Source organism: Spermophilus citellus (genome assembly GCF_964194105.1).
Source record: "Spermophilus citellus genome assembly, contig: SCAFFOLD_36, whole genome shotgun sequence".
Lineage (NCBI taxonomy): Eukaryota > Metazoa > Chordata > Mammalia > Rodentia > Sciuridae > Spermophilus > Spermophilus citellus.
The window spans coordinates 746,646-818,734 of record NW_027673039.1 but is presented as its reverse complement, the minus strand read 5'-3'; positions in this window follow the sequence as shown (position 1 = coordinate 818,734).

Below are 72,089 nucleotides of genomic sequence, written 5' to 3'. Positions count from 1 at the left end.
TTTCACTCTGTATTTTCCTATATGGACACAAGTAGATGGAACACTAAATCAAACACGGTTAGTGCTAGCTCTTTGAAACTTGACACAAAACAGAAGTTCCATGTTCTATCTCTATGGTTTGTTTCCTATTGATGTAGCCCTAAGCAGAGACTGGCGAAAATCACTTTCATTGAAAGGGGTTGCCAAGCTTCCAAAAAGCTAGGAGGTTCCCTGAAATCTCAGCAAAAATTTTTTCACCCAATCTTGATGACACTTTCAGGAAATGATCAGTACACAAATTCCACTTTGCTCACCAAATTGCGTTTCTCTAGGTTAAACCGTTTGTTTGCATTAACAGTTTAAATTTTTAGGTTTTACTCTGTATTTTTCCATATGGACACATGTAGTTGGAACTCTAAATCAAACACGGTTACTGCTAGCTCTCTGAAACATCACAGAATAAAGTAGTTCCAAGTCCTATCTCTATGGTTTGTTTCCTATTTTTTGTAGCCCTAAGCAGAGACTGGCGAAAATCACTTTCATGGAAAGGGGTTGCCAAGCTTCCAAAAAACTATGAGTTTCTTGAAATCTCAGCACACACTTTTTCACCCAATCTTGATGACACGTTCAGGTAATGATCAGTACACCAATCCCACTTGGCTCACCAAATTTCTTCCTTCTTTATTAAACCGTTCGTTTGCAGTAACAATTTTAATTTTTAGGTTTCACTCTGTATTTTCCAATATGGACACATGTAGTTGGAACTCTAAATCAAACACGGTTAGTGCTAGCTCTTTGAAACTGGACACAATAAAGTAGTTCCAAGTTCTATCTATAGGGTTTGTTTCTTATTGATGTAGCCCTAAGCAGAGACGGGCGAAAATCGCTTTCATTGAAAGGGGTTGCCAAGCTTCCAAAAAACTAGTAGTTTCCTATAATCTCAGTAAACATTTTTTCACCCAAACTTCATGGCACTTTCAGGTAGTGATCAGTACACCAATCCCACTTGGCTCACCAAATTTCGTTCTTCTAGGTTAAACCGTTCATTTGCATTAACAGTTTAAATTTTCAGGTTTCACTCTGTACTTTCCCATATGGACACATGTAGTTGGAACTCTAAATCAAACACGGTTAATGCTAGTTCTTTGAAACTTGAAACAATAAAGTAGTTCCAAGTTCCATCTCTATGGTTTGTTTGCTATTGATGTAGCCCTAAGCAGAGACTGGCGAAAATCGCTGTCATTGAAAGGGGTTTCCAAGCTTCCAAAAAATACAAGTTTCCTGAAATCTCAGCAAACACATTTTCACCCAATGTTGTTGACACTTTCAGGTAATGATCAGTACACCAATCCCACTTGGCTCACCAAATTTCGTCCTTCCACATTAAACTGTTAGTTTGCAGTAATAGTTTTTATTTTTAGTTTTCACTCTGCATTTTCCTATATGGACACATGTAGTTGGAACACTAAATCAAACACGGTTAGTGCTAGCTCTTTGAAACTTGACACAATAAAGTAGTTCAAAGTTCTATCTCTATTTTTTGTGTCCTATTAATGTAGCCCTAAGCAGAGACTGGCAAAAATCGCTTTCATTGAAAAAGGTTGCCAAGCTTCCAAAAAACTAGGAATTTCCTGAAATCTAAGCAAACATTTTTTCACCCAATCTTCATGACACTTTCAGGTAATTTTCAGTACACCAATCCCACTTGGCTCACCAATTTCGTTCTTCTAGGTTAACCCGTTTGTTTGCAGTAACAGTTTTAATTTTTAGAGTTCATTTCTCTGTTTTCCTATATGGATACATGTATTTGGAACTGTAAATCAAACACGGTTAGTGCTAGCTCTTTGAAATTTGACACAATAAAGTGGTTCCAAGTTTTATCTGTATGGTTTGTTTCCTATTGATGTATCCCTAAGCAGAGACTGGCGAAAATCGCTTTCATTGAAAGGGGTTGCCAAGCTTCCAAAAAATATGATTTTCCTGAAATCTCAGCACACATTTTTTCACCCAATCTTGATGACACTTTCAGGAAATGATCAGTACACCAATACCACTTGGATCACCAAAATTCGTTCTTACTCTTTAAACCATTCGTTTGCAGTAACAGTTTAAATTTTTAGGTTTCACTCTGTATATTCCTATATGGATACATGTATTTCTAACTCTAAATCAAACATGGTTAGTGCTAGCTCTTTGAAACTTGTTACGGTAAAGTAGGTCCAAGTTCTATCTCTATGTTTTTCTTTCTATTGATGTAGACCTAAGCAGAGACTGGCGAAAATCGCTTTCATTGAAAGGGGTTGCCAGGCTTCCGAAAAATATGAGTTTCCAGAAACCTTAGCAAGCATTTTTTCACCCAATCTTGATGACACTTTCAGGTAATCATCAGTAAACCAATACAACTTGACTCACCAAATTTCGTTCTTATAGGTTAAACCGTTCGTTTGCAATAACAGTTTTAAATTTTAGGTTTCACTCTGTAATTTCCTATATGGAAACATGTACTTGGAACTCTAAATCCAAAAAAAGGGTTAGTGGTATCTCTTTGAAACGTGACGCAATAAAGTAATTCCAAGCTGTATCTCTATGGTTTGTTTCCTATTGATGTAGCCCTAAGCAGAGAGTTTCGAAAATCACTTTCATTGAAAGGGGTTGCCAAACTTCCAAAAAATACGACTTTCACGAAATCTCAGCAAACATTTTTTCACCCAATCTTGATGACACTTTCAGGTAATGAACAGTACACCAATCCCACTTGGCTCACCCAATTTCGACCTTCTAGGTTAAACCGTTCGTTTGCAGTAACAGTTTTAGTTTTTAGGTTTCACTCTGTATTTTCCTATATGGACACATGTAGTAGGAACTCTAAATCAAAAACGGTTAGTGCTAGCTCTTTGAACTTGACACAACAAAGTAGTTCCAAGTTCTATCCCTATGGTATTTTTTTCCTATTGATGTAGCCCTAAGCAGAGAGTGGCGAAAATCGATTTCATTGAAAGGGGTTGCCAAGCTTCCAAAAACTAGGAGTTTCCTGAAATCTCAGAAAACATTTTTTCACCCAATCTTGATGACACTTTCAGGTAATGATCAGTACACCAATCTCACTTGGCTCACCAAATTTCGTTCTTCTAGGTTAAACCGTTCGTTTGCAGTAACAGTTTTAATTTTTAGGTTTCACTCTGTATTTTCCTATATGGACATGTGGAGTTGGAACTCTAAATCAAACACGGTTAGTGCAAGCTGGTTGAAACTTGACATTATAAAGTAGTTCCAAGTTCTATCATTATGGTTTTTTTCCTATTGATGTAGCCCTAAGCAGAGACTGGCGAAAATCGCTTTCATTGAAAGGTTGCCAAGCTTCCAAGAAATAGGTGTTTCCTGAAATCTCAGCAAACATTTTTTCAGCCAATCTTGATGACACCTTCAGGTAATGATCAGTACACAAATCCCACTTGGCTCACCAAATTTCGTTCTTCTAGGTTAAACCGTTCATTTACAGTAACAGTTTTAATTTTTAGGTTTCACTCTGTATAATCCTATATGGACACATGTAGTTGGAACTCTAAATCAAACACGGTTAATACTACCTCTTTGAAACTTGACACAATAAAGTAGTTCAAAGTTCTATCTCTATGGTTTCGGTCCTTGATGTAGCCCTAAGCGGAGAGTGGCGAAAATCGCTTCCAAAGGAAGGGGTTGCCAAGCTTCCAAAACATACGAGTTTCATGAAATCTCAGCAAACATTTTTTCACCCAATCTTGTTGACACATTCAGGTAATGATCAGTACACCAATCCCACTTGGCTCACCAAATTTCTTCCTTCTCCGTTAAACCGTTGGTTTGCAGTAACAGTTTTAATTTTTTAGGTTACACTCTGTATTTTCCTATGTGGAGACATGTATTTGGAACTCTAAATCAAACACAGTTTGTGCTACCTCTTTGAAACTTGACACAATAAAGTAGTTCCAAGTTCTATCTCTTTGGTTTGTTTCCTATTGATGTAGCCCTAAACAGAGACTGGCGAAAATCGCTTTCATTGAAAGGGGTTGCCAAGCTTCCAAAGAACTAGGAGTTTTTTGAAATCTCAAAAAACATTTTTCACCCAATCTTGATGACACTTTCAGGTAATGATCAGTACACCAATCCCACTTGGCTCACAAAATTTCGTTCTTCTAGCTTAAACCATTCGTTTGCAGTAACAGTTTTAATTATTAGGTTTCACTCTGTATTTTCCTGTATGCACACATGTAGTTGGAACTCTAAATCAAACACGTTTATGCTACCTCTTTGAAACTTGACACAATAAAGTAGTTCCAAGTTCTATCTCTATGTTTGTGTCTTATTGAGGTAGCCCTAGGCAGACAATGACGAAAATCGCTTCCATTGAAAGGGGTAGCCAAGCTTCCATAAAATACGTGTTTCCTGAAATCTCAGCAAACATTGTTTCACCCAATCTTTATAACACTTTCAGGTAATGATCAGTACACGAGTCCCACTTGGCTCACCAAATTTCTTCCTTCTCCATTAAAACGTTCTTTTGCAGTAACAGTTTTAATTTTTAGGTTTCTCTCTGTATTTTCCTATAAGGACACGTGTAGTTGGAACTCTAAATCAAAAACGGTTAGTGCTAGCTCTTTGAAACTTGACACAATTAAGTAGTTCCAAGTTCTATCCCTATGGTATTTTTTTCCTATTGATGTAGCCCTAAGCAGAGAGTGGCGAAAATCGCTTTCATTGAAAGTGGTTGCCAAGCTTCCAACAAAATAGGAGTTTCCTGAAATCTCAGGAAACATGTTTTCACCCAATCTTGATGATACTTTCAGGTAATGATCAGTACACGAATCCCACTTTGCTCACCAAGTTTCATTCTTCTAGGTTCAACCGTTAATTTGCAGTAACAGTTTTAATTATTAGGTTTCACTCTGTATTTTCCTATATGGACACATGTAGTTGGAACTCTAAATCAAACACCGTTAATGGTAGCTCTTTAAATCTTGACACAATAAAGTAGCTCCATGTTCTATCTCTATGGATTGATTCCTATTGATGTAGCCCTAGGCAGAGACTGGCGAAAATCGCTTTCATTGAAAGGGGTTGCCAAGCTTCCAAAAAACTAGGTGTTTCCTGAAATCTCAGCAAAGATTTTTTCACCCAATCTTGATGACACTTTCAGGTAATGATCAGTACACCAATCCCACTTGGTTCACCAAATTTCTTCCTTCGCCATTAAACCGTTCATTTGCAGTAACAGTTTTAATTTTTATGTTTCAGTCTGTATATTCCTATATGGACACATGTTGTTGGAACTCTAAATCAAACAGTGTTAGTACTACCTCTTTGAAACTTGACACAATAAAGTAGTTCCAAGTTCTATCTCTATGGTTTCTGTCCCATTGATGTAGCCCTAAGCAGAGACTGGTGAAAATCGCTTTCATTGAAAGGGGTTGCCAAGCTTCCATAAAATATGAGTTTCCTGAAATCACAGCAAACATTTTTTCACCCAATCTTGATGACACCTTCAGGTAATGATCAGTACACCAATCCCATTGGCTCACCAAATATCATTCTTGTAGGTTAAACCGTTCATTTGCAGTAACAGTTTTAATATTTAGGTTTCACTCTGTATTTTCCTCTATGCGTACATGTAGTTGCAACTCTAAATCAAACATGGTTAGTCCTACCTCTTTGAAACTTGACACAATAAAGTAGTTCCAAGTTCTATCTCTATGGTTTGTGTCCTATGATGTAGCATTAAGCAGAGAATGGTGAAAATCAATTACATTGAAAGGGGTTGCCAAGGTTCCAAAAAATACGAGTTTCCTGAAATCTCAGCAAACATTTTTTCACCCAATCTTGATGACACTTTCAGGTAAAGATCAGTACACCAATCCCACTTGGATCAACAAATTTCTTCCTTCTCCAAAAACCGTTCGTTTGCAGTAACACTTTTAAATTTTAGGATTCACTCTGTATTTTCCTCTATGGAAACATGTAGTTGGAACTCTATATCAAACACGGTTAGTGCTACCTCTTTGAAACTTGACACAATAAAGTAGTTCCAAGTTCTATCTCTATGGTTTCTGTCCTATTGATGTAGCCCTAAGCGGAGACTGAAGAAAATCGCTTCCATTGAAAGGGGTTGACAAGCTTCCAAAAAATACGTGTTTCATGAAATCTCAGCAAACATTTTTTCACCCAATCTTGTTGACACATTCAGGTAATGATCAGTACACGAATCCCACTTGGTTCACCTAATTTCTTACTTCTCCATTAAACAGTTCGTTTGCAGTAAGAGTTTTAATTTTTAGGTTTCACTCTGTATTTTCCTATATGGACATGTGGAGTTGGAACTCTAAATCAAACACGGTTAGTGCAAGCTGTTTGAAAGTTGACATTATAAGTAGTTCCAAGTTGTATCATTATGGTTTTTTTCCTATTGATGTAGCACTAAGCAGAAAATGGCAAAAATTGCTTTCATTGAAAGGTTGCCAAGATTCCATAAAATAGGGGTTTCCTGAAATCTCAGGAAATATTTTTTCACCCAATCTTGACGAAACCTTCAGGTAATGATCAGTACACCAATCCCACTTGGCTCACCAAATTTCGTTCTTCTAGGCTAAACCGTTCGTTTGCAGTAACAGTTTTAATTTTTAGGTTTCTCATGTATTTTAATATATGGACAAATGTAGGTGGAACTCTAAATCAAACACGGTTAGTGCTACCTCTTTGAAACTTGACACAATATAGTAGTTCCAAGTTCTATCTCTATGGTTTGTTTCCTATTGATGTAGCCCTAAGTAGAGACTGGCGATAATCGCTTTGATTGAAAGGGGTTGCCAAGCTTCCAAAAAACTAGGATTTTCCTGAAATCTCAGCAAATATTTTTTTTCCCAATCTTGATGACACTTTCAGGTAATGATCAGTACACCAATCTCACTTGGCTCACCAAATTTTGTTCTTCTAGGTTAAACCGTTCGTTTGCCATAACAGTTTTAATTTTTAGGTTTCACTCTGTATTTTCTTATATGGACACATGTAGTTGGAACTCTAAATCAAACACGGTTAGTGCTACCTCTTTGAAACTTGACACAATAAAGTAGTTGCATGTTCTATCACTATGGGTTGTGTCCTATTGATGTAACCCTAAGCAGAGACTGGTGAAAATCTCTTCCATTGAAAGGGGTTGCCAAGCTTCCAAAAAATACGAGTTTCCTGAAATCTCAGCAAACATTTTTTCACCCAATCTTGATGACACCTTCAGGTAATGATCAGTACACCAATCCTACTTGGCTCACCAAATTTCTTACTTCTCCATTAAACCGTTCGTTTTCAGTAACAGTTTTAATTTTTGGGTTTCACTCTGTATTTTCCTGTATGGACACATGTATTTGGAATTCTACATCTAACACGGTTAGTGCTACCTCTTTGAAACTTGACACAATAAAGTAGTTCCAAGTTCTATCTCTATGGTTTGTTTCCTATTGATGTAGCCCTAAGCAGAGACTGGCGAAAATCGCTTTGATTGAAAGGGGTTGCCAAGCTTCCAAAAAACTAATATTTTCTTGAAATCTCAGCAAACAATTTTTCTCCCAATCTTGATGACACTTTCAGGTAATGATCAGTACACCAATCTCACTTGGCTCACCAAATTTCGTTCTTCTAGGTTAAACCGTTCGTTTGCAGTAACAGTTTTAATTTTTAGGTTTCACTCTGTATTTTCCTATATGGACATGTGGAGTTGGAACTCTAAATCAAACACGGTTAGTGCAAGCTGTTTGAAACTTGACATTATAAAGTAGTTCCAAGTTCTATCATTATGGTTTTTTTCCTATTGATGTAGCCCTAAGCAGAGACTGGCGAAAATCGCTTTCATTGAAAGGGGTTGCCAAGCTTCCAAAGAACTAGGAGTTTCTTGAAATCTCAGAAAACATTTTTTCACCCAATCTTGATAACACCTTCAGGTAATGATCAGTACACAAATCCCACTTGGCTCACCAAATTTCGTTCTTCTAGGTTAAACCATTCATTTACAGTAACAGTTTTAATTTTTAGGTTTCACTCTGTATAATCCTATATGGACACATGTAGTTGGAACTCTAAATCAATCACGGTTAGTGCTACGTCTTTGAAACTTGACACAATAAAGTAGTTCCAAGTTCTATCTCTATGGTTTCTGTCCTATTGATGTAGAACTAAGCGGAGACTGGCGAAAATCGCTTTGATTGAAAGGGGTTGCCAAGCTTCCAAAAAATACGAGTTTCATGAAATCTCAGCAAACATTTTTTCACCCAATCTTGTTGACACATTCAGGTAATGATCAATACACCAATCCCACTTGGTTCACAAAATTTCTTCCTTCTCCGTTAAACCGTTGGTTTGCAGTAAGAGTTTTAATTTTTTAGGTTTCACTCTGTATTTTCCTATATGGAGACATGTATTTGAAACTCTAAATCAAACACAGTGAGTGCTACCTCTTTGAAAGTTAACACAATAAAGTAGTTCCAAGTTCTATCTCTTTGGTTTGTTGCCTATTGATGTAGCCCTAAACAGAGACTGGCAAAAATCGCTTTAATTGAAAGGGGTTGCCAAGCTTCCAAAGAACTAGGAGTTTCTTGAAATCTCAGAAAACATTTTTCACCCAATCTTGATGACACTTTCAGGTGATGATCAGTACACCATTACCACTTGGCTCACAAAATTTCGTTCTTCTAGCTTAAACCGTTCGTTTGCAGTAACAGTTTTAATTTTCAGGTTTCACTCTGTATTTTCCTATATGGCCACATGTATTTGGAACTCTACATCAAACACTTTTAGTGCTAGCTCTTTGAAACTTGACACAATAACGTAGTTCCAAGTTGAATCTCTATGGGATGTGTCCTACTGATGTAGCCCTCAGCAGAGACCTGCGAAAATCGCTTCCATTGAAAGGGGTTTCCAAGCTTCCAAAAAATACCAGTTTCCTGAAATCTAAGCAAACATTTTTTCACAAAATCTTGATGACACATTCAGGTAATGATCAGTTCACCAATCACACTTGGCTTATGAAATTTCATTCTTCTAGGTTAAACCGTTCGTTTGCAGTAACAGTTTTAATTTTTAGGTTTCACTCCGTATTTTAATATATGGACAAATTTAGTTGGAACTCTAAATCAAACACGGTTAGTACTACCTCTTTGAAACTTGACACAATAAAGTAGTTCCAAGTTCTATCTCTATGGGTTGTGTCCTATTGATGTAGCCCTCAGCAGAGACTGGCGAAAATCGCTTCCATTGAAAGGGGTTGCCAAGCTTCCAAAATATACCAGTTTCCTGAAATCTCAGCAAACATTTTTTCACCCAATCTTGATGACATTTTCAGGTAATGATCTGTACACCAATCCCACTTGGCTCACCAAAATTTTTCATTCTCCATTAAACCGTTCATTTGCAGTAACAGTTTTAATTTTTAGGTTTCACTCTGCATTTCCCTATATGGACACATGGAGTTGGAACTCTAAATCAAACAGAGTTAGTGATAGCTCTTTGAAACTTGACACAATAAAGTAGTTCCAAGTTCTATAGCTATGGTTTGTTTCACATTTATGTAGCCCAAAGTAGAGACTGGCGAAAATCACTTTCATTGAAAGGCGTTGCCAAGCTTCCAAAGAACTAGGAGTTTCCTGAAATCTCAGAAAACATTTTTTTAACCCAATCTTGATGACACTTTCAGGTAATGATCAGTATACCAATCCCACTTGACTCACCATTTTCGTTCTTCTAGGTTAAACCGTCCTTTTGCAGTAACAGTTTTAATTTTTAGGTTTCACTCTGTATTTTCCTATATGGACACATGGAGTTGGAACTCTAAATCAAACACGGTTAGTGCAAGCTCTTTGAAATTTGACATTATAAAGTCGTTCCAAGTTCTCATTATGGTTTTTTTCCTATTGATGTAGCCCTAAGCAGAGACTAGCGAAAATCGCTTCCATTGAAAGAGGTTGCCAAGCTTCCGTAAAATAGGTGTTTCCTGAAATCTCAGCAAACATTTTTTCACCCAATCTTGATGACACCTTCAGGTAAAGATCAGTACACCAATCCCACTTGGCTCAACAAATTTCGTTCTTCTAGGTTAAACCGTTCGTTTGCAGTAACAATTTCAATTTTTAGGTTTCACTCTGTATGTTCCTATATGGACACATGTAGTTGGAACTCTAAATCAAACACGGTTAGGGCTACCTCTTTGAACGTGACACAATAAAGTAGTTCCAAGATTTATCTCTATGGTTTCTTTCCTATTGATGTATCCCTAAGCGGAGACTGGTAAAAATCGCTTCCATTGAAAGGGGTTGCCAAGCTTCCAAAAAATACGAATTTCATGAAATCTCAGCAAACATTTTTTCACCCAATCTTGATGACACTTTCAGGTAATGATCAGTTCACCAATCCCACTTGGCTCACCAAATTTTTTTTCTCCATTAATCCGTTCGTTTGCAGTAACAGTTTTAATTTTTATGTTTCAGTCTGTATATTCCTATATGGACACATGTAGTTGGAACTCTAAATCAAACACGGTTAGTACTACCTCTTTGAAACTTGACACAATAAAGTACTTCAAAGTTCTATCTCTATGGTTTCAGTCCTTGATGTAGCCCTAAGCGGAGAGTGGCGAATATCGCTTCCAATGAAAGGGGTTGCCAAGCTTCCAAAACATACGAGTTTCATGAAATCTCAGCAAACATTTTTTCACCCAATCTTGTTGACACATTCAGGTAATGATCAGTACACCAATCCCACTTGGTTCACCAAATGTCTTCCTTCTCTGTTAAACGGTTGGTTTGCAGTAACAATTTTAATTTTTTCGGTTTCACTCTGCATTTTCCTATATGGAGACATGTATTTGGAACACTAAATCAAAGACAGTTAGTGCTACCTCTTTGAAACTTGACATAATAAAGTAGTTCCAAGTTCTATCTCTATGGTTTGTTTCCTATTAATGTAGCCCTAAACAGAGACTGGCGAAAATCGCTTTCATTGAAAGGGGTTGCCAAGTTTCCAAAAAACTAGGAATTTCTCTAAATCTCAGAAAACATTTTTTCATCCAATATGATGACACTTTCAGGTAATGATCAGTACACCAATCCCACTTAGCTCACCAAATTTTGTTCTTCTAGCTTAAACCGTTCGTTTGCAGTAACAGTTTTAATTTTTATGTTTCACTCTGTATTTTCCTATAGGGCCACATGTATTTGGAACTCTAAATCAAACACAGTTAGTGCTAGCTCTTTGAAACTTGACACAATAAAGTAGTTCCAAGTTCTATCCCTATGGGTTGTGTACTATTGATGTAGCCCTAAGCAGAGACTGGCGAAAAATGCTTTGATTGAAAGGGGTTGCCAAGCTTCCATAAAATACGTGTTTCCTGAAATCTCAGCAAACATTTTTTCACCCAATCCTATAACACCTTCAGATAATGATCAGTACACTAATCCCACTTCACTCACCAAATTTCGTTCTAGTAGGTTAAACAGTTCGTTTGCAGTAAGTTTTAATTTTTAGGTTTCACTCTGTATTTTTCTATATGGACACATGGAGTTGGAACTCTAAATCAAACACGGTTAGTGCTAGCTCTTTGAAACTTGACACAATAAAGTAGTTCCAAGTTCTATCCCTATGGTTTTTTTCCTATTGATGTAGCCCTAAGCAGAGACTGGCGAAAAACGCTTTAATTGAAAGGGGTTGCCAAGCTTCCATAAAATACGTGTTTCCTGAAATCTCAGCAAACATTTTTTCACCCAATCCTATAACACCTTCAGATAATGATCAGTACACTAATCCCACTTCACTCACCAAATTTCGTTCTAGTAGGTTAAACAGTTCGTTTACAGTAAGTTTTAATTTTTAGGTTTCACTCTGTATTTTCCTATATGGATGCATGTAGTTGGAGCTCTAAATCAAACACGGTTAGTGCTAGCTCTTTGAAACTTGACACAATAAAGTAGGTCCAAGTTCTATCCCTATGGTTTTTTTCCTATTGATGTAGCCCTAAGCAGAGACTGGCGAAAATCGCTTTCATTGAAAGGGGTTGCCAAGCTTCCAAAAAATACGTGTTTCCTGAAATCTCAGCAAACATTTTTTCACCCAATCCTATGACACCTTCAGATAATGATCAGTACACTAATCCCACTTGGCTCACCAAATTTCGTTCTTGTAGGTTAAACAGTTCGTTTGCAGTAACAGTTTTAATTTTTAGGTTTCACTCTGTATTTTCCTATACGGACACATGTAGTTGGAACTCTAAATCAAACAAGGTTAGTGCTACCTCTTTGAAACTAGACACAATAAAGTAATTCCAAGTTCTATCTCTATGGTTTGTGTCCTATTGATGTAGCATTAAGCAGAGAATGGTGAAAATCGCTTACATTGAAATGGGTTGCCAAGCTTCCAAAAAATACGAGTTTCCTGAAATCTCAGAAAACATTTTTTCACCCAATCTTGATGACACTTTCAGGTAATGATCAGTACACCAATCCCACTAGGATCACCAAATTTCTTCCTTCTCCATTAAACCGTTCATTTGCTGTAACACTTTTAATTTTAAGTTTCACTCTATATTTTCCTCTACGGAGACATGTAGTTGAAACTCTAAATCAAAAATGGTTAGTCCTACCTCTTTGAAACTTGACACAATACAGTACTTCCAAGTTCTATCTCTATGGTTTTTTCCTATTGATGTAGCCCTAAGGAGAGACTGGCAAAAATCGCTTTCATTGAAAGGGGTTGCCAAGCTTCCAAAAAACTAGTAGTTTCCTGAAATCTCAGCAAACATTTTTTCACCCAATCTTGATGACACTTTCAGGTAATGATCAGTACACCAATCTCACTTGGCTCACCAAATTTCTTCCTTCTCCATTAAACCATTCGTTTGCAGTAACAGTTTTAATTTTTAGGGTTCACTCTGTATTTTCCTATATGGAGACATGTAGTTGGAACACTAAGTCAAACACGGTTAGTGCTACATCTTTGAAACTTGACACAATAAAGTAGTTCCAAGTTCTATCTTTATGGTTTGTTTCCTATTGATGTAGCCCTAAGCAGAGACTGGCGAAAATCGCTTTCATTGAAAGGGGTTGCCAAGCTTCCAAAAAACTAGGAGTTTCCTGAAATCTCAGAAAAAATTTTTTCACGCAATATTGATGACACTTGCAGTTAATGATCAGTACACCAGTCCCACTTGGCTCACCAAATTTCGTTCTTGTAGGTTAAACCGTTCGTTTGCAGTAACAGTTTTAATTTTTAGGTTTCACTCTGAATTTTCCTGCAGGGACACATGTAGTTGGAACTCTGAATCAAACATGGTTAGTGCTAGCTCTTTGAAACTTGACACAATATAGTAGTTCCAAGTTCTATCCCTATGTTTTTTTTTTTCTTATTGATGTATCCCTAAGCAGAGACTGGCGAAAATCGCTTTGATTGAAAGGGGTTGCCAAGCTTCCATAAAATACGTGTTTCCTGAAATCTCAGCAAACATTTTTTCACCCAATCTTGATGACACCTTCAGGTAATGATCAGTACACCAATCCCACTTGGCTCACCAAATTTCATTCTTCTAGGTTAAACCGTTCGTTTGCAGTAACAGTTTTAATTTTTAGGTTTCACTCTGTATTTTTCTATATGGACACATGGAGTTGGAACTCTAAATCAAACAAGGTTAGTGCTACCTCTTTGAAACTTGACACAATAAAGTAGTTCCAAGTTCTATCCGTATGGTTTTTTTCCTATTGATGTAGCCCTAAGCAGAGACTGGCGAAAAATGCTTTGATTGAAAGGGGTTGCCAAGCTTCCATAAAATACGTGTTTCCTGAAATCTCAGCAAACATTTTTTCACCCAATCCTATAACACCTTCAGATAATGATCAGTACACTAATCCCACTTCACTCACCAAATTTCGTTCTAGTAGGTTAAACAGTTCGTTTGCAGTAAGTTTTAATTTTTAGGTTTCACTCTGTATTTTCCTATATGGATGCATGTAGTTGGAGCTCTAAATCAAACACGGTTAGTGCTAGCTCTTTGAAACTTGACACAATAAAGTAGGTCCAAGTTCTATCCCTATGTTTTTTTTCCTATTGATGTAGCCCTAAGCAGAGACTGGCGAAAATCGCTTTCATTGAAAGGGGTTGCCAAGCTTCCATAAAATACGTGTTTCCTGAAATCTCAGCAAACATTTTTTCACCCAATCCTATGACACCTTCAGATAATGATCAGTACACTAATCCCACTTGGCTCACCAAATTTCGTTCTTGTAGGTTAAACAGTTCATTTGCAGTAACAATTTTAATTTTTAGGTTTCACTCTGTATTTTCCTATACGGACACATGTAGTTGGAACTCTAAATCAAACAAGGTTAGTGCTACCTCTTTGAAACTTGACACAATAAAGTAATTCCAAGTTCTATCTCTATGGTTTGTGTCCTATTGATGTAGCATTAAGCAGACAATGGCGAAAATCGCTTACATTCAAATGGGTTGCCAAGCTTCCAAAAAATACGAGTTTCCTGAAATCTCAGAAAACATTTTTTCTCCCAATCTTGATGACACTTTCAGGTAATGATCAGTACACCAATCCCACTAGGATCACCAAATTTCTTCCTTCTCCATTAAACCGTTCGTTTGCTGTAACACTTTTAATTTTAAGTTTCACTCTATATTTTCCTCTACGGAGACATGTAGTTGGAACTCTAAATCAAAAATGGTTATTCCTACCTCTTTGAAACTTGACACAATACAGTACTTCCAAGTTCTATCCCTATGGTTTTTTTTCCTATTGATGTAGCCCTAAGCAGAGACTGGCGAAAATCGCTTTCATTGAAAGGGGTTGCCAAGCTTCCAAAAAATACGAGTTTCCTGAAATCTCAGCAAACATTTTTTCACCCAATCTTGATGACACTTTCAGGTAATGATCAGTACACCAATCTCACTTGGCTCACCAAATTTCTTCCTTCTCCATTAAACCATTCGTTTGCAGTAACAGTTTTAATTTTTAGGGTTCACTCTGTATTTTCCTATATGGAGACATGTAGTTGGAACACTAAGTCAAACACGGTTAGTGCTACATCTTTGAAACTTGACACAATAAAGTAGTTCCAAGTTCTATCTTTATGGTTTGTTTCCTATTGATGTAGCCCTAAGCAGAGACTGGCGAAAATCGCTTTCATTGAAAGGGGTTGCCAAGCTTCCAAAAAACTGGGAGTTTCCTGAAATCTCAGAAAACATTTTTTCACCCAATATTGATGACACTTGCAGGTAATGATCAGTACACCAATCCCACTTGGCTCACCAAATTTTGTTCTTGTAGGTTAAACCGTTCGTTTGCAGTAACAGTTTTAATTTTTAGGTTTCACTCTGAATTTTCCTGTAGGGACACATGTAGTTGGAACTCTGAATCAAACACGGTTAGTGCTAGCTCTTTGAAACTTGACACAATATAGTAGTTCCAAGTTCTATCCCTATGTTTTTTTTTTTTTTCTTATTGATGTAGCCCTAAGCAGAGACTGGCGAAAATCGCTTTGATTGAAAGGGGTGCCAAGCTTCCATAAAATACGTGTTTCCTGAAATCTCAGCAAACATTTTTTCACCCAATCTTGATGACACCTTCAGGTATTGATCAGTACACCAATCCCACTTGGCTCACCAAATTTGGTTCTTCTAGGTTAAACCGTTCATTTACAGTAACTGTTTTAATTTTTAGGTTTCACTCTGTATTTTCCTATATGGACACATGTAGTTTGAACTGTATATCAAACACGGTTATGCTACTTCTTTGAAACTTGACACAATAAAGTAGTTCCACGTTCTCTCTCTATGGTTTGTGTCCTATTGATGTAGCCCTAAGCAGAGACTTTCGAAATTTTCTTCCATTGAAAGGGGTTGCCAAGGCTTTGTCTGTGACCTTCCTAGATGTCAGTCAATCTCTGACCACAGACATCATGAAGCTAGACTCAACCTCCTGAAACCTGACCTCTTGCCTCATTTGAATGGCTTCTCCTTAATAAAAGGGTTCAGATCCTGCTCGCTCTCTCTCTCTCTCTCTCTCTCTCTCTCTCTCTCTCTCTCTCTCTCGACACTTAAAGTCAGAAGAGCCATCACAGGACCCCATAGAAAAAGGTATCTCTGTCTCTTGTGTGGTTATTTCGTGCAGCCCAGTTCCCCTGGAGTGACCCTGAGTGTTTTAATTGTGAGGAACAAGACATTGAATGGATAAACAAATTGTGATGCACTCATACAATGACTAGTAGGCAGCAATAAAAAAGAACAAATTACTGATAAATGTAACATCTTGGATGAATCGAAAGGCATTATTCTGAGTGAAAGAACCCGGGCTCAAAAGTTTACATGCTGTTTTCCTTTATAAGATTTCTGTTCAAAACTATCATAATGAAGAATAAATCAGATTTGCCAGGGATTAGGCAGGGGACAGGAGTGTGGCTTCCATGGCATAGGGTGGAGGAGTTTAGGCAATAACAACTTTCTCAATGTACGTTGAAATTCAAAGAACTGTAAGCCAAAAGGAAAGTTCATCTCATGGTAGGTCAACTGAAAAACAAAGGTGAGGAGGACTATAGCTTTCAAAAATGGTAATTTTATAAAAGACCTAGGAAGGCTGTGGAGATGTCCAAATAAAGGAGCCTGAAAAGACATGACTAATGCAATACAGAAAACCCACAGTGAAGGGGAAGAAATGACAGAATATCCTATGTATTAATACATAGAAAAATATCCCTGAAGTTTCAGTTCTAACCTTTCTCAAAACCTGGAAAATGTTGATTAGTGCTCTTGAGTTCTATTCCTATTATCTTTTTTATATACATATACATATTTAGTTGTATATGGACACAATATCTTTATTTAATTTTTATGTGGTGCTGAGGATCAAACTCAGGGCCTTGAACGTGCTGAGTGAGCACTCTACCGCTGAGCCACAAGCCCAGCCCCCTATTATCTTTTTCCACAGTAACTTCTTGATTCAATTAAGTGTCCATGTATACATATAATATGTCCTGTTACATAAAAGGCAATGTATTTGTGGACATAAGACAGGAGAAATTCCTCTTTTCCTTTAAGACATTGAATATTGATGCCAAACCATTTATCCACTCTTCTTTAATACTATTTACTGTCATAAACATATGATAAAATTTTGATATCTCTTAGGAGTTAGTTTTCTAAATAATTGTTTGAGATTATTTTTCTAGTCCCATAGATAAGTGACTTATTGGATGCACCACATAATAGCAAGCCTTATGAACAGTTTTTCAAACTGTCTCACTATTGAGAGATCATTGTTTTCCAACTTGGAAAACTCTTCTTCCCAAAACATTTTGTACATGGAAACAAATAACAGCAAATCCCAATGCTAACTGGCTTACTTACCAAAAGGAATTTATTGACTCACTGATCATAGATGGACCAGGACTGAACATTCATGCCTCTGTGGTGGCTTGGGCCTACCTTATTTCTCTTAGCAATTTTGTCTTCAGACTGCATTCTACCATAGGGGTAAATGTCTGCCACTGCAATCAGAGCTGCTGTGTTTCTTCAATCATATCCCAAGGGTGGGGGCATTATATCTAAATCAAAACATTAACCAAAGTCTTGAATCTCAGTGACTGTACACCTTAGAGCATGTATTATCCCCGAACCAACCACAGCCAAACACTAGGGGTGCTACACACTGAAGAAGAGAAATAACACACAATATTAAGGAGGGCACCATCATATCTGCAGTGACAATTCTTTCACTTACTTGACACTTCCTTTACTTAATACAATCAGCTACCATCTATTTGATCCATACCTGTGCTGCCTCTTTGCATCCTTTTGGCCATTCCAAACAACAGGGAACTGAGTTCTCCTTCCAGGTTACCTTAGTTAATGGGAGTGCATGGAAACAGTAATGGAGGTCAGGGTGACAGCAAACGCTTCAGCAGTTAAGCAGGAAAGCTTCTAGGAGAAAGCACATCAGGGCACAGCCGCCCTGGGGACTCCAAGGCCCATCTCCTGGGCAGCCTGGGAAGCGAGGTTCCTGGGCTTTCTTTTGGTGTGGTTTCCCTTAGGTGCTTAGTCCCAACACCCTGGGAGACTGTTTTCTACCACATCGCTGACTGCACAGCGCCACCACAGGGCAGTGCTACCCTGAGTGTCGTGCCTGCTTGAAGGAAGGTCCCACTTCCAGACCTGAGGCTGGGGCAGACTCACAACATATGCCCAGGAAAGCCCTGGCCAGCAGCTGTCAGTCCAGGAGGCCCTTGGAGGCGGTCCCCCAAAGCAAGGGGAGTGGCAGGCTCTTTTTCAGGAGCCCTGTCCTCCTGGGCAGCAGTCCCATCCCCCTGGCTGAGGCCCATTTCGCACGGGAAAGCCCAGCATCCAGGGCCGCGTCCACTCGGTCCCACTGCCACGAGGGGCAGCCGCAGACCTCACTCCTAGGAAGTTGGGGACAGGTGAGGACGCTAGTCAGTTGCTGTCCCACCCTAGCTCACCAGCTGAGGTGAGAGCGCGGCTGGCGGGGCTCCAAGGACCCCGCCCTCAGCACGCAGAGGTTGATGCAGAAGCCAAGTAGTGCCGTCGCCAGGGAGACGGGGGCGGGGCCTATGCCAGGGCGGGAACTTGGAGCCACCATATCGCACAGCTCCGTGTGGGAGGAGCCCGGAAGTAGCGCCCTGGAGGCGGGGCTGCAGGTCCGGGTGTGATGGGTCTGGCTCCGGGATCCAGGAGCGGAGGAGGTGAGCTGGCCGGGAGCCGCCCGGGTCTAGGCGCCCACGCGAGGGTGGGACCCGGGAGGACTCTGCCGCCGCCCTGGAGCCTCGGTCCCGGGCTGCCTGTCCCCTGGAGCCGCCAAGGCGGTCCCCACAGCGCCCACCGCGGACCCCGCTGTCCCGGTTCTCACCTGAGGGCTCTCCTCAGCGGAGCTGCTGGTCACAGTGGGTGGATTTTGATTTGCAGGGTCCTGTTCAGGATGCGGTGGCCTCAGCCCATGTGGCCTGCGCCCCGGACCTCAGAGGAGAAGAGGTGGCCTGACCCGCAGGTCCCCTGGAGAGTGGGAAGGTGATGGAGGAACCCAGTGTGACCTGGGGAGCAGGAGGCGGTTTAAAAGACAGACCCGCCCAGGTATTTCAGGTCTCACTGACTCTGTGTCCTTTTGTTTTCCTGTGGCACCTGTGGATTCTGTTTTAAGTCCTCGCTTTAAAAACCCTCTCCTGTTTCCTTATGTGTACCTGACCCATCATTTTAAACCATGTTCCAAGGTCACTTTTTGGTGTATGTGTGGTTCTGGAGATTGAACCCAGGGCCTGAGCCTGTTAGGCAAGTGACCTACCTGAGCCCCACCCTCAGAGACCCTTGTAATTTTTCCCCCTTGGCCACAAGGTCTAATTGCCAAGGCTGACCTCGAAGGTTCCTCTTGCCTCAGCCTCCCTGGTGGCTGGCATGACAGGCATGCACCTGGGACTGTCACACTCTAGCCTGTGATGGGAACTCTCGTGCATCTGTCCAGGGCTTAGCATGGTTCTGCAGAGCTGTGCTCCAGGCTCCCTGCAGGGCTGTGGAGGCCTCTGCTGCCCAGCAGCCCTGGTGCCATCGCCAGTGTCCCTCCCAGCCTAGGGCAGGCAGCTGCCCATTGTTGTAGGGTGACCTTATTTTCTTCTTATGGCACTCGTACATTCTCTGGAGTATATTGGATGGTTTGTCCATTAGGAGTCTAACAGGTCCTCTAGAACCTTCAAACAATTAGTAAAATTCCTTAAACAGTAAGTGAGCATGCACAGAATTTGGGCTAATGGGAAGAATGATGTTGGATGATATTTTCATGGCTTGAATATATTATCCAACATGAAGTTACATTTTATTACTTACAAAATAATAAAATAATGAAGCAATACCATGGGCTGAGCCAAAATATATCCTCAGAATCTTAGGCATTCTGTAATAAATTTGCATCATTTGAAGTATAGAGTTGATCATCTCTGGCTAATGAAATGGATGTAAAGGTATCAAAGCCAATGATCATCTGTTTCCAATTTTCTGTGATTTGGTTCAAGTGGTAAAGTGGTGATATTTATTTATAATGGATCAAATAGGTTTATAATTGTTTTAGAGTACAATTAGATGCCTTTACACTTTAGGCTATATGGGCACATTTGAGAACAGTTCCAGCCATTCTCTCATCCTTTGGGTCATTCCCCTCAGATGTCCTGTGAGACATTTTCTATGTGAGGCTTTAGGAAGAAGAAGAGAATATTCTGTAAAGAAAATCTTGTGATCTGTGCATTATAAAATTGAATGGGTTCATTTAGAAATCAGACTTTCTATTGAAAGATATTTGCATGAGCCAAATAAAACCTATTTCTAGGCGTCCTGGTGAAGACAAGGTTTTATCTTTATATGTCTCATTGTTTCTGCCTTGCGACCAGATCGAGCTTCATGAAAGAAGGTTCAGTTCAAAAGAAATTGCTAGTGAGTTTTAAATTAAAGAAACAAGACTCTCATTACCTTTCACACAGCTCTGAGACGGCTTCTCCTAGCTCCCACTTCTAGCCACCTAATGTGGTGGCGAGGTTTACACAAGAGACTAGGGAGAGAGGGAGAGCACGCAGGGAGTGAGCTTTTATTGGGGAATAAAAAAATTCAAGGGAAAAATCCCATCCAGTGAAGGTTAAGGGGGGCAGCATCCCAAGGTCAAGGACAACGATTGGGTCTTCAGGTCAGTGGCCAGGCACGCCTCTGCATGGACAAGCCCTCGGACCTGGGAAAGGGTGGGGATTGGCTCTGACACAACTGTGTTTGAGCGCCTCTCACCCAGCCAGGGAGGTAAGTCAAATCACGTGCGAGGATGGCCTCCCACAATTGTCTGGTTCTTGTTTTCTTGTTGTTATTGTTAAAATGAAATTCATAAGTTGGCAGACCATTTTTTCAGATGTGTAACTACATGCCATTTAAATTACCCACCTTTAAATAGTAGACATTTTGTACATGAACACTGCCTGTCTGCACCTTTTTTAGCAACCAGTCTGGGCTCAGGAGCCCAAATATCAATGTTAGCTGGAACATGTTCTTCAGTTTGGCCTATTTGCCAGTATCCCCTGAGGTCATCTGTTCAATGAGCTTCATTACTCCTGCTCCCTCACTGGCTTTCATAGAAACCACATACTGTCTATGAATCAGGGACACCAATCCCACAACATTGTGTTCTTTGAGTATCCAAAGTCCCACTTTTCACTTCACCATGCCTGACATAGGCACTAATATTTATCAGCAAATGTGAGGTTTTCAAAATCCAATTCTATGTGCTCCTTTCTCAAAGAGCATTAGGCAGGGCTATAGCATACATAAATATTAAGTAAAGGCCATAGTTTTAAAATGTCATCCATTGAATAGTTGACACATGTCTGAGATACTTTTTATTTTGGAGGAGGTATTTTTTAATAGGGAATTCCAACAGCTATGTAATAGTGAAATGAGAAATCTTGCATCCATTTTATTCTTTGTTTCTTATGATTTTTATCAGTAAGGATAAGATACTTCCTTGTTCCAATGCAGATGTTGCCCACTTCTGTAAATGGATGTGGGGTGTCACCTGCTACTTGCATGTCTGCATGTTGTGCTTGACACTGATATCCTACTTGGTAGGTGGCAGAAAGTCACTACTGAAGTTAAGGTCTTGTATTGTTGCAGCAGAGCCGAAGATCCTTGGTGTGCCACCTTCTGCAATCCATGATGCTCTGTTTGAGTCCTTTAATGACTCCCTGGTGATGAGCATCATGGTCTCCTGGTCTTTGAGAATGGCCAAGCATTGCTCTGTGAATGTGGAAGATGGGCGTGTGGAAGGCTCCAGGCAGGATGGATCATTGAACATGTACTCTAATCAATGTGCCTCTTTAATGACCTGTTTTTCTTCTTGGGTTTTAAGGGAGACAGTGCTCTCAGACACTCTGTGCAGCTGGGAATGCAGGCTTCTGCTTCACCTTGAAGGAAGCATTAATGAATCCTTTCCAGAAGACATGAGAAGAGAGAGTGAGCCTCTGGTATCATGCAGGTTCCTTGCATTTCCCATGGGCTAGAAGAGAGAAGAGTTGCTTCATGAGATTTGATCCCCTTTTTCCTGAAGAGTTCCACACAGAGGTGAGTCCCTAGCATGTTTAGACACCATTTCAGACCCCTTTGTTGATGGAATTGAATCAGAGCCCCTGTTGATGTGGAAGAGCTAAAGATGGGTTTGGTATGAATTTTCTATTTCATTTCTCAGGGCCTGAGTCAAGCCAGCCATTGTGCTGTCAGCGCATGAGCTGCTGGTCAAATGTGAGGAAGTGGTCTTGCTTTATGAAAACACCACCCTGATTCAGTGAGCCAGAGGCAGCTTGCATTCCCTCAGTTTTCCTGTAAAGGCAGATTGCTGTGGATGGCCTCTGGCCTCATCATGCAGCCTGCTCAGAGTAGGGGATTGAGGGTCCAGGCAGATCCCTAGTTCCTTTTGACCTTTATTGCCATTGGGCCACCCCAGAATCCTTGGACTCTACCTGGTCTTCTGGCCTGGGTCAGTGGATGTGAGGTTTAGAATCCCTCTCTGTGGCAGGATCCCAGCCACCCCCACCCCCCAGCCACTTGAGGGCAGGCACAGCCTTCCCTAATTGTGTTAGAGTTGGAGACTTTTCCCACCCTTCCTCATCCATGCTCATCCCACATTTTGTAGCTTGACACCTGAGGACCTTTATTCATTGACTTAGTGGTTAGTCATGATGGTTGCTAAGACTAAGTGACTCTTTCAAGTCACATCACTTGCATGGTAGGGCTAGAGCATGGATCTTCCTAATTGATTTCATGGGACTCTCTCATGGAGACTGTGACTGCCTGCTAAACACACACTCTACATTTGGAGTGTCAAAATTCTTGGCACTGCCTCCTTGGCAAGTGTATCTTGTCTTCTACGTGGGAATTTCACAAATATTTTCCTTTGGTTTGTGGAGGTCATGCAGAAGGGATTTCATTTGAAATGGCCCAAACAAGAAATACCAGTTGTGTTTTTCACACATGGATATGTGTAGTGAACACCCCTTTCTGTGTGCTTGCATGAGTTGCTCCTTTGAATTTGTTGAAGAATGGTTGGCTGGGGAGCAAGGTGACGAGAGATGGATATCAATGGTTGTCAAGTATTCTGAAGTGAAGAATGTATTGAGGATGTGAAGGCTTTTCTAGCCAGTTCCTATGGCTCAGTCAGGTATCAGTCAGAGGATTCTGTCTGGTAGACTCTTTGGAACAGATGTCAAAGTGGCCTTGTCTTACGCTGTCCAGGACTGAATGCTGAGCTTGAGTGGGAGCTTCTTGTCATTTCAAGCATTTCCATGAGTCTGTCCTCTGTTCTCTTGTATCCAAGTGGTTTCTAACAGGAAAGCAGAACAAAAATTGAAAGTATGGTGATTGATTATTTATACCAATGTTATTTCAATCAACTTTGTATAATACGAAATTAACCTTCTGCTAGTAAGATTTTATATGTGAGGAAATAATGAAAATATTGGGGTTAGGGGATGAGAATATGCAAATCAAACATTTTTGAGCACCAAGATCCGTTTTTTGTTTTTGTTTTTTGTTTTTTTTAACTTAAATAATAAAGTGCCAGAGGATCACACCTGCCATTCAGCCTCAACAACCTCCAGGTCCAGCCTCCAGGTGGCCCATTTCACCAGGGTGTGTGGGACCACACTGTCCTGGGATGAGAGAGCAGTACTCACGGATGTTGTCATCTCACAGAGTAGATATTGCCAGAGACAGTGGGAAGGTAGTGGCACATGAGGAAGGGAAGAGCTCTCAGGATGGGAAGAGGGGGCCGCTTCGAGACTCATTGGGCATGGCACGAGGCTGCTGGGTGTGGTGTTGGCCTGGGCCCACTGAGTGGGGCAGATCCGTGTTTTGTGTCCCTGTACCCTCCTCTGTAGCCTGTGTTGGCAGCAGATCAGGGAATTGGGATCAGAAGTGCTCCCAGTAACACAGGTACCAGCCCCCAGAGTGTGTGCCTAACCGTTTCCCCACCTGGCCTGACTTAGTGCTTATCTTGCCTCAGGGATGAGACCCTACAGTCTCTGATGAGGGTGTCTGCAGTCCAGATCCAACCTGCATGGCCAACATGCTCAGACCTTCAGCTGGGTCCTAGGCTGCTGCAACCAAACCCTGTTAACTGGGTGGCCGACAACAGAGGAAGTGTCTTCCGTTGAGCTCCAGAAGCTCAACACAGTAGGTGTTGGGCTGTCCCAGTGCCATAACCCCTCCCAGGTTTCAAGGGGACTGTCCCCCCAACTCTCCCAGCCCTTCCCACTCTCCTACTGCTGCCCACGATCTGTGGTTCCCATATGGGCATCCCCTCCTGACTCCATCCTCACTTAGCCTGTATCCCAAGTCTCCCTGGTCTCTGGGTGCAGACTCCCCTCTTCCTACAAGAATATCAGATATTGGATTTGGTCCCAGTTGATGCTGTATTCCATCATGTGAGCTCTTAGCTTCATCCCTGTGCAAAGACTCTTTTTCCACCCAAGTTCGCACGACTTTTGGCTGGCTAAGAATTTTCAGGGGACACTTTTCTAATGAGTACATTTTCCTTTCTTCAGATCTCTCCCCACTGAGCCTTCTTCTCATCCTTGTCCTAGTTCCTTTATGGGAGGTTCCCTCCTTATGGTTGAGAGGACCTAGTGACCCCTGGATTCACACATTGTCCTTAATCACCAACACGCTGCAGAATTCTCCATGGGACTGCGGTGTTTTGCTTTGGAACCCACCCCCTGACCTCTAAAAGTGGTCTAGACAATTGGGTTGGCTCCCTCCCTCCTGAACCTCTTTGATGCCCTTTGAAGTAAGTTATGCTTTTGGATTCCTTCCACAGTAGGCAAGTCCTTGGATCCCCTGCTAGAAAGTCTTCCAGCCTTAAGGTCAGATGTGTCCAGATGTTGAATTGAAGGATATCAGCTCCTAGAAGCCCTCATCCTGGCTGCAGTGTTTCCTCCCCTCCATGCAAAGCAAGAAAGTGCAGTTGGCCCTGCACCCATTCTTCTGCATCCATGATCCCCACCAGCTGGAAATCCAAACTATTAGGAAAGGAGTTGTGTCTCTCTGGACAGATTCTTCTCTCCTCATTGTTTCCTGGATCTTACAGTGTTACAGAGAGTGACACTGCCCTTTCATTGTATTAGGCATCAGAAGTCATCTAGAGATAATGGAAGTGCTACAGGAAGAAGATATGCAGCATTTAGATGCAAATACTTGGGCAATTTTGTAAGAGACTTGAGCCTGTATGGACTGGTGTTTGGGCGGACTTTGAACAAATCTCCCTTGGATTTCTTGTAACATTTTTGGTTTCTGGGCTTGGGAGTGTTCAGGACTTGTGTGTGAGTCAGCCTCATGGGGATGTGATGGGGGGCAGTCGGAGCTGTTGTGCAGAACCTCAGTGATGGCTTGTGATGCCACATGCAACACTGCAAGCAGGAGCCGAGAAGGGAGCCCTCTCCCCATGTGTTCAGCTTAACTCTTGTCTTATCCAAAATCATGACTTGTAAAATGTTGCAGAAATGGACTCATGCCAAAAGTTGGGATGTTCTGGGGAGCATGGGCTGTCATTCTATTCTGTCTCTGCATTATGATGTGTTAGTGGGTGGGAACTTGAAGACGTGCTTAGGCCATGGATTCTCCTTCCCTGGGAAAGGGCTTCTCAAATCAGCCCTTGTCCGTGTTTCACCTGCTTCCCCAGGAGGACACAACAAGAACGTCCTTACAAGTTGGCCCCCGGTCTTGGTCTTCCAGCCTCCCAAGTTTGAGAAACAAAATCTGTGCTATGAATTACCCAGTGTCTTGTATTCTGCCATCACAACACAAACTATGCTAAGATAAGTCAATCAGCAGTCTCCCAAGTGTTTACATTGTGGTAATTGACACCAAACATCCGTCTTGTAATTAAACCATTTTGGAGTACACAGTTGAGTGGCATTAAGCATGTTCATGTTGTTGTACAGGCGTCACCACCATGCCTCTCCAGAACTAACGTGGACATACTCTTGCCATCAATGCTGAATTCTAGTGCCCTTGAGGCCCAGGAAAAGAACATTGTATTTACTTTTTATGAACCTGATAATTGAGAATCTGAGAAAAGTGAAGTCCTACAAAATTTGCCTTTCTCTGGACACGATCATTTTCAAGGGATGCAGACCACCCCCACTCGTGGGCATACCAGGTCCACTGCTAACTCTGTGGGTGTTTCAATTGCACTCTCAGTGACAGTGGTGACTGTGTGCACATGAGCTGTGTCCAGCTCAGATCCCAGGATCCAGTGTCTTTGGTTCCATGCAGCCTATAGGTTGCCTGCTCCTCCAGGTCTCTGCAGGCCAGTGGCATGAAGGCCCTGGGCCTGGTGGTTTCTTTAGGTGAATGCAATACGTGTCCACAGTGCCGTGGGTCATCATGGACTATAAATAGAAGCAATGCCTGGATACTCCTGGGATCTCAGTGGGCTCAGCCTGTGTGCTGAGAATTGTTGTTACTTCCTAATTAATGGGCCCCCAGAATCCCAGAGAAAAGGGCAAGTCCAGAGCCAGTGGAACCTCAGTGTCTCTGAGAGAACTTTTGGGGTGGGGGGCCGGGATACATTGATGTGATGACTCTAATGCAGAGTCACGTTTTTCGAATCCAGGTAGAGGTGCTCAGGAACAGCCTGGGCTGGCACGTGGGTTCCCCACCTCCACATCTGTGGAACATCTTGGGGCTCTGAGAAGCACAGCAGCCTGACCACGTGAGGGCATCTGCTGTCTGCATACAGTGAGCTGGGTTTTCTTCACATCTCTCAACAATTCCACATAACACCAGCTCTGAACCCAGAGTCCTGGGCACTTAGTTGAGGCTCAGTCAGCTCCCACCTCTCTCTACCTGACAGAGCCCTCCTGGCTCCCTCTGCACTCATTACATTGAAGATGAAAACCTGGAGGTGGGACTTCCCATCATCCAGAAGTTCCCAAACACATTCCACTGTGTCATTTGTTCCTGGAACCCAAATGGTTGGGGTGGGCCACAAGTACCCTGGCATCCATGTGTGGGAACCATGGTAGTATAATCAAGAAACAGGAAGGAGAGGGGTTGGACTGATCAGTACAGATGGCAGGGCATAGTACAGAGTGGAATGGAGAGTTCTCACCTGGGGTGATTGTTGTGATGTGCATAAATGCTCTGCTGGTGCTGGGGTGCGCTCATGGTTTCTGGGGTCTTGAAAGGCTACAGATGCCCACAGAGTGTTCTCAGATGCACATAGTGGGAGGCCCATTGCAATATGTACATGTGGAAGAAGTAGGAGACCCCCTTAGTGTGGAGGTGCCATCTAGAAGGCAGCCTCACTTCTCTGAAAAACTTGATTGGAAAAAAAGGGTATGGACCTGTGCCCAAAGGGCCATATATACTCCTGGAAGTTGGTGGTGGAAATAGTTCTCCATCCATTAATCACTCCCTCACACACTAATGTCCTTGTGTCCTTGAGAAAGGCTCTTCCTTTCCTGGTTTTCCTGAATAGAAATTCTCTTGCATCTTGGGTGAATAGGGTTATGCATTGTGCAGAGGGTGTTGGTCCAGTGAGCATCTTAGAACCGGTCCTTTATGGAGCATAATGATACTCATTGAGGAATGAGGCCAGGGTCCTAACTGTGGTTAGTGTGAGGACACCCTGGGTTCAGCAGAGGGAAAGAAGGACAGGGAAAACTCAGATGTCCCTTCAGGGCCCCTGGAGTTAGAGGACTTACCCCTTTGCACCTGGGATCAGGAGACCTCATTTCCTCGAGGACACGCATACTCAGATGTAAATCTTGAGTGTGGGTTCCTTTCTGGGGTCCAGAGCTGTTGTTAGCCACCAGGAATGAGTGTGCTCTCCATGCTGAGTGGAGCCATTTTTGCCAGGAAAGAGAGCCCATGGTCACACCTTGTCCAAAGCATCCCACGCCAAGGGCTCCCATTCCTACATTCCTGTCCTGAAAGGAAGCCACTCAGAGGCAAGGTGGGTCCAACCACCTCCCATGTGTTAACTCATCACTGTGTTCCAGCAGTCACCCCAGTTAACAGTCCTGATGGGATTGGATGTGGCTCAGAATGTCACCCTCATGAGCTCTACCCTGCTACAGGTGCAGTTTTGCAATGGGAGAAACTCAAAATCTCAAAACACATGCACATGAAAGAAAAGAGCAAGAGCCAGAGCCCAAACAGGCCAGGTGTGGCAAAGACAGCTGGAGTGTCTAGGTTGGGACTCAGAATTATGTCAGTGTGGTGGCACTGCTGCTGGCACCAGCATGATAACAGAGAGCCAGCCCTGCTCATTTTTGGGAGCAGTGTGTTTGGGAAGGCAGCAGAAATTGAGAGGCAGGATTGAGTTTGGCCCTAGGAGGAGTTTGGGAAAAAGGCCAGTGTGAGTTGGAGGGCCTGGGCAGATAGAGAGAGGCCAGGGCACACCTCAAAGCCTGGAGACTGCACTTGATGTCCAGGGTTGTGGAACACCACCTCCCCTCTTACTCACAACTGAGAGCAAGGGGCTTTGATAAGTTCAGGTTGTGTGCGGCTGCATCCAAGGTGGCTCGGCTAGGCACCTCTGTTTCCTTGACTCAGGAGGCTGGGAGTCCAGGCTCCACTGAGGCTCGGCTGGGAGGAACGGAGTCTGAGTTTAAGTCTTGTTCCTGGTAGGACCCATGTTGGCTGAGCATCAGTGTTTTTGTGATGAGAGGATGGGTGACTGTCATGTCTTTATCCCAGGACACACTTGCTAAATGGACTTGTTTGCTCTGAGGAGGAAAGAGAGAGAGGGGAGTGGTGCTGGAGACAGGGATGCAGACAGGGGTCATGGACTTGGCATAACTCAGTCTTGGAGATGATATCCCATCACCTGTACCCACTTCAATTCCCATGAATCCAGAGGCTGAGACCCCTTGAGGTGAGGGGTGAACTGGTTCAGGGCAGCAGGATGCTGTGGTACCTCAGAGTCTCTGTGAGACCCAATACTAGACACACTTGGCCCTTTTGAAAACTTAGGAGAAACCTTGGGAAGTTGTATGGCAGAGGGGAGCAGCCTCTGCATCTCAGTCACCTCCAACTTGCCATGGTTTAGAGTGGGAACTGCTGCCACGATGGGACGGACATTGGCCACGTCCCTGTGTGGGACACAGGCCTGAGTGAGTTAGGGTGCATTCTTTGTCTCTCCCCTTCTTGTGATTGTCCCATCTCTACATTTGTGATTTAGCCACCTGTGAGTCCCATCTGTGGTTTCAGAGAGAATAGAGGGTGTTATGGGCCAATAGACACAATAAACCCTAGAGATTAGATGCTACCCTACTTTCCAGAAAGGACTGGGCACACCATGAGTTGCACAATGATGGGACCATGGTCCAAAAGCTGCTGAGAGGGAAGGACTGATTGTGAATGCATTTTTGAAGGCTCCAAGCTGGAACTCTAGAGGCACCAAGCAGGGCAGATGCTGGTGGGGGATTTGGGTAGCTGTTGGTGAACACCCGCACACCTGAGATGGGTAGGCATGGAGGAGAAATCAGCAGCCCATAGGGCTTTTGAAAGTGGTCTTATGTAAAAGGAGGCTCAGGTATGGGCACAGGAAATGACATCATTGACTTGACAATGGATCAAACAGAACATGGAACCCTGGTATCCAGAAACCCACTTCACTGACCAAGCCATCCGAACTCATATGGTTGGAGACACTGGAGTGAGAAGGATGTTCCCCTGTGGTTGCAAACAATGCCGAGCCTCAGGCTCCCAGGAATCTCAGGGGGGCCAAATAGCCCTTTTGTGGATACACAGTGTGAGGCTTTATCTTAGACGGCAGAGCCTCTGGCGATTGTCGCAGAGGAGCTCAAGAGTAACAGTGAGTAGCACAGGGCAGGTGAGCCCAGCATGCCCTCTAGTCTGATCCCTGATGAATGGCCCAGGACTCCTATTCTGACTGTGTGTGTGTGTGTGTGTGTGTGTGTGTGTGTGTGTGTGTGTGTGTGTTTGTACTGATGGGAACTGTCCCATTGTGCTTTGACTCTAGTGTATTGGCACAAGTCATTTTTCTGTTTGTTACCATTTCCATTTTGAACCCACCATTCTTGGTCCCAACCCAGGGTGAAAATGATCAGAACTCGGAGGAACCCTTCAGGGTACAGAGCCTTGAACCTTACAGGCAGGACCAGCTTAGGAATGAGCTCCTGCCTGTGATTTGTGGGAGGAACCTACATTTCAGCAGCAACATGGGGTTAATCTCCTGGGATTCCATCCCCACCCAGCAGGTGCTGGATCTCTTGTTCCCAAGGTAAGCACCAGACCCCGAAGCCCAAGTGTGTAGCCCCCTCATGTCTGGGTCTTGGGGCTGCCATGTACCTCTCAGGGACCCAAAGGTTTGTGATACCTAATGAGATAGAAGACAACACTCATAGTGGAATGTCAGCCCCGAATGGGACGAGTCCTGGAGGTGCCTGCCACAGCCTTGTAAGGGGAGTGAACTTCCCCTCTCAGGCAGAGAAACTATCCTGACTCCAGCTGATCCACAGAGGTCCGTGGAGCAGTCCCCACACACTGGGAACCACAGCTCAATGGTGTGTGCTGAGTTCATTCCCAGGTGGACTCAGTGAGGCCAGGTGGTCTTTCTGGTTGATGTTGGCTTTATGAAGAAAGGAGATCTGTGCCAGAGGCGTCTCAAAACTCGGGCCTTGGGAAAAGCACTTTTGGGTTAATAAAGACATTTTAGTATTCCATAGTGGGACAGAGCATCCTAGCTGGGACATAGCTGGACAGGGGCTTTGGACATGGCAGCTCCCACACACAGAGATATGTGGGAATCAGCAGTCTGGGCTCATTCGCTGATGAACATGGAGAAAGCACCCACTGTGTGAAGACACGTTTCCAGTCACGTTTCATAATTCAGTGAAAAATGGGGTGCAAATGACTACCATTGTGTCCCTTTTCATGTGGGTCAGCCTAAAACCGCAGGTGCCATGAGTACATATCCTACATGTGACTGCATCCCTGACTCCATGAGGCATAACTGCACGTTGTCCTCTTCAGTGTCTATGGTGGACCCCTGGACCAACTTCAACATGGAATGGGCTTGGGGTCAAGAGGGTGGGCTCCTGTTTCCAGAATAGGGACCTGCAAGGTGATTTGACTTGGGAAGGCTGAGGAAAGACTACTCTCCCCAATTCTGTTTTCTGCCTGTAGTGTAAGGTGTGGGGCTTCAACCGTAGGAGGGGTAAGGCAGAGAGTTGTAGGTGGAGTCATGGTCCTCTGGGGAAGCCCCTGGGACAATGGATCCCCCCACACTACACCTCCCTGTCCTCCCCCAGGGCCACAGAGATGTGGTCTGCACTCATGGGAAAAGAGAGGTCCACAGCTACTCAGGGGGACTTAGTGAGAGCTCACAGAGAATGAGGTAGCATTGCAGCCCACGCCAGGGGAGGAGGTGTCTCTTGAGCCCTAGGAAGAGTGGGCAGGAGGACAGACACTCCTGGAAGGTGCACTCCAGGTTGGAGAGCACGTAGCCAAGGGGAAGAAGAGTGTCAAGCCTGCCCTGAGGAGGGGAGAGCTGGTCATACCATGGATCTAAAGCTCCTTCGTTGAAGGTTCTTTGCGTGTGGCGACCTGTCCTGTCCCTGCCTGTACAGCCACTGTGTCTTGTCTGAGGTGGACTGGTGTGTTCAGAACCAGGGATGGTTCAGAAGTGTAGGGTCAGAGGTTTGATCTGGAGGCCATGGCGAAGCCAAGGCCAGGGTTTTGCTGACTCCACACCTGCCTCCCCACAGTGCCTCACCTTCCTTCCTGGGGACCTGGGTGACTTCTACACCGAGGCTTCCCATCAGCCTCCAGGCTCTCTGTGTCTGCAGCTGCTGTTGCCATACATGGGGCTCTTGCTGGTTGGCTTGTACCTGGAGCACCAAGCACACCACCTCCTGGCCCCAACTGAAGATGGCTTATCAAGCCAGGCAGAGCCTGAGAGCCAGGCGGACTGGGGTGAGTACATAAGGGTATATGAGAAAAGGTCTGACTGTTGTCCCACTGCAGGGAGTCTGTATGCCTGGTGTTGGGCTGGAAATTAGGATAAGCCTTTGTCAATTCAGGAAGTGACCCCAGTCTGCAAAGAGGTCCTGTGTGGGCTAAGGGTCTGAGTTCTTCCTGGCAGCAGGGGTATTGTGTGTCTGTGCGAAGGTCAGGGCAAGGCAGTCATGTTGGCGTATTTTCTCCTCTAGCTACAAGCTCAGTTCCTGTCACGGCTCCTAAGCCAACCCCAGAGCCAGAGCCTTCTCCCTGGGAAAGGGCACAGCCGGAGTCCAGGACATCAGGGGTCTCCTCTAGCTAATCCCCACGGCCCCAATATAACATGCGGATAAGAGGCAGGTGCCTCATTCACGTCTACCTGGAAAACGAAAGGACAACACAGTACAAGAGCATCCTGGTGAGTCTTCGAGCAGGGGAGTCTCCTGGGAGCCCACACTGGGGAAGACCGAGTCCACAGCAAACACCTTGGACTAGGCCTGTCTTCCTGAACTGCAGCTTCTGGAAGGTCAGGAAGGAGAGCATAAAATGAGGAAGAGAGAGGCGGGAGAGCAGCAGCATGCCAGGTCTGTGTGGGAGTGGGCCTGCGTGTTTTGGGGTGTGCAGGTCAGAAGTGTAGGAGTGAGTGCTGGGTTCAGAGGAGGTCAGAGAAATATCGAGGGTACAGGCCATCCTCTACGGATTTGGATATTGAGGAAGAGTATATTGAACTGTGGAGGTTGAAGCAGAGGAGTTGGCAGTCATTTTCTTGTGTGTGGGAGGGGACATGTTGCTGGTTGAAGGGAAGGGAGCCATTGTAGAATGATTAGGGTGGGTAGGTGTGGGTCACAGACAACTGGGGCCTTGGAGGGGCCCATTACTGTCCTAGTTTGCATGTATGTGAATAGAGATTTAGCGGTTCTCTCTGCATAATTTTCCTGGGTGTGGAGTATCCATCATGAGACTCTGGTGTCCACTTCCAGGGGAGCCATGTTGAACCACTGCACCTGCTTGGTCCAAACCTCCTGATACCCCAGCAAGCACTGACACTCTCGAGCCCAGCAACTTCCATGCCTATCATTAAAGAGTCCTAGTGTGTGCTGTGCCCTGGCTGTCAGGACCAAAGCACCTACGGTTTGTGCCTGGTCCACACAAAAATGCAGCTGCATCCCAGACCAGAACAGGGATATGGAAGTCCACTGGACCATTCCTCCCATATTGATGGGACTAGAGTGTGTCTGTACAAAGCCTTTTGGTCTTTATTCCCTTGTCCCTGTAGGGCATAGCAGGTTAAAGCAAACTCTTGTACCAAGATTGGACTAGAGGCTCATAGGAAGACCCCACATGATCACATGAAGGCCTCAGGTAGCAGGGTAACAAGATGTTGCCCTTGTGTTGAGAGCTCTCTTGTCTCTGGTTGTCCTTGAGCACTGTCCTCTGGGTAGCTACTCCCAAATTCTCTGTCTGATGGGCTTTCTCCAACCCTGCTCAGGTGACCTGCCAGGACAGCACTCCAGTCATCATCCGCAGGGCCTTAGATGCACACTTGCTCCAGCAGGAGGATCCAGAAAACTACGAACTTCTGCAAATTGTCTCGAACCATCAGAGTAAGTGGAACCATCAAAGGGTAGGGAGCAGTGAGTCACAGTGGGCTCACGAGAACTGGGAGCCAAAACACAGTGTGCATTGACCCAATGCCCAGGAAGAGTCTGGTGGGACTTGTGCACAAAACAAAGTGTAATGATGGGGCATAAATCTGAAGGTTCTTCATGTTGCCCAGGGGCTGTGGACCTGCCTATCATGTTTTCTTTCCTTGGCCTGAGGAGGCATTGCAAAGCTATTATCCACAAGGGGCCAAGAAGGGAGGCTTCTTTGTCTTGTGTCAAAGAAGACAGACAACCACAGGGTGCCTACTTTGGCAGCCTTTCCTGACCTAGACGAGTACATGAGAAAAGCAGTTTAATGAAGAATCATTTCTGGCTTCCAATCTTTCTATTCATTGCAAACTGAGTCCACTTAGGACCAGAGGCCATTTCTAGAGAGAAGTATGTGGTAGAATAGAACCCTTCACAGCCTGTAAACTCTTTTTGGAGAGAGAGAGAGAGAGAGAGAGAGAGAGAGAGAGAGAGAGAGAGAGAGAGAGAGAGAGAGAAAGGAGGAGGAGGAGGAGGACGAGGAGGAGGAGGACGAGGAGGAGGACGAGGCGGAGGAGAAGGAGGAGTAGAAAAGTGAAAATAAGTTGAAGGAGGAGACCATGAATAAGAAGGTCACGATGACTATAAGAAGAAGCATGAGGAAAAGATGAAGAAGAACAAGAACATGCTGGGGTTGTGGCTCAAGCGGTAGCACGCTCGCCTGGCATGCATGCGGCCCGAGTTCGATCCCCAGCACCTCATACAAAACAAAGATGTTGTGTCCGCCGATAACTAAAAAAATTAATATTAAAAAAAAATGGAGAACAAGAGCAAGGAGAAACACAAGCCGAACAAGAAATATAACAATAAATTGATTAAAAATGTGAATGAGAATTATACTCATGAGGAGGAAATGCAGAAGTGGGGAACTGAAGAGAAGTATATAGCTCTGGATGGCACAGCACTGCTGTGGACATCCTCCACCCACGCTCAACACACCTCCAAACCATACCCCTCAAATTAGTGTAGCCCTGTATGAGTGGATGAATCCACTGGCAAGGTGGAGGCACCCACCATCAAGTGCTTTTCCCCAAACCCACCTGTGATCATTGCTGCAGTGGGGAGAAAACCTTCAACACATGAGTCTTTGGGGACCAATTCAGATACAAAGTCTAGCTGTTTCTCTTTGGTGGGCCCAACGTGAACTAAGAGGTTGTGGGGTACAAGGGGCTATTTCCTTGAAAGGTGTTCCTGTAGTGGACCTCCTGTGCGTAGAGGGTCCTCAGGGAGGAATCAGTGGGGAGTCTTTGGTGGAACAGTAGCTGGATTCTGGGGCTCTCAGGTCTGTGTGTGAGACCTGAGCTGGCAGAGGCTCTCAGTTGTGGGGGATGTTGGGTAGTGTATTCCTTGAGTATCACCTACCACGCCTCTGCCACTGCCTCTCCAGAGCTGAGGATCCCTGCTGATGGGAACATATATTATGACATGGATGGAGGAGTGGATTATAACTTTCTTCTTCGGGAAACAGCTGCCAGCAAGTCGTTGAAGGTCAAGCCAAAGGAGTTAAACAGCCACCTTCTTCACTCTTTACTCCTGGTGCCACTCCACATCCTCCAAGTTAACAAGAACCTCAGGTTCTGGATGGATGTTGTAGAATGCCCACAGAGCCAACTGCCAGGCTGGGTGGGGTGCAGGTGCTGGGTTTTGCTGATGTTGTCACCCCCCACAGTTCTTGGAGCCTTCTGTGGCAGTGGCATCCAGGATCCCAGCAGCTGTGAGCAGCAGCTCTGCAGTGGCTGCAGGATCATTGCCCCAGGCCACCCAAAGCAATGAGTGGTGCATGAGAAAAGTCACCAGTAGCAGCTCCTCACTGGTTCACTCCAGCGAGCAGGTGCAAGACAGCCACTTTGTTCACATCCTCCTAGAGGGACAGAGCCTGAGGGAGACAAAGTGCATCCTGGTAAGCCTGACAGCAGGGCTGCCTCCTGGGTGTCCACACAGTGGAAGGCAGGATACACAGCCAACCCCGGGGCTGTGGTGGGAAATAAAGAAGAGAGAGGTCTGTCTTAAGGGCTTGACCTGAGGAGGGAGAGCATCAGCATGCCCAGCACCAGCGGTGAGTGGGCCTGTGTATTGTGGGTTTTGCAGGCCAGAAGTGCAGACGGAAGTACTGTGGACAGATGAAGTCAGAGATATGTCCAGGGTACAGGCTGCAGTGCTTAGAACTTGGTATTCTCAATGAGTGAGGTTGGAGCAGAGGAGGTGGCAGTGACTTGTCCCATGTGTAGGAGGGGATGTGTTCCTGGTGGCAGGGAAGAGAACCTCCTTAGCATGACTAGGTGTAGGAATTTGGGGTCGGGATAACCTGGGGGGTCATGCCAAAGCTTCAGAATGTCAGCCTTTGCATGTATGTAAATATGGAGCTAAAGGGGTTCTTGGCAGTATTTCTATGGATGTGCAGTAGACACGCTGATGCTGCAGGTGTCCAGCTGCAGAGGAGACATGCTCAGTGACAGCCAGTGCTGAGTCAAGTACATCATACCAACCAGACCTGCACTGAGCTTCCAGAGGCCAGGGCCTCTCAAGGCTATCATGAAGCACTCAAGTGCACACTCTCTTATCTGAGTCTGTTTTGTGTCGTGGCAGTCAGGACCAACATTTTCCGTGCATCTGCCTCTTCCACCCACAAAGGCAGCCTGCATCCCAGAGCACAATTGGTGCGCAGGTCCCTGGCCCATTGCTGTCGTCTCAGTGAGATGAGAGTGTGTCTGTGCATAGGCAGTTTGGTCCTTTCAGCTGAGTGGAATGTGGCTCCCCAGGGGGAGGGGGGATGGCAGGTACAGGCAGATATTTGTACCAGGATTGTTCTAGTAGCACGTTGCAAGAACCCAGGGGGTATATGGAAGCCACACTCAGGTAGCAGGATAACAAGCTTGTGCCCTTGTATATGTAGCTGAGGTTTCTCCTGAATGTTTGACCATAGTCTTCTTAGTAGCTCCTCTAAAAGCCATTCTCTGATGACATTTGTCCCACCCTGATCCAGGTGACCTGTGGAGATACGGTGATGAGCCTCATCCGCAGGGCCTTGGACCAAAATTTGTTGCAGCATGAGGATGTGGACAACTTTGAGCTGCTGAGATTGATGTCTGAGAATGAGAGTAAGTAGGACAATCAGACAGTGGGGAGACATGATCCACAGTGGGCTCAGGATAACTCACAGCCAAGAGAAAGTGGGCATTGGGCCCAAAATACCAAAGTGTGGTGGGCCTGGCGGAGACTCTCAGGGGTTGTGGGTGTTTTGGGGTATAATCCTTGAGTGCCACCTAACAATTCTCTCCAATTCGCTCTGCAGAAATCAAGGTCTCTGACCACTCACTGGTGTGTCTGTCCATGAATCTGGGAATAAAATATTTCATCGTGAGGAAACACCCCCAGGTCAAGGGAAAGGAGGTAAACACCTACCTTACTCAAGCTGTACTTGTGCTGCCATTCCACTCCCACCTGAGGAAATAAGAAGCCTCATCACCTGGACACATGTGGTAGAAGCCCATAGAGCCAACTGACAGGCTGGGATGGCTTTCTGTTTCTGGGTTTGCTGATATTCCTTCCCCCACAGTTCTCAGAATCAACCTGCAAGTCCTCCAGGCCGCTTTCCCACAAGCAGGTGGGAGACACCTGCTTAATCCGTGTCCACTTAGAAACACAAAGTCCAAAGATGGCCAAGACTGTCCTGGTAAGCCTGGGAGCAGGGGTGTCCCCTGGTGCTTACACCTGGGTGTTGAGCAGACACTGGTCCAATACCATGGACTACTCATGCCCTCTTGAATTTGGAGATTCTGGATGATCAGGAGGATAGATGGGAATCAAGAAGGGAGAGGTCAGTGTGAAGGGCTGGAGCTGAGATGAGGGAGAGCAGCAGCTTGCCCACCGCCATGTCTGAGGGAGTCTGTGTGTCAGGTGGCAGCATGCAGTCCAGAAGGGCAGGGGCAGGTATGGGTGACAGATGAGAATAGGACAGGACCTAGGTTGTAGGTTCCCCTTCATGGGATGCTGACGTCCATGGAGGAGGACAGCAGTGTGAGGTTCTGCATGTTCCTTGAACAAGGAGCTGAGAGGGTCAATCTGCAGAGTCGATATGGATGTGGAGCAAGCACACTAAATGTCCAGGTAACCCAATGACCACCCTTGCCGGATGAGGTGCCCTCCTACACCCCAGCCAGCACTGAGCCTCTGGAGGCCAGGAGCTCTCGTGGCTATCTTTCAGCACTCCTGTGTGTGGTCATGTTCCTGGGTCTGTTTTTGGCCCTGGCAATCTAGACCAAACCCTCTAGGTTTTCTGCCTAGGCCATTCCCAATGCCGCCTGCATCCTCGGGCAGACCTGGGATCTTGGAGGCTATTGTCCCATTCCTCCCAACTTGTGGGATGAGATTGCATCTGTATGCAGGTAGTGGGGTCCTTTCACTTCGAGAAGAGTGCAGCTCCACAAAGAGCAATGGCAGGCCCAGGAAGTCCTATGTACAAGGATTGGGCTAGTAGCCTGTCGGAAGAGCCCATGCGATGAGCAGGAGGCCAGCCTCAGGTAGTAGGGTCATGGATGTTGCCCTGTATTTAGAGTGGAGGTGCCTCCATAATGCCCCTGCCCACTGTGCTTCAGTAGTCACTTCAAGGCCCATTTCCTGAAGGCCTGTCTCCCATGCTGCTCCAGGTGACCTGCCAGGATAGGGCTCCTGACGTCATCCGCAGCACCTTCGAACTACACTTGCTTACTCAGGAGAAGCCGGAGGAATATGAGCTGAGTCAAATCATCTCTCACCGTAAGAGTAAGTGAGACAGTCAGATGGCAGAGAGCAAGGGTCAGGATGTGGACTCAGGTCAACTCTTAGCACCAAAGAGTAGTCTCTGAACCCCAAGAACACTCCAACAGGGTGTGTTGGGTTCGTGCACAAACACAAGTGCACTTCTGCTGGTGGAAGGTCTTGAGGTCCAATGGTATACCCCAGTGGATATTGTGGCTCCCCACCAGGTGCACTCCCCTGGACATGAACAGACATACAAAGCTGACATCATTGAGGAGTGAGGAGGAAAGCCTCTTTCCAGGAGCAGTATGCTTTTAGGGTCTGGGATAGGAGTGGTTTCAGAGGAACATGGGAATGTGTGGGCTAAAGATGGAACTGGCATTTTGTGGACTGAAGCAGTACGATTGAAAGCCTTCTGTGTGACCAGAAAACCACTGCCTGTGCAGAGCATTGCCAGGATTCTAGCAAGCAGTAACAGGATGAAATTGGGAAGAAAACACAGCCTGGGAGACAGCCTGAATCATCTGTTTTTGCATAAATTCCATGGTCTTCCGCACCTGAGTCCACTTGCCAAGGAGTGATCACAATAGCCAGGTTATGATCCCTAACTAAAGTCAGATGAGGGCTTCCTGAGCATGTCGGCCACAGAGGTCATCTGATAATAATGCCAGTGCTTTTTCGTTGGTTGGTTGGTTGGTTTTTGTGAGCCAAACACCACAGCAGCCATTATCCCAGCCTATGTACGCTGAAGACCACCATCCCTATGAGTTCTAGGATCACTTGTCTCCTATCTTAACCTACTGTTAGGTTAGTAGAGTCTATGGAAGAGGAAGTCTGTGTGGGTACTTGGTAGCCTAAGAAATTCATAGCGGAGATCCCCACATCCAACCCAGAAGGGATGGAAAACAGGCTCTAGGTTAGAGGAGGGCGACAGGAAACAGGTGTTCAGAGGAAGGAGAAGCAGGCTGTTGTATTCCCCCACTCGGGGTCATGGCACCACTGGGCCATACACCATGTTTGAGGGATGCATTCCCTTTGCTGGTCTTTGGAACCATTGTTCTCAGTAGGGCAGCATTTGGAATGTGGCCTCCATTCTCAGAAGCCTGGTTCACATGGAGGCAGGCTCAACCAATGCAGAAGCATGGCTCTATTGTGGTATCCATGCTCGTCAGCCTGTCCTCACTGTGGCCATACTTGAGGAAAATAACTCAGAGGAGGAATCCTAGTCCTTTTCTCCGGGTTTCATAGCTTTCTCTTTGGTTGTGCACTGAGGCTGTCCATAAATCTCTAGTGTGTGGCAGTGGAGAGCTCCTCAGCCCTTGCCACAAAGGCATAGACTGGGAGAGAGAGAACGAGGCTGGCAGAGAGGGAGAGAGAGAAAGATGGAGAGGAGAAGGAGGACCTCTACTTGGAGAATGAGGATTCAGTGGAGCCAACAGGAACAAGGTACTGTTGCCCAGGGCGCAACCATGTTTAGGTCTTCCTCCAACCATGCTCAACTTTTCTTCCAGTCCCTCCCACCTCCCAGTAGTGTATTCATCTTGAATGATAATTTCATGTTGACATTAGAGCACTCACCATCCAATGCTTCCCTCCAAACCCACCTATGAAGATGACTCATTTGGGGACTGAATCTTCGGCACAGGAGCCTTTTGTGGGAGATTTCAGATGTAAATCTAGTGGTGTGCTTTGGCAGATGCAAGAGGACCTGAGATGTTCTGGAGTCCAAAGCCTTTGGTAGGAACAGACATTAGGTGTGTTGAAGTGCTCTGCCTAATTTTTCCTCAGGGAGGACTGTGGAGGCTGTCTTTTTGGTATTGGTGCTGAATTGGGGAGCTCTCAGGTGTGTGGCTCTGGCCTTTTCTGGCACAGGCTCTCAGATGTTGGGGTGTCCTAGGGAGCACCTCCTGAGTGCCACCTTCTTTTTGTACACCCCTCTCTACCCAGAGCTGAGGATTCCAGCACAGGCCAACATATTTTATGCCAAGAATCCTCACAAAAAATCCAACTGTGTGCTGAGGAAAAGGAGCCTCTCCCAAAAGAATGATGAATGGATCCAGCCTCAATCTCCCTCTGGTCCTGCAAAGAAGACTCCAGCCCTCCTGAGGATGCTTGCAAAACCATTTTGCTGCTGTGTGCCTCGGCAGGGCTGAGGCAGCCCAGGAATATTTACATTGATTACTATTTGCTTCAAAGTTTGAATCTATAGTTTGATATTGTCCTTGACCTTGTTTAGTAACACATTTGTTACTCTATCCTATATTTTTTGTTTCCATTAATATATTATTATTTTAAAATATATATGTTTTTGTTACCTGATCTACTCTGATGATTTGAGTATACTAAATGTAGCAGTGATTCCTAAAGGACACATCCAAACCAACAGGAAGGAATGTTTCCTTGTATCAGCAAGAACTTTGGTTTTTAGGAGTTTGGCAGATGGCATTATCTGAGTCAGTTTTCCAAAGGGGACAATGAAGTATCAGCTATCATGGTACAAACACAAAGACACACAAACACACGCACACACACACACACACACACACACACACACACTAGAGCACACACACTCACTGAGAGATAGATACACAGATGGAGTTGGTCTCTTCTGAAATACTTTGGAGACGTGGTTCTGATTTCTCCCATTTTGGAGTATTTTCAATTGCATCAGGTGTCCTGCAAATGAATCCCATGTCTGAAGAAGACATGCATGTGTACTTCACATGCCACTTTTCACATAACCAGAAGGTCATGACATGTAATATTTTTCATGCAGCTGTGTTTTGACTGTGAACCATCCCATGAGGTCATCTGTGGAATTTTCCACTGGTAGCATCACAAAGGGGATCCACTCTTTGCATTTGGGGATATTTCTGATTGTTTTCATTCAGATTGGAATGATCTATCTATCTATCTATGTATCTATGTATCTATCTATCTATATCTATATATATATGTATACATATACATATATGATTTTTGATCAAAATTGTGCATTTGATGATAATGCCATGCATCTAGGAATCTGTAGACTCTAGACAATGAATGAATGTCTACTGTTGCCTGGACTATTCTGCAAAGTCCTGCAGCATTTGAGCATGTGTGAGGGCTTCATAGGGCTTACAAAATGTCCAGGTCAGATGGTCCTGCATTAAGCTGAGTTCCTAGTGGTCTCCTCCACAGCATAAGGGCCAAGAAGAAACCCACTTCCACACAGAAGATGGGAAGCTACCTTATGAAGGTGATTGTAGGTGTGAGACCCTTTTGCTAGGACCCTTTTTCTATGCTCTGAATATGCTTGCTGAGAAGAGCTTGGAATTTCCTGACTGAAGCAGTTTGTGCAAGCTGCTTCCACTTGCAGGTACAAAGTTTGTTGTCCTTGAGCACTTTGGTTTGTCCCTGGTTGAACTAGAGTGTGTCAGAAGCACTTGTAATGATTGGCATTCATGGTTTCACATTGAAGCCTCTGTGCCATCTGTCAACCACTGATGGCTGCAGGTGAGGCCCCTGCATTTCAATGAGTTTTATGAAAAAATAGGAGTTTGGGATTTCAATGAACCTTTGGAGAACTGATCTTCTCAGCATTCCCCTTGCCTCCCCAAGTTGGGTGATGTCAATTATACAGGCTTCCTTGGGAGCACACATTTTATATTGGGCTGGAATTGGACTCTGGATGTGATTGCTGAAAATAGCTGGGGAGTGGGAGATTGGAAGCCGTTTGCTGCAAGCAGTTTCAATTTGTTTTGTTGATTAACTTTCTTGTAAGTGGGCACATGCTATTTTTTTTTTCTGTGTGACCTAGAAGAAATCAAAACTGCTTCTTACAGGTGACAGGCATGCTTTCATATTGAAGCATCTGTGCCATTGATCAAAAACAGTTCACTCATGTGGGCACCTGCACTTCAAGTGTATGTTGTAAACAAGTGTGACAAATGGATGTCAATGAGACTTTGGAGAACTGATCTTCTCAGCTGGTCCTCTTTTCCCCTGCAAGTTGGTGATGCTAGATTCAAGAGATCTCTTTCTGGCACCCTTTGTATTTCATGCCTGAACTGTGCTCTGAAAGGGCTTGAGGAGAACAGTTTAGAAGTGCATAAGTGAAGCTGTTTGTGGAAGCAGCTTCAAGTGGCACAAGCTAACTTGTTCTCAGTGAGCACATGGGGACTTTTCCCTGGTTGAAGCAGTGTGAATGAGAACGGCTTCTCAGAGCTGGTAGGCATGTTTGCATTTGGCAAACTTTGCCATCTGTCACACAGAGTTCCTTGCATGAAAACTGCATTTCCAGTGTTTTCAGAAATGTCTGATGAGTGGGTTTCCATGGAATTTGTGGAATTGTTCTTTTCAGCAGTCCTCATTGCCTTCTCAAAATTGGTGGTCCTGGGTGCAAGGAGTCTCTTGTCAGTCCACATTGTATTTTGGGCCTGACTTTGGCTCTGAATGTTCTTGCTGAGAGTAGTTTGGGAGTGCAAAAGTAAAGCAGTCTCTCAGCAGCTTCAACATTCAGGAGCTCATTTTGTTCTCATTGAGCACATTGAGGTTTGTCACTACTTAAACCAGCATGAAGAACCACAGCTTCTCAGAGGTGGCAGTTTCCCTCTGAAGCATCTGTACAATTGGTCAATGTGAGTTCAATGCAGGCAGGCACTTGGATTTCAAGTGAGTTCTGTGACAAACAATTGAGCAATGGATTTCAATCCACCTTGGGGAATTGCTCTTCCCAGTGGGCCCACAGTTCTCCTCCAGTTGCTGAACCTTAGTCCAAGGGCTCTCTTGCTAGCACTCTTTTCATATGGGATGAAACTGTGCTCTGAGTGTGCTTCCCAAAAATATTTTGGAAGTGCAGCACAGAAGAACTTTGGCAAGCAGCTCCCACATTGGGAAATGACATTTTTCTCATCGTGCCCATTGAGCTTTGTACCTGGCTGAAGTAGCCTTAGGTCCAATGGCTTTTGAGAGCTAGCAGGCACAGTTTCTATTGGAAACAGCTGTGTTCTTGGTCAATGGTAAGTTGGGTGCTGTCAGGCACTTGCAGTTTCAATGAGCTTTTAGAAGAAGGAGACCAGGGGAATACAATGAAACCCTGTGCAATTCATTTCCTAATTAATGTTGGTGATGCGAGACCAGAGTGGACTTTTGCAATGATACTTTGTCATGATTTTGCAGGAAATGTGTTCTGAATGTGCATCCTGAGATCCATTTGTAGGGGCCAAACAGAAAAAGTTTGTGCACAAAGTAGCTTTGTTCTCAGTGAACACGTGGCGGTTTTTGCCTGGTTGAACATACAGGAAGCAGAACCTCTTGTCAGAGCTGATGGCACCGTTTCACTTCAAACCATCTATGCACTCAGTAAAGCACAGATCATTGCAGATAGGCTCATGCAATTTCAAGATAGTTTTCAGAATCTGCTTGAGGAATGGATTCCAAAGAATCTTTGAGAAATTGATCCACCCAGCAGTCCCATCTCTTCCTATCTGTGCAAGTGCTCTGAGGTACAAGGGCTCTCCAGCTAGCACACTTCGGATATTGAGCCTGCACTGCTCTCTGAATGTGCTCAGTGAGAAGAGTGTGAAGTGCAGAAGAGAAGCGGGGTGTGCAACAGCTTCAATTGCAGGATGTAAAAGTGTTTCTAGAGAGCATATTGGGATTTGGGCTTGGTTGAACTAGTAGGAATTGGAACCCCTTCTCAGAGCCAGCAGTCACGGGCTTTACTTAGAAGTTTCTGTGTCTTGTATAAAGCAGAGTTTGTTTCTCATGGGCACCTTCATTTCCAGTGAGTTTTCAGAAAAAAAAAATTGAGAAAAATATTTCAAAGAAACTCTGGGCCATTAATCTTGTCAACTGTCCAATGTTCCACGTGAATATTGGTGATGTCCCAAGGGATCTCTGGGTAGCACAATTTGCACTTTGGGTGTCAACGTCGTCTGAACGTGCTGGCTGAGAAAAGCTTGGAAGTGCAGAACAGAAGCATTTTGTGCAGGCCGCTTCCAATTGAAGGAACGGTCTTGTTTTCTGTAAGCACATTTAGGTTTGTATCTGGTTGAAGCTGCATGAAGTTGAACCGTTTCTCAGAGCCGGCACTCTCAGTTTCTCTCTGAAGCATCTGTTCCATTGGAAATTCAGATTCCCTGCATGAAGGCTCCTGCATTTCCAGTTTGTTTACTGAGTAAGGGGGAACCATTGATTTCAGTGAAACATTGGCAAATGGATTTTCTTCAAAGAGCAGCTTTCCTCTTTAAAGTTGGTGATCGGAGCTACAAGGGTTCTCTTATAGGTACACTTTTCCCATTGGGCCTGAAGTGGGTTCTGAATGTGCTTGCTCAGGAGAGCTTAGAAGTTCAGAAGTGAAGCGGTTCATCCAAGCAGCTTCCACTTTCCATGTGGCTCCAGCTTTGGGCTCTTTATCCCCCACGTCCTGCAACCTCTTGGTCATGCTGTGGACCCTGTGACTTGTCTGTCACCAAATAGTGATTTACTGAAGGGCCTTTCCTGAGTCCTCTTCCACCTCAGAGTGCCTGTGTCTTGCAGAGAGTTTAATCAGATTCCCGTCCCCGCTGGAGCTCCTGGTTTTGCCAATCTGGTGTCGGGTCTGAGAATGTGTGTTTGTAACAAGGTCTCAGGTGACTCTGAAGCTGATGAGTCTTAACACAGGTGACTTTCCTTCTCCCCTGGGGTCATTTGACAATGTCTGGAGACCTTTGAACTTATCACAAGTCAGGGGTGCTGGTGCACAACTCAGGTAGAGGCCATGGGTGCTGCTGAATGTCTACACTGCTCAGGAAGATCTCTGCAGACTAAGATGGATCTGGCCTAATGGGCCAAGGGCGCCAAGGTGAGGAACCCAGTGTGGAGTACAAGCACATGAGCTTGGGTGTGTGCAGGTATGGCCTCGGGGCTTGTTTCAAATGTGGCTTCTGTCAGTGCAAAACTCCAGCACCTCTGAGTGGCAGCGTTTCTGACAAGCTCTGAGCAGGGATGCTGGTGCTGCTGACCAAGCAACCCCACTTTGTGTAGCCAAAGTGAAGTAGAGTTCTTAGGACACCATGAACTTCTCAGAAATGCAAAGTGGACATCTCCTGTGTTAGATCAGAAGGAAAGAAACTCTGAGTTGGAATAATCCCCTTTCAACTCACCTAGTTGCAAGTTTGCCCCTAAAGCAGTGCTGAGACAGCGGGGCCAGGTGGGGGACAGAGCTCCACTCCTGTCCTAGCCGCAGGCTGAGGACTGCTGAAAATGAGGAAGGAGCAGAGGTGGGTGAGAACTACCTTGCTTCAGTCTCCAAGCATCCAGTCAAGTCTATTGTCACCTGGAGTGGTGGCTTCTTTTCCAGGGCCCACGCTAGCATTGGGGTTTGCATCTGCCTGACTTTCAGTTCTGCGAATGGAAGGTGGGAACTGGCTGCTTGAGACATGGTTGCTCTCTTGGGAGAGGGTATGGGAGAAATGACAGGAAGCCCAGCCCTCCAGAGCCCGCACCCCTGCTCCTGTGATAAATGGCAGCATTAACAAGGTTTGGTTGAGAGGGTTTCCACAATTTCTGACTTCCCATGTGCGCCAGCAGATGTCACTATGGCTGGCAGAACAGAAGGCCTTTCAAGAATGAGCTGGGGGCAGCAGAGAGGGGAAAATGGCATCAAATAGAAGGCAGAAGCCAAAATTACCCTTGGCCTAGTGGGATATTGTCCATACTATCATTTTAGGAATGGGGGACATTCTCCCATAAACCCACTATCTGGTCATGTCATTGAGGTCCAGCTTCTTTGATTTAGGCAGAAACTCTGCAATGAAACACAAAGTTCCTGGCTTCTCTCAACTTAAAAAAATCTCCAGGTTTTGGTTGTTGGCCTATATGTATCATGAAACATTTTCTTGAAGGAAAACAACACTTTGCACTGAATAAACATATATTTATTTGATGTAGCTTACCCCTAGACATCATATTGATGGGGTTTAAAAATCGATTCATTTTACAAATTCAGCAGCTTATTCTGAAATTCCTTTGCTATACCTATAATTTTTCCTATTTTGACAATTATTTGATAGGCTGTTATGAATGTTTTAATTGTTAGAATTTGTGTGTGTGTGTGTGTGTGTGTGTGTGTGTGTATGAGGTTTGGAAACAGGGCATAATTTTGGCCTTCTTCATGGGCCATGTTAGTATACACAACTGCTAACACATGCTTAGCAGTAATTATAAGTCACATTTCCTTCCTTTCATCTTTCCCTGAAGATGTGCCTTCCATGTGTAAAGACAAGTGTTTTCAAAGGTGACTCTCTGGACAGATCTTTGGGCTCAGGTGGTCAGTGTTCCAAACTGTGCCAGAAAATGCCAAATCTGATTTCACAGGCTGGGCTGTCCTTAGCTCTGGCCTCCCAATTTATTCCCCTTCCTGGCTGCACAACCCATGAGACTTGCCAGAAAGGAAGAGCCATGGAAGACTTTAAGGAGGACAGCCACAGGATCCTCTTTGCTCCTAGCCTCTTGGGAAAATAATAAAAACAATAACATCAAGCAAACACATGGTCTAGAACCTTCTTCTGTAAATAATTAGTATTTACCATATTGATATGTGTGCCATGGTCCAAATTTTATTTGGGTGTGTGTATGTGTGTGTATGTGTGTATGTGTGTGTGTGTGTGTGTGTGTGTGTGTGTGTGTGTGTTTGATTCTGAAGAATCAAAGCCAGAGAACAGAGACAATTCTATGAGCTGCATCTGGACAGCACTTGGCCTCCTTTCCTAGCAGGGAAGGACCTGAGGTCAATGGCAGAGCTTGTCCGCGGTGTAGCCAAGTGTCTCTGCAGCATTTTTGAGGCTAGAGCACCGGTTCTGAGAATTTTAGTATAGCACCTAATTTTTTCATCTTTGCAGGAACTTGCAAATGTGGGAGTTGAATGAGGGGTATCCATCAGAGGAGAAAAGTTATTGTTTTGGAGAAGGGGAATGTCTAAAGTCTTGTTAGAATGAGTGGAATGAGGGCACATAAGACTTCAAGGAGAGACAGCAGAAGCAGGGGTGGGGGTGGATATACAAAAAACCTCAGAGATGTTCCTTCCATCTCAGGAGGTAGCAGAAAATTGGAGCAATGCTGTGCATCCACTGCTCAGTTCCATCTTGGTGGCAGACCCAGCACTGCAAGCTGATGAGGGACAGGACATAGGAAAGCCATCTTTACTGCAGATGACACAACTGAGCATCTGGCTCATCCCAGAGGATGGGGGGAGGCAGATGCAAGCCAGGCCTGGAGGAACCCATGGAGTACCATCAGGTGACCAACAGCCACTTCAAAACTCTATTGTTCCTTAGAAAACTTGGAATGGAACCACCATTTGGCCCAGCAACCCCACTCCTCAGTCTATACCCAAAGGAATTAATATCAGCATACTGTAGTACGCAGCCACACCAATGTTTATAGCAACTCAATTCACTATAGCTAAACTATGGAAACAACCTAGATGTTATGCTGTGGATACAAAAAAAAATTGTTGTATATAAACACAATGGGCTAAATACTCAGAATTAAAAGAAAATATAATGATGGCATCTGCAGGTAAATGGATGGAGTTGGAGACTATCATGCTAAGTGAAGTAACCAGTCCCATTAAACCAGAGGCTGAATGTTCTAAGAACTGGATGCTGATCCCAAATGGGGGGAATGAGAAAAATGGAGAAATTTTGATCAAATGGGAGGGAGGGATGTGGAGGACGTATGGGGCAGGATAGATGGTGGAATGAGATGCACATTATTCCCCCAGGTACATGGATGAGTAACATAGGGTGCAATGCTACATCATGTCCAATTAGGTAAATGAAAAGTTGTGTTGCAATAGTGTACAATGAATCCAAATGCATTCTGCTGACACATATACTGAATTTAAAAAATCAATTAACAAAAAATCCCTATGGTAAGAGAGCTTCCAGTCCTGGAGCCCAAAGAGTACCAGGGGCCTCTGGGATGAGAGACAGAAACAAGACAGAAGGACACGTGCCTATAACCTTACTCATGGGGAATGGAATACAGTCACACAATAGAGGTAGAAAAATGGTTGTGACAGATATTTTCCTAATGTCTATTAAGGCAGATGGCAATTGGTTGTTGGTATCCTGACCCACAGCAGTCATTTTAAAAGTAATGCCCATCCAGCACTCTGTGTGGGCCTTGCTCTGGGCCACCATTCTCCCTGCCTGGCCTATGTGACAGACTCCTCTTGCAAGCAAGAGGAGTGGCAGGGCCTTTTCAGTAGCTCTGTCCTCCTGGGCAGCAGTCCCATCCCCCTGGCTGAGGAGCATTTCTCATGGGAAAGCCCAGCATCCAGGGCCGCGTCCACAGGGTCCCACAGTTACAAGGGGCAGCCGCAGGCCTCACCCCTAGGAAGTTGGGGACAGGTGAGGAGGCTAGTTAATTGCTGTTCCATGTTAGGACAGCAGCTGAACTGACAGCCTGGCAGGCAGGATGCCCAGAGCCCCGCCCTCAGCAAGCAGAGTGGGTCACAGAAGAAGGGGTGTGGCCGTTGCCAGGGAGACGGGGGTGGTGCCTATGCCAGGGCGGGAACTTGGAGCCTTAGTCACACTGAGCTTGGAGGAGGAGGAGCACTGAAGTTGGGCCCAGAGCCCAGGCTGAGGTCCTGGCTGGCGGGTCCATCTCCCAAGGTCCATGACAGGAGAAGGTGAGCTGGTCAGGAGTGGACCCGGTGTAGGTGACTACAGGAGGGTGGGACCTGGGAGGACTCTGCCGCCGCCCTGGAGCCTTGGTCCTGGGCTGCCTGTCCCCTGGAGCCGCCAGGGCGGTCCCCACAGCGCCCACCGAGGACCCCGCTGTCCCTGTTCGCACCTGAGGGCTCTCCTCAGCGGAGCTGCTGGTCACAGTGGGTGGATTTTGATTTGCAGGGTCCTGTTCTGGATGCGGTGGCCTCAGCCCATGTGGCCTGTGCAGAGGACCTCAGAGGAGAAGAGGTGGCCTGACCCGCAGGCCCCCTGGAGAGTGGGAAGGTGATGGAGGAAACCAGTGTGACCTGGGGAGCAGGAGGCAGTTTAAAAGACAGACCCGCCCAGGTATTTCAGGTCTCACTGACTCTGTGTCTTCTTTTCCTGTGGCACCTGTGGATTCTGTTTTAAGTCCTCACTTTAAAAACCCTCTCCTGTTTCCTTCTGTGTACCTGACCCATCATTTTAAACCATGTTCCAAGGTCACTTTTTGGTGTATGTGTGGTTCTGGGGATTGAACCCAGGTGCCTGAGCCTGTTAGGCAAGTGACCTACCTGAGCTTCACCCGCAGAGACCCCTGTATTTTCCCCTCAGCCACAGGGTCTAAGTGGCCAAGGCTGACCTCGAAGGTTCTTCTTGCCTCAGCCTCCCTGGTGGCTGGCATGACAGGCATGCACCTGGGACTGTCACACTCTAGCCTGTGATGGGAACTCATGTGCAGCTGTCCAGGGCTGAGCATGGTTCTGCAGAGCTGTGCTCCAGGCTCCCTGCAGGGCTATGGAGGCCTCAGCTGCCCAGCAGCCCTGGTGCCATGCCCAGTGCTCCTCCCATCCTAGGGCAGGCAGCTGCCCATTGCTGTAGGCTGATCTTATTTTCTTCTTATGGCATTCATACATTCTCTGAAGTATGTTGGATTGTTTGCCAATTAGGAGTCTAACAGGTCCTCTAGAACCTTCAAACAATTAGTAAAATCCCTTAAACAGTAAGTGAGCATGTGCAGAAATTGGGGTAATGTTTTGGGAGGAACAGATGGTCTGATCAAAGGCTTCACCATGCATCACACGGCTCCATGCTTCCATCCTTCATCCTGCTTGACTATTCTTCATTTGTCCTGAACTAACCTAGTGTCAGAGGTAAAGACAGGATCCAGAGACCCCTGTGTACTTTATTAACATCAGGTTTGCATACAAAAGATTAATGAGGAGCAAAACAAGAACCCAGTGCATCTTGGGAAAATATAAGTAAAAGAAGAATAAATCAGTATCACCAAACAACGCGGATTCAGCCCCTTTGGTGGTGAGACACACAGACCCAGGGAGAGCCCTGGAGGAGGGCCCAGCACAGCAGGAGAGATGGACAAGGACATGCCACACAGCTGGAGGGGAGCAGCACCCACGCAACCCTAAAGACCAGCCAAGCTTTGAAATGTCTCCCAGCCCCACTCAAGAAGATGGAACATGGGTAGGGAGGACAGGGAAGGGCTTTCCCAGGAGTTGGGGAAGCAGAGGGTCCTGGGGGGGGGAGGTGGAGAGCAGCAGCAGCAAGTGACAAAGACCAATGTCATGTGGCTCAAGGACCAGGCTAGGAAGATAACTCCTATGCCCAGAACCTGGGAACCCTGCAAGTCATCCCCCAAAGGGCAACAGTGGGGGGACGAGGAATGAGGCCACTCTGTGACAGAGGGAAGGACAGGGCTGGCCATGTTGTGCTGTGTGTGGGTGATCAGGACAGCACTGGGAAACCCACCCAAGGCTGTGGCTGAGGGGGAGCCCTGGGGAGAGGGCCACACCATTCAGCAGGGCTGCAGGCCTGGCAGAAGCCACGCAGGAATGGGAGGCAGGGGCTGAGCAGTGCCACCACCCAGGGAGGCCCCTCCATGGAGCAAGAGAGGGACAGGCAGGACAGCAGGAAGAGAGATCACACGTGTTCTCAGATCCAGGACAATGGCTTTGGCTTTCTCTGCCAACCCATGGAAAGCCCTTGGATGATCGGAATCAGGGACCGCTGTGTGTTGACATAGGTGTTAACAGCTGGGTGCCCGCTGCATTCTACACACTGGGCTGGATCTGAGGACCCGGGGGGACCTCAGCAGAGGGCATGGACGCTCCTCCTGCAGGGCGGGGTGCAACACCATGGGCAAGTTCCTTCCAAAATAACACACACACACACACACACACACACACACACACACACACACACAGGATTTTCTTTCTTTCCTAACAGTTTTCTTTCCCACCCATCCTCCACCCACCTTCACTGTTAGGGACTGAACCCAAACTCATGGTCACAGGTACCTCCTCAGATGAAGTGTGTTCATGATACTTTTTCATAATAGATAATGAATATGTTCGTAGAATCAGGAAAGTACAGCTACTCCGCATGTTGTGAGGGCTCTGCCCACGTAGAGTGAAAGATGAGCCAATCTTTAGAGAAAGGGTGAGAAGTGGGCATTCCAGGCAGAGGAACCACCCTGTGCAGAGGAAGAGTGGGGGTCCATGCAGGACACAGAGGCATCTGGGCTGGCTGGGGTGGAGGACCGCGGGTGGGAAGGGTGCAGAGCCCAGGGGTCCCGGGCTCGTCATCTGAGAGGCTCACAGATACTCTGCAGCAAGGGAGGGTAGGTCTGCAGTGGGCCTCCAGGAGGCCGTCTGGTAGAAGTGTCTGAAACTGATCTGGGGTCTGAGGTTGAGGTGACAGACAGGTGAGGGTGACAGGCCTGGACCACGTTGTGGCTGGGTGTATAAGAGAGGAGGAGGATGGGAAAGGAAGCCCCAGGTGCCCATGGCTGGGAGCTGCTTGGGAAGAGGAGGGGACATTGCTCCCACTGGACTGGAGCTGAACCCCTGATGTGGCCGTGACTAGCAAGCCAGGGCCATACAGTAAAGGAATCAGAGGGGACAGCAACAACAGATGCAGCACGTGTCCTATGCCCATCGGCAGTGTTCACGGTGACTCTGGATGACCCTGGGAGGACGGTGTCACACAGAAACAGCAGAGGGTGGGACTGAGCTCTGGATCTGCAGGCCCAGACTCGCAGACCCGCTGATGAGGAGGCATCATTCCCAGTCACTCAGGAGCCCCTCTGTGTGACCGAGCATTTCAGGAGCATCACCCTGCTTGCCATATGCTCTTTCAGAGCTTTCTACGAATATACAACATCCTTTCCTCTTCCTCTCTTTAACCAGGATGTGACCCACCTGCCTTTCAGGGATAATGGCACGCTCCCCCCGGCCCCACGTCCCTCCCCCGATTCCCGACAACACATGTCACACTCAGTACCACTTTCCCGGGCTGTGTGGCTGCACTGTGTTCAACTTCACAAGCTCCTGTCCTACCTACTCTCAGGAAACTGGATCATCTCCAATTTGTCAATATTATGACCAGCTCAGCCACCGCGGATTTGGTCACAGCATGCTTCTTTGCTAAATGCCTGGAATGGGAGGCCAGGGTGTGAGCACGTGTACCTTGATGGTTTCTGAAAGGAACAGCCAAGAACCTTCCTGCAGGAGGCTCCTCTCTCTCCAAGGGGCCCAGGACGTGGTCTTTCCTCTCAGCACGGCTGCATGTCTTTTTAGGCACACCCCCTGTTATAGTCTTCCTTTAATCCGTATTTTAATTAGATTAAACACCTTCTAGATGAGCCGTCTCATGATCTATCATTTTATGAGTCAGCCTTACCTAATTTCAGCCATTTTTCGGTAAGAGTATTGTTCTCTGTTCCCCTTTAATCTGGGAGTGCGGTTGTGAAAATGCTATCATATTTTGCTAATCTGTTCTTAGTTTTCCCTTGGCCATGAAGGGGCTGTGCCGTTTTAGCAAAGCAAACCTCCAGAATCTTCCTCTTCAGGGTTTCCACTGCTGCTTGCAGACACAGCAATGAACACTCACCGCAATGGTGACCATGATGCAGATGTTTTGGGTGTCCTTCCAGAAAACCTTCTGAGGAGTGATCTTGGCAAAATGGACCAGTCTCCTGAAGAACACAGTCAGGCCGAGCACTTAGGTGATGGAGGTGCCCTGCAGCTCAGGGCCCCTCCAGAAGCAGGTTGGGCTGCAGTCCCCGCATGTTCCTGACCCTACCTTTCCTAGCACCCTCCAAGAATTAGCCATGGCCCTGAATTTTACTGAAAGTTGTGCCCAGTTCCCTGCTGAGGGCAATGGTTGATTCCTCTTCAGGGGAAACCTGCCTCTTGGTGCATGACCCACAGCCCAGAGGGGCAGAGCTTCTGGGGGCCATTGCAGCAGCTAAAGACCCAGAACAAGTTCCGCAGGAAAGAGGAGGGTGAGGAGGACACAGGCAGGTCTCCTACGCCCTCACACTCTTGTTCACACACAAGAGGCTTCTGGAAGTTCCTTTGCTCAAGCAGTAGGGCAGCTCCTGGCCGTGGTTTGGGTGTGTCCCCAGGAGTCCCATGTTGGAGCCCTAAGTCCCAGAGTCTTATGTTCATGGTGTTTGGAGCTAGGCCTTTGGAGGGGCATGGTTAGAGGAGATCTTGAGGAGTGGCATTGTGGCTTTATGAGGAGAGGAGTGGTCCTGAGGGAGTCCCAGCACCCTTGCTGACTCCCAAGTGCCACCTCTGCCATGCTCTGAGGCAGCATGAAGCCCTCTCCAGATGCCTGGACTGCCCAGTCCCCAGGGCCACGGATGAAAGAAACTTCTATTCTTTATAAATGACCTGGTCTCAGGCACTTTGTCTTAGGAAACAGACTGAGACACTCCCAGAGATGTGATTGGAAATGGCGGCTCATTCCTTCAACATCAGAGTCCTTCTGCCATGCTGCATGGATTTGGCTTTTGAGAGACGGGGAGGGCCATTGATGGGAAGGATGAAGTCCTGACCAGTGTCCCTCCAGGGGTCACAGGGCCCCAGCCCCTAACTTGCTGTATTTGGCTAGACTTGCAGTGGCAGCCACAATGTGCCCCAGTTTGCTGTGACACAGTGACACTTCCATAGCAGGGCTCTCCCTCCACCCATGAGAGAAGAGGGCAGCAGAGTAGGAAGAGAAGAGCAAAGGGCAGCCTGGCATAGGCCAGGAAGAGGGCAAGGCTGGGTAGAGTGCCAGAGGGATGGGACCCGAAGGGAGGGGTCGGCTCTGGGCCTGAAACCCGAGGGACATAGTCATCACCCCTGCCTCCTGGGTCTTGGGCACAACCTGGGCTGTATCCTCTGACAAACCTTCTGTCATCCAGCTCAGCCCTGAGGGCTAAGGGCCTGGTAAGCCCAGGACACCTCTGCGCAAATCAGGGCTTGAGTGATCATGCTGCAAGGGGCCAAGTCCCAAACCCACATGGCCTCTAGACTTAGTACTGTGCTGGCTGGAGGGACACTCTGAAACCCAGGTGGCCACCCTGGAGCTGCACAGGACCAATGGCCCAGAGAGGGGTGAGGACTCAGGAGAAGAGGCAAGGGCCAAGAGGGACACTGTGTGAATTGTCACCAGGGTCAGGCTGGGCCAGCACCAGGGAGGGACGAAAGACACCCTGCCCAGCCTGGGAGTGCTCATCTCTGCCCCCGTAGAGCTCGTGTTTGTATGCATAGTCACAGGGCTAAAAGGCTTCCGTCCAGAGAGTCCATGAATTACAGAATCTTCATTGTATGGAGGTGTGGTGAATGTTGCTTTGGGGCCTCCCAAACCATACTTCTGATTTTTACCCCTTTGTTTCAGAAAATATTAATCTCCCACTACCAGAGCCTGGCTGGCACCTGAGCAACAGGAAGGTAGTTCTCCTAGTTCCGGAGGCTGAAAGTCCAAAATCAAGGTGCTGGCAGGTTTGGTTTTCATGGACAGCCTTCTTTTAACAGAAGCCAGGGAGCTCCCTGGGGCATCTTTTATCAGGGCATTAGTTGCACTCATGAGGATGTCACCCCATGACCTAGTCACCCCCAAAATACTGCCGAATACTGTCAGACTGTGGACTGGGTTTCAACAGATACATTTCTTGGCAGGGAATTACAGACCTTCTGTTTGCAGCATATTCTTGCACACAGGCTATACAAAAACAGGCAGCCACCAAATCTGACCCTCGGCCCACAGTGTCCTGACCTTGTTTTAAATGTTTGAGTCGGGGGGGGGGTAATTTGTTACACAGCAACAGCTAACTGAAGTACAGAAGAATAAATAACCATGTGGTCATTAGAAAGCAACAGCCTTGAAGTTGGACAGACCTGGCTCAGGGCCCAGCTCCCAACTTGTGGCCAAGCAACCTTGGGCAAGTCAGATAACCCTCCTAAGGCTCAGCTTCCTTGTGGGTGAGCACGGGGTGGTGAGGGCTTTGCCCATGTCATGGAGAACAGCAAGGCTAAGGAGAACACAGAACACATAGCGAGCTCCGGTGGACAGAGCACTCAGCACATGACAGCCATTGAGACAGGTGAGAGCAGTGACGAGTCAGATATCAGTCTGAGCAGGTCATCAGCTTATGATTCAGACCTTCCTGGGATGTGTCATTCAAAATCCCCTGTGACCAGGCAGCGAGCACTCAAAAATACTCCTGGCATTTATGACCACCACAAAAGCTGAACCTGTGGCAGGCGTGTGTCCCACACTGCACCACACGATAACATTGTCTCCTCAGCATTAAACATACTTTTAAAACATCCTTCCTACAATCTCCATCTGATTTTCCCTTCAGTCAACAGAAGACCAGAATCTTCCATTGCCCTCAAAATCCCTTATGATTGGCACATTAGCCAACAAGCAGTCAGAATCCTCTGAAGCCCCAGCAAGAAAAAAATAAAGTCAAATTCCTATTTGTTGACATTTGAGGAAAACAAGAAAGAAGCAAGGGGCCCCACTCATTGGTGACAAGGTCTGGTTGAGCATCTTTTTATCTAATGCTTACCAAGAACGGTAGCAGAAAGAGCACCGGTTCCTCAAACAGGGCAAGAGAGAGGTTGACACAGATGAAGAAGTACGTGGCCATCTGCATGGCCCAGTGGTTATAAAAATAGTAAAGTCTGGAGAGGAAAAACAGTAAAGGTGGTGATAACCACAGAGCAGGAGTTATATAACACTCAAACTTCTGTGCAAAGACGAACAGGGGCCGGGGCTGGGACGGCAGCTCAGTGGTAGAGCAGTACCCAGCACGCACCAGGTCCTGGGTTCCATCCCCAGCACTGCCAAATAAATGGGTAAATAAACAAATAAATAAATAAGACTCGTGATGGGTCGCATGCCCTTTAGGTTCTCAGGAGCATGGGCGATATTTACTTGAGCTCAAACTATAAAACACTAACAGAAAACATCAAGATGATGATCATATGTCAAAGCACACTTGGTGGACAGTCTCGAGCCAGCTTTAGCACCTTCTTCATGGAGTTGTTGTGACAGTAATAAGAGAACACTCTGAACCAGAGACTGACAAGCTGAACCGTCAGTTACAGTGACCTAATGCCATGTGGGCGTAGCTGAGTCCAATGTGAAAATGTGCACAGCCCGTCTCAACGCAGTATACTCAGGACTGATGTGGCTGCCACACGCCAGATCCCCATAGGGTCGGACAGTCCCCCACTCCTGCTTGGCAGCCTGGGCACATGAGGTGTTTGTTGCTTTTGGAGACACTAACACCGAGCACTGATGTAAGAGAGGGTTTTTCCTTACTCTAGCCGAGGGCTTGGTCTTAGTTGAAGCTTTAGGGGGAGATAGAAAAGGCTGGATTCCCAGGAAAGGAGTGAATGTGTGGGTAGCATTAGGAGGTGACAGAAGGGAAAAGAGAAGCCCTCATTTGCACTCCAGGTGACGCTGGCTAGGAAGAAAGGTGGCCATGTGCCTCCAGCTTGGGCACTCCATCTCCTGGCCTTGGTGGTGTCCATTACCCCCCCCAATCTGCTCTTAACTGACCGGATGCTCCCTGCATGTGGGACACTGTGCTCTTAGAACTTAACCCAAACCACCAGGCTCTGGGGCTGGGCTGCAGCTCCGTGGTGGAGCACTTGCCTAGCACTTGCCCATCTCTGGGTCGGCTCCCAGCACCACAGAACAAAACACTCTTGGGTTTTACCCAAATGTATGTAGACCCCTCTGAAAAGTTTCTGTGGAAAGAATGCCTACAAGTTTGGCTCAACCTCTAGAACTTAAGGTGAACACGTGGAACAGCTGATGCTTTACTTACCTGATAGCCCGAGGGGACATTTGGAACGGAATGTTCCTGTTGTACTGGGCATCGGAAATATAGGCAGCTGCCAGGAAAGGTTCTGGAAGCATAAAACGTCAGACAGGAACTAGACTGCTTTTCCGTTGTGGGAATGCATCAGGCACGGAGGGGAGCCCTGCCCCTCCACCTCCAGCCTGGCTCCCTAGAGGTTGCCACCATCAGCAGAGCCATAGGTGCCTTTCCTGGTGGGTCCCCTGGGACCAAGGATCCTGCAGCAGAGCTGGCCACATGCACACTGCATTTTCTAGAACTCAAATACAGGTTCTCATTTGAGGAAAGAAAATAAGAAAGCACTGAACAGAATATGTACATGGCTTATGTGGCATATTTACACATAAATAATGGTTGCGTCTGTCCAAATATACATATGAGTATATGCACACAAACCCAAGTATAGAAACCCCAAATTATATTTAAGCCACTTGGTGGCTGGTTGAAGGGATTTTTGAGGGGAAATCTGATGCACCTCCCCAACTCCCTTGTCTCCTCTTCTCATAGCTGTGTGGTTTCCTCTTCTTCTCGAGATTGAAAACTGGATTTTAAACAGTTGTGTTTCCTCCCTCCCCTCCTGTCCCAACTTTGTAAGCCTTAGAAGGGAGGGGAGAGCACAGAAAGGAGGCACAGATGATTCCAGAGGTTCTCAGGGGAGAGCAAGGGCGTTCCTTCCAAACGCCCAGCAGACACCCTCTTCAGTCTCCCCTGCCCTAGGAGTGACCACCGGGAGCCCTAGAGACCGTCAGGCAGGCAGGCGACAGGAGCCGGGAATCTGAAGCTGCTGATGGAAGTGCTTTGAAAACACACTAACATGTCTTGTTCATATAGATAAGAAAATCAGCATAACTAGCCGTATCTCAAGGTCAAGAGAAGTCCCCACACGTTTTAACTTACATTCTTCCACTTGGGTTTTTCCTCCCAATGCCAACGCCCCGTCTTGCCTACCGCTGCTCCTGCCGTAAACTCATCCTGCACGTGGATAAACAGAGCAGGCCCCTGTTTCCCAGGGTCCCCTGTGCGAAAGCTGCCAGTGACTTCTCTTCCCTTAGAGCTACTCTCCTTTGCCCAGATAACCAAGTGGGAAATCCTTGGCTTGGCCTTTAGGGGCCCCACAATCCCCTCTCTCCAACTTTCTCTCCCTGGCTTTCCCTCCAGGAACAACGTTCTCTGGAAAAAACAGATGGGATTCCATGTCCACTGCCTACCACGGGCCCCACCTCCACACCTGAACTCATGCTTAGGCATTGCCCTCCCACTGGCCTTCCTTGGACTCCATCTCACACTGCAGTCTCTCCAGGAGGACGAGCCATCCCACATTTCCACATGGAACGACCACCCAGAGAAGCTGGGGCAGTGCCCATACAGCAGGCATCCCGGACAGACACCAGCCACAGGTGGAGGGCACCGGCCACTCTGGCAAGAAGGGTGGGTGAATGAGTGACCGCAAACAGGCATTAGGACAAATACCTCATGTCCCTCAGCATAGCCAATTGCAAACCAACAACCCACAGGCCAAGTGCAGTCTAAAGGTATGTTTTGTTTGGCCTGTAGAATGTGTTTACAATGTTGGCTACTAATTCAATTTTTTTCAAAACTGGAACTTACACAAAAATTTGAACTTATGGTTCCTATTTAAAAGAAGGTTAACATCTGGCAAGGTGGAGCTGTTATAGTTAGTTTTTGCTGCTCGCCCTAATACTTCATCACCTGAACGAACACTTAATATCCTCCCATGTTCTGCGGGTCAGCTGGGCAGTCCTTTTGGAGTCAACTTAGCTGATCTCGAAGGTCATGAGCACTGGGTGTTCTAGGAGCATCTTGTTCACATCTCTTGGCCATGTGCGTCCAGAGCATCGAGAGAGCAAGCGTCAACACTCATGGGCTTCGCACACCTCTGCTTGTGGACATCTGCTAATGTCCCATTGGCCAAAGCAAGTCCCATGGCCCACTTCAGGTTCAAGGGCTGGAGAAATGGACCCTAACTGTATGGAAAGGAATTGCAAAGTCACCTTGCAAAGGGGCCTGCATTCAAGGATCAGAAGACTTGGTGAGCATTTTTGCAATTGATGATCGACCAACATGACACAGCTGGAGGTGGGTGACTGTGCTTTTCTTAGGGCAAGGGACATGCCCTCCATTTCATCACAAGCCCTGTCCCCTCTGTCGCTGAATCATTCCCACCTAGCTGGCTGGTTTTATGTTGCTCTTCAGGGCACTGCAGATTAAACCAACAGTGCTCTCTGGTGAGCCCAGGGAGCCCTGGCCTGCCCTGTGCAGGCTTCTGGTAACTGCCATCTTCCCCTGACACGAGTTTTTCTGCAAATGGCTATAAGGTAACACCAGGGACCCAAGAGCTTGATGACAAGAGTCATCACAGACCTGCATGAAAAAGTTGAAGAGTGAGAACATTCAAATAGAAGCACACAAAATATCAAGAGGTGACCACAGAGGACAGTTGACAAGAAACAGCATGGGGCACAGGCTCTCAGCACTGGCTATACCTCTGAATCCCCCAGTAGCCTTGAAGTTACTAGTAGCATGAGCCACATTCTGACCAGTAAAATCAGAATCTCAGGGGCCAAGCTGAACAAAGTACCTTCCTAAAAACTTCCCAATGAGTCTGACCAACACTGAGGTTGGGAATCCCTAGCATTGGGATATTTCTATTTCAACTGTGAAAGTGAGGGTAAATTCCCCCCAAAAGTAGCCTGCCATCTTACAGCTGCCAAAGGAAACTCCCTGCAGGATAAGTTCTAAAAATTTCCTGGATAGGAGAGGATGCTGATGCATTTTTCAGTGACTATGCAGTTTCCTGTTCTGTGACCCAAAGCTAACTTACAAAAGATTAACCTAATCAACTGGCCACCCACCTCCCCAGATCTAGATGTTCTGCCATCTCAGAAAATATGGGGCTCTGCTGAGGACTGTCTGTTGGTACCAGATGCATTACCCTTAGTTCCTGCTTCCTGGAGGAGGTCTCTGAAAGACCTGGAGTCACAAAATCTCTGGCTCCTGTAGACATGCATTAAACAAAATGGCTCACACTGGAGTCAGCCAGGACTCTGACTTATTTTCTGTCCTTCTTTTATTAGCTAAGTTGCTTAGGGCCTCACTAAGTTGCTGAGGCTGGCATTGAACTTGAGATCCTCCTGCCTCAGCCTCCCCAGCCACTGTGATTACAGGCCAGTGCCACCATGCCCAGCTGTATTTCTTGATCTCTCAAATTATTATTCATTTGCATGCATCTATTATTTAGACAAAGAAATATGAAACACAGAGGGAGGGCATCGAGCATCTCTGGCTAAAATGATTTTCTCTCCACTGAAGGCTCTCATGATCACAAGGAAGCCTGTCATTTTGTAGATGCTGGGCCCAAGGGCAAGACTGGGAACTAGGAAACCATCTCCTCCTCCTGTCCTTTGCCTGCTCACTCACTCATTAACCCACTCACTGACAGAGAGGACTTAGTAGAATGCACCTGTTGGAAGTGGCCTGACTTCTGTGGGAGAACAGCAGGCCAGATGGGAAGCCCAATGTTCCACCCCACACATAAGGGCTCTGTGGACTCTCTCCAGCAGGCTACATAGCCCCCTGGGGAGCAAAGGAGCAGGGGACACCATTCAGCCCAGAGTTGAATGACAGGGCCAGCCCAGCAAAGATGGGAAGCAGGACTAAGACTCTCTGACCTCATACACACTTGCATGGCCTGAAGGAAATGCCCAGCATCACTGTGTTCCAGAAACTGGGCTGGACCCAACCTGTGTGGTCATCCACCAAGGTGACTGCGATTTACCAATCCCACCTGACAGAGGCTCAAGGAGGAGACCAGCCCATGATCTGGAAACTTCTCCATCAGAACAGGGGTTCTTGCCTCTCTCTCCACCCTCTGTTTCTTATTCCTCCAAAGGGCCCAGCCCAGGAGCAGCTGCTTGGAAGCTCCAAGTCATCCAGAGGAGCCTGTCTGTCACAGCAAACACACAGAGCCCACCCTGGAGCTGGGTCCCCCAGGCCCAGGAAGAGCCAGGGCTGCAAACCCCATCCTGCACTGGGACCCTAGGTTGTTTTCCTTCTGGTACAGAGCACAGTGTGCGTGTGGCTCTGGAGCCAGGCCAGCAAGACCTGGAATCAGGTCTCCACACAATCCAGCTCAGTCCCCGTGGATGGGAGGCCTCTCCCGTGGCACAGGCTTGACAGCTCCCAAGTGACCCCCAATGCGCAGGGGTGCTCTCCAGCCCACTGTGCGCTTCTTGGCTATGCAGCTCTCCAGAGCACCTGGGGCTCTCAGGTCACAGAGGACAGAGAAAGCAGAGAAAGCGCTCCCAGCAGAGGGGCTCCCCACCCAATGTCCCCACAGGGGCCATTGTTCCCAGCAGCCAGTGCTGGCTTTTATCTGGTTCGTTTTCTCCCGGGGGCTTTTCTGTGGGGAGGCATCTGGCGCTGGGAGGGTGACCAGATGCACAGAGATCCGGGCGCCCCCAGGCACAGCGGGCGGCCTCCCATAACTCTTGGGTGAGAGTCTCATCGTGGAGCTCCAAGCGCAAGTGACGCACCCCCGTGGCTGGGCAGGTCAGGGCATCCAGGCTGTGGCGCACCAGAAAGGGATGCTCCAGCCCAAAGCGCACAGGCAGGAGGCCCTGGTTGTGCTGGGCCCTCCACATGACACAGCAGATCTGCCCCGGGGGCGAAGAACCTGCTTTGGCCAGCAGAGAGAGCTCCGGAGGCCCCTTCCAGGCACGGGTTCTGACTGCTCAATGGACAGTTGGATCAGAACCTAGGACACATGAGTTTGTAAAAGAGAACGTGTAAGAGGTTGTGGTTGCATGTTGCCTAATGCAAGTTATTGAGTTGAAGTTGCATTTGTTAATTTTAAAATATGGAAGGAAGTATGGTGTTTGGTCCACTTGAGGATTCACTCAACAGAGTATCAGACTTTCTTTTTTGTGGCACTGTGGAAATGTGAATGAGAACAAGTTGGTGACATCTTTCAGGTGGAAGCATTGTCACTCATCAAGTTGGCCAAGAAGCCATCTTGTGAAGCCCCTGTTGACTCATGGCTTTTGACGATGAATTCATGTGTGGAGACGGTAATTCTTCATGTACCTTTGCATTTGGTGAGTCACGGGACGTATCTGAGTAGATAATCATTTACCAACATGTCCACAACAATCTCACATATTATGCATAAGAGGTCATGGCTGGGTAAATATTACCATTTCCTTTTTTGCATTTAAGAAAACTAAAAATGACATTATATTTTCTCCCTTTTTTGCCTTGAAGTATGTCTGTGTCTTAACCAAGCATGATTGTTGGTGGGTAGGACAGCAAGAACTTGAATTCAGGGATTTTACTGTCATGTGTCAATCTATTGTTTTTCATTGATTTCTATTAATATATCCAGGTTGGCATCTATTACATTTTTAGCTTTTGACTTTCGTAGCTGTGGGAATCTTGACAGCCATCAACTCCCTGTAAGCACAGACAACTCTATAAGGAACCAGAGGATAAATTTCCCTGTGCATGTCCCCTTGTGAAACTGCTTAAGCACCACCTGGTTTACACACAGGTGGAATTTCTAGGTCAAAGTGTGCATGTTTACTTCTTTGACTAAGCACTGCCAGGTGGATATTCTGAATAGCTCTACCTGTGGCCAGGATTGTATTATCTAGCTTTTGAACTTTTGCATGTTGAGTAGATACATAGTGGGAGCACACTGTTTTTGTTGATATTTTTCTTAGTATCTATTCTGATGCTTTTCACTGGGGGATTTTTCCTGTGAAAATGGGCTTCCTCTACTTGACCTAATTATCTTCTTCTTTTTAAACTTTTTTCAATGTGACTTTTTAATTTTAGTTTTATTAAAGACATTGTCCCTTGCTTACATAGTCTATACCTAAAGGACTAGTCCTTGCTCCAAGGCCCAGCTTGCTCTCAGCTGCCCCGGGAGGGGAACAGTCTTTGGTGGTAGCCAAGAGACACCCCTGCAGGGGGCACAAGTGCTCTGGCCCTCTGGTGACTTGCCAGCAGTGCTTCCCATGCACACAGAGGGTTTCAGACACTGAGTCAATGGTCTGGGTGGTCTTTTGTTTAGTCTGATCTCAAATTGAGCTCCTCTGAGAGGTCATATTGAAGTCCTTCTGTGTACCTGACCCATCATTTTAAACAATATTCCAAGTTCACTTTTTGTGTGTACGTGGGTTGTGGGGATTGAACCCAGGGCCTTGAGCCTGTGAGGCAAGAGGCCTACCTGAGCTACACCTTCAGAGACCCCTGTAAAGATATTTCCCCTTGGCCTCGGGGTCTAAGTTGCCAAGCCTGACCTCAAATGTTCCTCTTGCCTCAGCCTCCCTGGTGGCTGGCATGACAGGCATGCACCTGGGACTGTCACACTCTAGCCTGTGATGGGAACTCATGTGAATCTGTCCAGGACTGAGCATGGTTCTGCAGAGCTGTGCTCCAGGCTCCCTGCAGGGCTGTGAAGGCCTCTGCTGCCCAGCAGCCCTGGTGCCATCCCCAGTGCTCCTCCCAGCCTAGGGCAGGCAGCTGCCCATTGCTGTAGGCTGACCTTATTTTCTTCTAATGGCACTCGTCCGTTCTCTGAAGTATGTTGGATTGTTTGTCCATTGCAAATGTAACAGGTCCTCTAGAACCTTCTAACAATTAGCAAAATTCCTAAAGAGTAAGTGAGCATGCGCAGAAATTGGGCTACTATTTGGGGAAGAACAATGTTGGATGATATATTCATGGCCAGTTATCTTTTATTACTTACAAAATAATAAAATAATGAAGCAATACCATGGGCTGAACTAAAATAGATCCTCAGGATCTTAGGCATTCTGTAATAAATCTGCATCACTGGAAGTATAGAGTTGATCCACTCTGAGTAATGAAACAGAAGTAAAGGTATCAAAGCAAATGATCATCTGTTTCCAATTTTCAGTGATTTGGTTCAAGAGGTAATATGGTGATATTTATTAATAATGGATCAAAGAGGTTGGTCCACTGAGCATCTTAGAGACTGTCCTTTATGGAGCCTCATGATCCTCATTGGGGAATGATCCAAGGTCCTAACTGTGGTTAGTGTGAGGACACCATGGATTCAACAGAGGGAAAGAAGGACAGGGGAAACTCAGATGTCCTTTCATGGCCCCTGGAGTTAGAGTACATATCCCTTTGCACCTGAGATCAAGAGACCTCATTTCCTCAAGGACATGCACACTCAGACGTAAAACTTGAGTGTGGCTTCCTTTCTGGATTCCGGGGCTGTTGTTAGCCACCAGGAATGACAGTGCTCTCCATGCTCAGTGGAGCCATTTTTGCCAGGAAAGAGAGCCTTGTCCAAAGCATCCCAAGCCAGGGGTCTCCCATCCCTACATTCCTGTCCTGAAAGGAAGCCACTCAGAGGCATGGTGGGTCCAACCACCTCCCATGTGTTAATTCATCACTGTGTCCCAGTAGTCACCCCAGTTAACAGTCCTGATGGGATTGGATGTGGCTCAGAATGTCACCCTCATAAGCTCTACACTGCTACAGCTGCAGTTCGGCAGTGAGAGAAACTCAAAACCTCAAAACACATGCACATAAAAGAAAAGAGCAAGAGCCAGAGCCCCAACAGGCCAGGTGTGGCAAAGACAGCTGGAGTGCCTATGTTGGGACTCAGAATTATGTCAGTGGGGTGGCACTGCTGCTGGCACCAGCATGATAAAAGAGAGCCATCCCTGCTCATTTTTGGGAGCAGCGTGTTGGGGAAGGCAGCAGAAATTGAGAGGCAGGATTGAGTTTGGCCCTAGGAGGAGGTTGGGTAAAAGGCCAGTGTGGGTTGGAGGGCCTTGGCAGATAGAGAGAGGCCAGGGCACACCCCAAAGCCTGGAGATTGCACTTGATGTCCAGGGTTGTGGAACACCACCTCCCCTCTTACTCACAACTGAGAGCAAGGGGCATTGATAAGTTCAGGTTGTGTGTGGCTGCATCCAACGTGGCTCAGCTAGGCACCCCTGTTTCCTTGACTCAGGAGGCTGGGAGTCCAGGCTCCACTGAGGCTCAGCTGGGAGGATCAGAGTCTGAGTTTAAGCCTGTGTTCCTGGTGGGACCCATGTTGGCTGATCCTCAGTGTTTTTGTGATGAGAGGACGGGTGAGTGTCATGTCTTTATCCCAGGACACGCTTGCTAAATGGACTTGTTTGCTCTGAGGAGGAAAGAGAGAGGGGGTAGTGGTGCTGGAGACAGGGATGCAGACAGGGGTCATGGACTTGGCATAACTCAGTCCTGGAGGTGATATCCCATCACCTGTACCCACTTCAATTCCCATGAATCCAGAGGCTGAGCCCCCTAGAGGTGAGGGGTGAACTGGTTCTGGGCAGCAGGATGCTGTGGTACCTCTGAGTCTCAGTGAGACCCAACACTAGATACACTTGGCCCTTTTGAAACATTGGAGAAGGCTTGGGAAGTTGTATGGCAGAGGGGAGCAGCCTCTGCATCTCAGTCACATCCAGCTTGCCATGGTATAGAGTGGGAACTGCAGCCACGATGGGACGGACGTTGGCCACGTCCCTGTGTGGGACACAGGCCTGATTGAGTTAGGGTGCATTCTTTGTCTCTAGCTTCTTATGGTTGTCCCATCTCTACATTTGTGCTTCAGGCACCTGTGAGTCCCATCTCTGGTTTCAGAGAGAATAGAGGGTGTTATGGGCCAATAGACACAATAAACCCTAGAGATTAGATGCTACCCTACTTTCCAGAAAAGACTGGGCACACCATGAGTTGCACAATGATGGGACCAGGGTCCAAAAGCTGCTGAGAGGGAAGGACTGGTTGTGAATGCATTTTTGAAGGCTCCAAGCTGGAACTCTAGAGGCACCAAGCAGGGCAGATGCTGATGGGGGTATTTGGGTAGCTGTTGGTGAACACCTGCACACTTGAGATGGGAAGGCATGGAGGAGAAATCAGCAGCTCATAGGGCTTTTGAAAGTGGTCTTATGTGAAACGAGGCTCAGGTATGGGCTCAGGAAATGACATCATTGCCTTGACAATGGATCAAACAGAACATGGAACCCTGGTATCCAGGCACTCACTTCACTGACCAAGCCATCCAAGCTCATTTGGTTAGAAACAATGGAGTGAGAAGGATGTTTTCCTGTGGTTGCAAACAATGCCGAGCCTCAGGCTCCCAGGAATCTCAGGGGGGCCAACTAACCCTTTTGTGGATACACTGGGTGAGGCTTCATCTTAGACGCCAGAGCCTCTGGCAATTATCGCAGAGGAGCTCAAGAGTAACAGTGAGTAGCACAGGGCAGGTGAGCCCAGCAGGCCCTCTAGTCTGATCCTTGATGAATGGCCCAGGACTCCTATTCTGACTGTGTGTGTGTGTGTGTGTGTGTGTGTGTGTGTGTGTGTGTGTGTGTTTGTACTGATGGGAACTGTCCCATTGTGCTTTGACTCTAGTGTATTGGCACAAGTCATTTTTCTGTTTGTCACCATTTCCATTTTGAACCCACCATTCTTGGTCCCAACCCAGGGTGAAAATGATCAGAACTCGGAGGAGCCCTTCAGCGTACAGAGCCTTGAACCTTACAGGCAGGACCAGCTTAGGAATGAGCTCCTGCCTGTGATTTGTGGGAGGAACCTACATTTCAGCAGCAACATGGGGTTAATCTCCTGGGATTCCATCCCCACCCAGCAGGTGCTGGATCTCTTGTTCCCAAGGTAAGCACCTGACCCCCAAGCCCAAGTGTGTAGCCCCCTCATGCCTGGGTCTTGTGGCTGCCATGTACCTCTCAGGGACCCAAAGGTTTGTGATACCTAATGAGATAGAGGACCACACTCATAGTGGAATGTCAGCCCCAAATGGGACGAGTCCTGGAGGTGCCTGCCACAGCCTTGCAAGGGGAGTGAACTTCCCCTCTCAGGCAGAGAAACTATCCTAACTCCAGCTGATCCACAGAGGTCCGTGGAGCAGTCCCCACACACTGGGAACCACAGCTCAATGGTGTGTGCTGAGCTCATTCCCAGGTAGACTCAGTGAGGCCAGGTGGTCTTTCTGGTTGATGTTGGCTTTGTGAAGAAAGTAGATCTGTGCCAGAGGCGTCTCAAAACTCGGGCCTTGGGAAAAGCACTTTTGGGTTAATAAAGACATTTCAGTTTCCATAGTGTGACAGAGCATCCTAGCTGGGACATAGCTGGACAGAGGCTTTGGACATGGCAGCCCCCACACCCAGATATATGTGGGAGTCAGCAGTCTGGGCTCATTCACTGATGAACATGGAGAAAGCACCCACTGTGTGAAGACACGTTTCCAGTCACCTTTCATAACTGAGTGAAAAATTGGGTGCAAATGACTGCCATTGTGTCCCTTTCATGTGGGTCAGCCTAAAACCGCAGGTGCCATGAGTACATATCCTACATGTGACTGCATCCCTGACTCCATGAGGCATAACTGCACGTTGTCCTCTTCAGTGACTATGGTGGACCCCTGGACCAACTTCAACATGGAATGGGCTTGGGGTCAAGAGGGTTGGCTCCTGTTTCCAGAATAGGGACCTGCAAGGTGATTTGACTTGGGAAGGCTGAGGAAAGACTGCTGTCCCCAATTCTGTTTTCTGCCTGCAGTGTAAGGTGTGGAGCTTCAACAGTAGGAGCGGTAAGGCAGGGAGTTGTAGGTGGAGTCATGGTCCTCTGGGGAAGCCCATGGGACAATGGATCCCCCCACACTACACCTCCCTGTCCTCCCCCAGGGCCACAGAGATGTGGTCTGCACTCATGGGAAAAGAGAGGTCCACAGCTACTCAGGGGGACTTAGTGAGAGTTCACAGAGAATGCCGTAGCATTGCAGCCCACGCCAGGGGAGGAGGTGTCTCTTGAGCTCTGAGAACAGTGGGCAGGAGGACAGACACTCCTGGAAGGTGCACTCCAGGTTGGAGAGCACGTAGCCAAGGGGAAGAAGAGTGTCAGGCCTGCCCTGAGGAGGGGAGAGCTGGTCATACCATGGATCTAATGCTCCTTTGTTGAAGGTTCTTTGCGTGTGGCGACCTGTCCTGTCCCTGCCTGTACAGCCACTGTGTCTTGTCTGAGGTGGACTGGTGTGTTCAGAACCAGGGATGGTTCAGAAGTGTAGAGTTAGAGGTTTGATCTGGATGCCATGGCGAAGCCAAGGCCAGGGTTTTGCTGACTCAACACCTGCCTCCCCACAGTGCCTCACCTTCTTTCCTGGGGACCTGGATGAATTTCTACACCGAGGCTTCCCATCAGCCTCCAGGCTCTCTGAGTCTGCAGCTGCTGTTGCCATACATGGGGCTCTTGCTGGTTGGCTTGTACCTGGAGCACCAAGCACACCACCTCCTATCCCCAACTGAAGATGGCATATCAAGCCAGGCAGTGCCTGAGAGCCAGGCGGACTGGGGTGAGTACCTAAGGGTATATGAGGAAAGGTCTGACTGTTGTCCCACTGCAGGGAGTCTGTATGTCTGGTGTTGGGCTGGAAATTAGGATAAGCCTTTGTCCATTCAGGAAGTGACTCCAGTCTGCAAAGAGGTCCTGTGTGGGCTAAGGGTCTGAGTTCTTCCTGGCAGCAGGGGTATTGTGTGTCTGTGCGAAGGTCAGGGCAAGGCAGTCATGTTGGCATCTTTTCTCCTCTAGCTACAAGCTCAGTTCCTGTCATGGCTCCTAAGCCAACCCCAGAGCCAGAGCCTTCTCCCTGGGAAGGGGCAGAGCCAGAGTCCAGGACATCAGGGGTCTCCACTAGGTACTTCCCACAGCCCCAATATAACAAGCAGATGAGAGGCAGGTGCCTCATTCACGTCTACCTGGAAAACGAAAGGACAACACAGTACAAGAGCATCCTGGTGAGTCTTCGAGCAGGGGAGTCTCCTGGGAGCCCACACTGGGGAAGACCGAGTCCACAGCAAACACCTTGGACTAGGCCTGTCTTCCTGAACTGCAGCTTCTGGAAGGTCAGGAAGGAGAGCATAAAATGAGGAAGAGAGAGGCGGGAGAGCAGCAGCATGCCAGGTCTGGGTGGGAGTGGGCCTGCATGTTTTGGGGTGTGCAGGTCAGAAGTGTAGGAGTGAGTGCTGGGTTCAGAGGAGGTCAGAGAAATATCAAGGGTACAGGCCATCCTCTACTGATTTGGATATTGAGGAAGAGTATATTGAACCATGGAGGTTGAAGCAGAGGAGTTGGCAGTCGTTTTCTTGTGTGTGGGCGGGGACATGTTGTTGGTTGAAGGGAAGGGAGCCATTGTAGAATGATTAGGGTGGGTAGGTGTGGGTCACAGACACCTGGGGGCCTTGGAGGGGCCCATTAGTGTCCTAGTTTGCATGTATGTGAATAGAGATTTCGCGTCTCTGTCTGCAAAATTTTCCTGGGTGTGGATTATCCATCATGAGACTCTGGTGTCCACCTCCAGGGGAGCCATGTTGAACCACTGCACCTGCTTGGTCCAAAACTCCTGACACCCCAGCAAGCACTGACACTCTCGAGCCCAGCAACTACCATGCCTATCATTAAAGAGTCCTAGTGCGTGTTTTGCCCTGGCTGTCAGGACCAAAGCACCTATGGTTTGTGCCTGGTCCACACAAAAATGCAGCTGCATCCCAGACCAGAGCAGGGATATGGAAGTCCACTGGACCATTCCTCCCATCTTGATGGGAGTAGAGTGTGTCTGTACAAAGCCTTTTGGTCCTTATTCCCTTGTCCCTGTAGGGCATAGCAGGTTAAAGCAAACTCTTGTACCAAGATTGGACTAGAGGCTCATAGGAAGACCCCACATGATCACATGAAGGCCTCAGGTAGCAGGGTAACAAGATGGTGCCCTTGTGTTGAGAGCTCTCTTGTCTCTGGTTGTCCTTGAGCACTGTCCTCTGGGTAGCTACTCCCAAATTCCCTGTCTGATGAGCTTTCTCCAACCCTGCTCAGGTGCCCTGCCAGGACAGCATTCCAGTCATCATCCGCAGGGCCTTAGATGCACACTTGCTCCAGCAGGAGAATCCAGAAAACTACGAACTTCTGCAAATTGTCTCGAATCATCAGAGTAAGTGGAACCATCAAAGGGTAGGGAGCAGTGAGTCACAGTGGGCTCACGAGAACTGGGAGCCAAAACACAGTGTGCATTGACCCAATGCCCAGGAAGAGTCTGGTGGGACTTGTGCACAAAACAAAGTGTAATGATGGGGCATAAATCTGCAGGGTCTTCATGTTCCCCAGGGCTGTGGACCTGACTATCATGTTTTCTTTCCTTGGCCTGAGGAGGCATTGCAAAGCTATTATCCACAAGGGGCCAAGAAGAGAGGCTTCTTTGTCTTGTGTCAAAGAAGACAGACAACCACAGGGTGCCTACTTTGGCAGCCTTTCCTGACCTAGACGAGTACATGAGAAAAGCAGTTTAATGAAGAATCACTTCTGGCTTCCAATCTTTCTATTCATTGCAAACTGAGTCCACTTAGGACCAGAGGCCATTTCTAGAGAGAAGTATGTGGTAGAATAGAACACTTCACACCTTGTAAACTCTTCTTGGAGAGAGAGAGAGAGAGAGAGAGAGAGAGAGAGAGAGAGAGAGAGAGAGAGAAGAAGAAGAAGAAGAAGAAGAAGAAGAAGAAGAAGAAGAAGAAGAAGAAGAAGAAGAAAAAGAAGGAGGAGGAGGAGGAGGAGGGAGGAGGAGGAGAATTAGGATGATGAGGAGAAGAAGGAGGAGTAGAAAAATGAAAACAAGTTGAAGGAGGAGACCATGAATAAGAAAGTCAAGATGACTAAAAAGAATCATGAGGAGACGATGAAGAAGAACAAAAAGGAGAAACACAAGAAGTATAACAATAAATTGATTAAAAATATGAATGGGAATTATACTCATGAGGAGGAAATGCAGAAGTGGGGAACTCAAGAGAAGTATATTGCTCTGGATGGTATAGTCCTGCTGTGGACATCCTCCACCCACCATCAACACATCTCCAAACCATACCCCTCAAATTAGTGTAGCCCTGTATAAGTGGATGAATCCACTGGCAAGGTGGAGGCACCCACCATCAAGTGCTTTTCCCCAAACCCACCTGTGATCATTGCTGCAGTGGGGAGAAAACCTTCAACACATGAGTCTTTGGGGACCAATCCAGATACAAAGTCTAGCTATTTCTCTTTGGTGGGCCCAACGTGAACTAAGAGGTTGTGGGGTACAAGGGGCTATTTCCTTGAAAGGTGTTCCTGTAGTGGACCTCCTGTGCATAGAGGGTCCTCAGGGAGGAATCAGTGGGGAGTCTTTGGTGGAACAGTAGCTGGATTCTGGGGCTCTCAGGTCTGTGTGTGAGACCTGAGCTGGCAGAGGCTCTCAGTTGTGGGGGATGTTGGGTAGTGTATTCCTTGAGTGTCACCTACCACGCCTCTGCCCCTGCTTCTCCAGAGCTGTGGATCCCTGCTGATGGGAACATATATTACGACATAGATGGAGGAGTGGATTATAACTTTCTTCTTCGGGAAACAGCTGCCGGCAAGTCATTGAAGGAAAAGCCAAAGGAGGTAAACAGCCACCTTCTTCACTCTTTACTCCTGGTGCCACTCCACATCCTCCAAGTTAACAAGAACCTCAGGTTCTGGATGGATGTTGTAAAATGCTCACAGAGCCAACTGCCAAGCTGGGTGGGGTGCAGGTGCTGGGCTTTGCTGATGTTGTCATCCCCCGCAGTTCTTGGAGCCTTCTGTGGCAGTGGCATCCAGGATCCCAGGAGCTGTGAGCAGCAGCTCTGCAGTGGCTGCAGGATCATTGCCCCAGGCCACCCAAAGCAATGAGTGGTTCATGAGAAA